This window comes from Pelecanus crispus, chromosome 8 (genome assembly GCF_030463565.1).
Source record: "Pelecanus crispus isolate bPelCri1 chromosome 8, bPelCri1.pri, whole genome shotgun sequence".
Classification (NCBI taxonomy): domain Eukaryota; kingdom Metazoa; phylum Chordata; class Aves; order Pelecaniformes; family Pelecanidae; genus Pelecanus; species Pelecanus crispus.
This window is the reverse complement of record NC_134650.1, coordinates 21,295,721-21,363,286: the sequence shown is the minus strand read 5'-3', so window position 1 is coordinate 21,363,286 and position 67,566 is coordinate 21,295,721. Positions and strand designations below refer to the sequence as shown.

The 67,566-nt window shown below is 58.2% G+C and overlaps 5 protein-coding genes and 1 pseudogene across 5 annotated transcripts in view; 2 read left to right on the top strand and 4 right to left on the bottom strand.

Annotated features, from left to right (window-relative positions):
- Positions 1-5,660, bottom strand: part of HDAC3 (histone deacetylase 3) — a 14,026-nt gene extending 8,366 nt beyond the window's left edge. The window contains exons 1-3 of the mRNA XM_075715436.1: positions 5,606-5,660; positions 5,236-5,318; positions 307-449 (exon numbers count right to left, since the gene is read on the bottom strand). Of these exons, the coding sequence (XP_075571551.1) occupies positions 307-449; positions 5,236-5,318; positions 5,606-5,660 (281 nt within the window). The remainder of the gene's footprint in view (positions 1-306; positions 450-5,235; positions 5,319-5,605) is intronic.
- Positions 5,661-11,307: 5,647 nt separating this feature from the next.
- On the top strand, positions 11,308-20,731 carry RELL2 (RELT like 2). Its single transcript, XM_075715438.1, has 7 exons — positions 11,308-11,515; positions 13,201-13,266; positions 13,344-13,410; positions 13,732-13,920; positions 18,149-18,395; positions 18,462-18,719; positions 20,690-20,731. The coding sequence occupies exons 1-7, from the start codon at positions 11,308-11,310 to the stop codon at positions 20,729-20,731; spliced, it is 1,077 nt and encodes a 358-aa protein (XP_075571553.1).
- A 1,335-nt stretch (positions 20,732-22,066) lies between these two features.
- On the bottom strand, positions 22,067-27,431 carry FCHSD1 (FCH and double SH3 domains 1). The gene is made up of 19 exons (XM_075715435.1): positions 27,411-27,431; positions 26,989-27,086; positions 26,688-26,733; positions 25,749-25,822; positions 25,342-25,486; positions 25,129-25,265; positions 24,990-25,053; positions 24,755-24,883; positions 24,436-24,558; positions 24,254-24,349; positions 24,064-24,171; positions 23,852-23,956; positions 23,411-23,641; positions 23,246-23,329; positions 22,986-23,142; positions 22,650-22,855; positions 22,431-22,527; positions 22,287-22,354; positions 22,067-22,132 (listed from the first exon to the last, which is right to left on the bottom strand). Exons 1-19 carry the CDS (start codon positions 27,429-27,431, stop codon positions 22,067-22,069), a joined length of 2,055 nt encoding a protein of 684 aa, XP_075571550.1.
- A 1,683-nt stretch (positions 27,432-29,114) lies between these two features.
- LOC142594170 (proteinase-activated receptor 3-like) lies at positions 29,115-31,466 on the top strand (annotated as a pseudogene).
- An 843-nt stretch (positions 31,467-32,309) lies between these two features.
- ARAP3 (ArfGAP with RhoGAP domain, ankyrin repeat and PH domain 3) lies at positions 32,310-52,326 on the bottom strand. Its single transcript, XM_075715161.1, is given in 34 exon segments — positions 32,310-32,876; positions 33,587-33,625; positions 33,958-34,095; positions 34,197-34,260; positions 35,053-35,088; positions 35,324-35,406; positions 35,564-35,697; positions 35,900-36,028; positions 36,189-36,303; positions 36,425-36,499; positions 36,792-36,860; positions 37,054-37,201; positions 37,745-37,850; positions 38,026-38,238; positions 38,395-38,479; positions 38,481-38,559; positions 38,878-38,941; positions 39,030-39,228; positions 39,466-39,568; positions 39,728-39,875; positions 39,949-40,080; positions 40,405-40,567; positions 40,801-40,983; positions 41,156-41,241; positions 41,395-41,594; positions 41,701-41,807; positions 42,707-42,894; positions 43,121-43,241; positions 44,093-44,162; positions 44,420-44,689; positions 49,836-49,906; positions 50,148-50,221; positions 50,556-50,617; positions 51,245-52,326. Coding segments are annotated over 34 exon segments (5,403 nt in total).
- An 8,091-nt stretch (positions 52,327-60,417) lies between these two features.
- On the bottom strand, positions 60,418-65,501 carry STARD10 (StAR related lipid transfer domain containing 10). Its single transcript, XM_009491539.1, has 6 exons — positions 65,337-65,501; positions 61,713-61,860; positions 61,491-61,594; positions 61,256-61,373; positions 60,919-60,971; positions 60,418-60,630 (listed from the first exon to the last, which is right to left on the bottom strand). The coding sequence occupies exons 1-6, from the start codon at positions 65,499-65,501 to the stop codon at positions 60,418-60,420; spliced, it is 801 nt and encodes a 266-aa protein (XP_009489814.1).
- Between the last annotated feature and the right edge of the window lie 2,065 nt (positions 65,502-67,566).

Below are 67,566 nucleotides of genomic sequence, written 5' to 3'. Positions count from 1 at the left end.
ACAGGCAATTATTTTAAAAGAGAGTTAGCATATTCAAGAACTGGAGGCTCTGCAAGAACAAGCAGAGATACAGTCTCTAACCCAACAAGCTTACAGCCCAAATATAGATCTAAAAAGGAGGACTGCAAGATCTAAGAGAAGGGTAAGGAATCAAGGAGGTTCCAGTAATATACACAGGAGGGGCACATACTTCATTCTGGTTAAAAACAAGTAAGAAATGGGACATCCTGAAAGAGCTCTCTGTACATGAGCAATGCAGGATCACCCTTTCTGACTGCAGGTTTGCAGGCAGCACAGAACACTCACCAGTCATCACCCACATTGAAGGCGTTGAGGCTCTTGGTGAATCCCTGCATGTTGTTGGGACTCACTCTCTGCAGGAAGTCTATGTAGTCCTCGGAGTGGAATCGGCACATGTCATGCTGGGATGCCTGGTACGGTTTGAAAACCTTCAAGAGAGGAAGGCAAGACTTATTTCCCATCCAAACTCACGTTTGCTTTGGCTGTAAGAAATCTCAAGCTAATTGACAAATGACCTGCATGAGGTATATGAAAAAATGTTCCAATACATCGGGTTCCTGACTGTCGTGTTAATTTAAATTCAACAAGTTGCTCCATGAAGCCTGCTTTCCTACTGATTTTTCTCTTTCAGCCATAAACCCGTCTCCTGCCTCTCATAATAACTGCAGCTCTTGCAACATAGTCTCTGATGCCTTCCTCCTCCCACTGCACAACCCCCCGCTCCTTGGGCAAGCCAGCAGAATAAAGCAGCTGAGTTCAAACTAAAGCTTTTTCTTCACTGGAGGGCACTATTCCCTTATCAGTCGCCAGCTTTCATACAATTTTAAGACCTTAAAGGGGTGGTTTTGGTCCCTCTGTCAGATTTGCCTGTAATGGGCTGATAGATTCAGAAGTTATTTGCAGAAAACTCACAGACAGACAGAAGAACTGCATAAACTTTGTTTCCTTTGGAAAGCTGTAGAAAAATGGTCAGGGAACTGGATGGATTAAAATTAAAGATCTTTTGACAATATGGGTTTGCCAGTTTGGCACTTAACGCACATACCTCAATATACCGGAAGTTAAAAATTAACACCATGTACCTGGCAAGAGGAAATTAAAAGTTGCACTGAAATCAATAAAAGATCTTTTTTGCATTTCCCAATTTCTTTTAATTAAAGCATGGACTTTATAGAAAAAGCTGAACATGAGAAAAATAGTAAGATGCACGAGCTTGTCTCCAAAGTGGAAATTTATCAGGGCAACTACACCAATGCACCTGTTTCCTGGGTTAAGCAGGAAAACGTTAATTTTCAGAGACACAATGTACCTTAACAAACATATTGTCTCCTTTCCTGACTTGATCTGCATGTGGTATGGCATTTTACACATTGATGCTTGGGGTTCAGTGTTTCTTGGAGGCTGCTGCCTCTGACAACTCAAACAAGGAGGATGAGGTGACTGACAAGCATGAGCCATTAGTGCAGCTGCTAAGCGTGAAGACAAGCGCCCCATGAGGGCTCTGCACAGGTACCTCCTAGGAATCTAGATGGCTGATTAAATCAAACAAGACCAAAACTAATGCTAAAGGGTCATCATAGAGAAAAAATAGCTCTTACAGGATATCCAGAAGCTCTCTTGGACAACAAAAAGTAGGGATGTGTGATTCAAAACAGAAAGGGGGCAGGGGAAAAGACCAAAAGCTTCAAGACTGACTCAGCTGCTGGCAGAAGAAAAAACCTATCTCCTTCCACCCTTCACCCTGCTCCCAGCAATCCCATCCACCTTCCTAAGCAAGCTCTGGCACTTAGCACCTTCTGTCTGCTGCCTTGTTTTGCTAACTCCACAGAAAACTCCCCTGGCTTTGCCAAGTTACTGAGTTGCACCAGTTCATGCGAGGATCCGACAGCTTCCAGATGCAGCACAAGAAACGCAGCAGGAAGACACAACAGAGGAGCAGGGAAGGAGAACAGCAGGACAACCCTCCCTCTTTCAGCAACACTGAGCCTTCGTTCACTGTGTTCTTGCACACTGCAGCCACAGATAAGCTGGGAAAGGTGCAAAGAGGCAAACCCAGCTTGACAGGAGAGCAGCCTTTTATTTGGAGGAGGCAGAGAGGACAGATAACGATGTAACCACAACACACAGTTAACGGGACCTTTTATAGTCACAACTGACCATGATCTCCACTTTTATTTGCTCGTAACTTTGCCAGTCACTGACTGTTCAGGATGAAGTTTCCTCTGTGGTCTTCAGCTTCACAATGGGTTTCAGGACTCAAAAATATGGCAAAGTGTACAGCTCTGTCTACTGCCTCATTCAGATGTGGATTTGACATTTAGAAGTGTTATGTCAAAAGATGCTTTTTGCTTTTTCTGCAAGAAAAGTCCCAATCCTAGGGAAGTTATTCATAGAAGCTCATACATTTACAGCAAAAATATGAAAGATAAATTCTACAAAGATTCCACATGCCCCAAGCGTACTCCAGCTGCATCCTCCTCACGAGCACAACTGCAAGTCATCACAGCTGGATGTGATTTTACTAGGGAATTATATTAATTACACAGGGAAGCTTTTCTAATGTTTAAACATACCAAACTGATTTTATATATTGCATCAAGGAATTGTTCCACTGGTCCATTTTAACACCTTCCATTAAAATTTGACATTGTGCTTTAGTTTTGAGACAGCTTATTTTCTATATACTTTCGCTCAATCTGCAAGTCTTTCACCACAAAAGCAGACATGCCAGCAGTGGAAGAGCTTGAACCTGAGCCCATGCCAAACACCAGGCACTTGTACAGTGCTAGAGATAGTGACAAAGTTGTGCAGCATGGATGTGCAGGTACAAAGCAGCTGAGATCTAGCTTTTCCCTCTGCCCCACCTGTATCGGTTTGGCTGTTCAGACTTTGCACTAAAAAATAAAAAGCAGGAAAACTGTATTGCTATCATGCTTGCAAGAATTTTGCACTTTGTCCTGCCCATATAGCGGAGAAGACACTGTAAACATGCCAGCATTAAAAACGCTGGTCTAATCCTGCTCTCTTGCGCTCACAGTGATACAACTTGTATTTTAACATCGCCCAATTTTCAAGTGCTTGAGAAGTGACCTTTAAGGACAGGCTTTTTTTTTGGTATCACAACTAAATATTTAGTCAGGTCTTTGAGGGCACAGTCAAAGCTGGTTATCATTTTCCTTAACATCTAATGGTGGGGATAAGGGAACCCGGGAAGCTAATCATAGTCTGGAGAAGTGCCTGGCCTAGCTGGAGAGGGACTGGAATTTGCACGTTTCTGTCTGACAGCTCTGCACGATCACAGTGTTTTCACAGCAGCTCATGATTTATCCCTAAAGCATGCTGCAGATGTGAAAACACATCACTGAGACAAGCTGATCACGCTTTCTTCTCTACAGCCTCAAAATAAGCCCAACTCTACTACCAGTTACTTGCAATCACCTACAACTGCAAGCAACAATCTACAATTGAATTCTACAGTCATTTTGAGATCACATGCCTTCAAGTAACCTGCAGGGTCATTCAGTTCAGGCTCATGAGTAACGGGAAGTAGCTGGTTTGCAAAGTGTCACACAGAGCAGAGCCTGACTGCAGAAGGGTGAGGAGCGCACATGGGATGCAAAAGCTCAAAGAGGAAGGATGGGGGAAAGTCACAACATCAATCAGAGACGTGATGGTTTTGTACCCATCTTTCACCTCTCCTCCCTGTTTGCTAGCTATGCACAATGATAACTGTGACAGAAATGCTCTTCACCTCTTTTAACAAGATAATTCCCATAAAAAGACGCTGTAAATGCATGTATGTCCCTATATGTACATATATAAATACATACATATATACACATAAAACAAGAAGCACCTGTAGCTGTAGCCCACAACCTTTAGAATAACATTCTGGATAGGGGCCTTTTCCCTTTTCCCAGGGCACATCAAACAGATCACAGGCTGTGGAGAAAATAGGCAGCAGCTACACACAGCCTCTGGATCAGATAGCACAACATGGAACAGCGCCAGTCAGCCCAGGAATTAAATTGCTCAATGGTCCGAAACAGCTTGGAAGCAATTCTGCTGCACTGAAAGCCACAATAAGCCAACAGGAGACAAAACAAGTCGCCCCAAAACAATCAGTAGCTGCAGGTGGCATGTTCTGCATGCCAAAATGGGCAAAAGCCACCTCAAAAGGGGCAGACTGGTAGAAGACTTTTACCATTCCTGCCCTGATCTTGTATCTTCAGGCATTAAGTTACATGCCCTGTACTCCTGAGAGCTTTTCATTTGCTCTGTGCTGCAAGAATGGGCAGAAAAGTGAACAAGGATTCTAGGGAAAGGAGCGCGGTTCAATCCTGCTTGCACCAAGCTGAATAAAATACTTCAAAAGAGGAGTACCGCACATTCATAGTGATATTCCATCATCCCCAAACTAGTTAATTTCTTGAAAGATGAATATTTAAGTTTCTGATTATCGCTACATGCTGATCATGTTTTACCAGGTTTACACAGGCTAGATTTCAGGAAGAGAAAAATCTTTCCAACAGTAACAACCAGAGTGTGCTGGACCAGGTTGTTTCAGCTGGCTGGGCAACAAAGACTTTGAAAAGCAGGTTGGACAGTCATTTATTAGGTATGAGATAGGATTAGTGAACCCCCGTTAAGGCATCAAGGTGAATTAGCAAGCTTCTTGAGGTTTTTTTTTTCAGCTTTACTATTCTATGATCACATGGTCCACAGTGGTCACTGGGTCCTCCTAGAAGGGGCTACAGACACAGAAGTTTCATGTATGGTCCCCAGCAGCACTGCTGCAGCTCCAGGCACAGCACTGTACACGCAAGTTTGAACAAGACACTGACATTTAATGATTGTGCCTTTCAAATCAACTCTGGGTGGTATGGTGGGAGCTCAGGTCAATGAGAATGCCTGAGTACTTAAAGCCTTGTCTGCAACAACTCTGTTACCTGCCGTGCCAAAAGTGGAGCTGAAGGAGAGGCAGACACAATAAAGCTGTGAAGAACCTACTAACATGGTCCAAGCCTTAACATGGAGGCCATGACTTAAGTCAGCAGGACAGCACACAGGTCTCTGGCACCTTTCACAAATGCCGAAGCCCAAAAAGCCCACTCTGTGGGCTTCCTGCCCAAAGCCACCTGCCGCAACCCCCTCTTTGCCTGCTGCCTGGGTGGGGGGGGACCCGCGTTGGACCCCAGGAGAAGGGCCGCTTACGATCATTTTCTTGTAGAGCCCATAGTGCAGGACCAGGCTGTGAGTCAGCGCCAGGCGATGCGGCTTCATAGGGTGCCCCGCTCCTGGAAGGGAAACGACACGGAGAGTCACCGGGGGGGACACGACGACACCAGCCACGCTCCCCCGCCACCCGGGGCCGTGCCCAGCGCGGGGCCGTAAGGGGCCCCGCCGAAGCACCCCCCACCAGGCCTGCTCGGCCCCGGGACGCGGTGCGGCGACCGTCCCCAGGCCACCCCGGCGAGTCAGGGCCGGGCTGGGCCGTCCCCCCGCCCCGAGCTGGGACCAACCCCGCCTGGCTCCTCCGCCGCCCCGGTTCTCCTCCAGCCCCGCCTCCCGCCCCAGCCCGCACCGTAGTGGAAGTTGCCCACATCCGGGTCGTAGAAATAGGCCACAGTCTTCGCCATGGCGGAGAGGCCGGGACCCACCGCCGCGCGCTCCCGCTCACGTCATCGCGCCGCGACCCTTACGCCTGCGCGGTGCCGCCGACAGCGAGCGACACACAACACCGGGGGGCGTGGCCGAGGGTGGGGCGATCGCCCCTGCGGCGCCCCCGCGGTCCTACCGCCCGCCCCACCACCCCCAGCTGACCCCAATTACTCCCAGCTGCTCCCAGTTGCCCACTGGATTGTCTGCCATAACCCTACATCTGCTCCCCAATCACCCTCAGCTGCCCCCAGTCACCCCTCGCTGCCCCTCACCTACACCCAGGCATCCCCGGCTGCGCCCCAGCTGCTCTCAGTTACTCCCAGGTAATCGCGGTTACTCCCAGCTGCTCCTAGTCGCCCACTGGATTCTCTTTGGTAGCCTACAGCTGCCTTCCAGTCACCCGCAGCTGCCTCCAGGCACCCCCAGCTGCTCACCAGTTACCCCCACTTGCCCCCCAATCACCCCCAGTCACCCCCCAGCTGCCACAGCCCACTTGCCGAGGGCACAGGGGACAGGGCAGCGGGGTCCCTGCGGAGCACCCACACCTTGCTGGGACTCATCCCCTTCCCAGAAGCAGTCTCCCAGGCTGTGAGGAACGGGAACCACCACTGCTGACTGTCACCCAGCCAAGCAGCCCTCCCAGGTCCCACCCCGCCAGGGTGCAGGTCCTCCCGACCTTTGGCAGCCTCCCAAAATAACCCGCGGGGGTTGGCAGAGAGGAGGGACAGGGAGGCACCGCCAGGCAGGCACAGAACAAAAGCTGGGCGGAAAATTGCCATGGATGAAAAAGCAGCCGTGGAGAATGGGGGACAAATCCTGAGCCTCATCTGGAGCTGTCGAGGGACGGGGCTGTGCCGTGGGTGACGCCGGCGGCAAAAATCTGTTCCCTGTGGGCTGGAAAGAAGAAAGGATGAAAGGAGCAGGTAGGCTTGCCCAAAGGCTTGGAAAAAAAATTAGCCAAAATCGGTGCTTGGCAAGGACCTGGTCCTGCCAGTCTCCTGCCCAATTGCTTCCTGCAGGCAGGAGGTTGGGGGTGAAGGATGCTGCGCTGGAGGCAGGCTGTCCGAACCACCTGCAATAAATTGGGGTGTCAGAGAGGAACAGGCAAAGGGCAAGGACACCCAAGGGGCATGCCAAGAGCTGGCTGAGGATGGAGACCATGGCAGGTTGGCACTGGGATGTTCCCTGGCTTCTCGGCGATGGAATTTTGATGCTGGGTAATAAACATACAGGAGGGAAACCCCTCGGCATGCAGCAAGGGGAGCTTCATGCGTGCATGGCCTGGAGTGTGCGGGATGGGGCTGGCAGGGCAGCAAGGCGATGGCGGGATGGTGTGGGATTTTGGGTGTTGTGCTGGCTGCAGGCAGGCAAGTGAACCAGTGTCAAGGTGTGATTAAATCGTGGGATTATTAAGTGATGCTTCTGACTGGCTCTGTCACATACTGCGGGGACGCCGCTCTCTCTGCGCTGCTCCTCTTGTGTGTTTCCCTTTAGGATGCCAGCTTCTGAGCATGCAGCAAGGATGCTTCAGGGGATGCTGGGATGCTCTGGCTGTGACCCCACAGGGCACAGCTGTGGCTGGGAATGCTCAGAGCTGTGATCCCTGGCACAGTGAGCACTGAGCCCAGCACCCACCATCTTAAATAAATAGGTTTTACATGTGCTGAACAACAAGGGTGTAGCAGCAAACGTGTGGAGTGTGCTGACGTCTAGGTAGGGGCTGCTCACTCAGCATGATGATCGACTGGTTGCCAGTCCGCAAGGTGCTGCCACCAGATAGCATCTGGTCACTGCTCTGCAAGGTGCTGCCACCAGATAGCATCTGACAGGGGCCACTGAGCCGACCAAGTGGCATGGCCGAGCCACCTGGCTGGGGGAAAGGGGCGAGGAGGGGAGAAATGCTTCCCTGCCTCCAGTGGGACTTGCTTTGCTGGCTGAGCTCACTCTCTGGAAGCTGGTTGCTGCTCTGGGCATCTTCATGGGTCTTGGGGTCGTGCAAAGAAGGCATCAGAGAGAGAGAATTTTAGATGCTCTTCGTGCTCAGAGAGCAAAACCACACTGTGGTTTAAAGGCCATTAGCTTGCTGGGGATGTTTGAAAAACTTAAATAAGGGCTTAAGATTCAGGGAGATGTTTGACAAGACGGGATGTAGCATTTTTGCAGAGATGATGGCAATTTTTGGGCTGAGCATCATAGTGGAGACCCCAGGAGGAACCTGCCCGTGGGATTGCCGGAGCTGGGCAGTCTGGCCTGTTTAGCTGCCACGTGGACAACCAGCGGGGCCAGGGTGGATGATCCCCCAAGCGGGCGCATTTGCATTGTTCGTGGGGTGATGTCTGTCATAATGGCTGCGGAGGAGTCACGGGAAGAGAGCGGATGAGAGGTAATGTGGTGATATGCTGGGACTGGAGCTGGCTGTGGGACGGAATGAGGGGGGGATGGTGTTGTCCCTCCACTCTCTGCTTGGTTGCTCCATCCCCTCCCTCCACAGCCAGTTCTTGGCCTGGCGGCTTAAAATTTAAGGGCCTCCGGGCAATGTCATGAGAGGGACTGCAGCCTCCATGGTCCCTCCAGGATTCACACCTACACCTACTGGGGTGGGTGACCTGGAGAGGAAGGGCAGGGGAATGATGGTGGTGAGTGGAGCAGGCAGGCAGCAAGTGGGCAGCTGCCTGTCCCGGAGCTGTGGCTGGATTGCCATTGTGTCTCAGCTTGTGCCTCCTTGGCTGGTGGGGTCGCACGGGATGGGGACAGGAGCTGGGATGGGGGCAGGAATGGACAGAGAATGCAGAGCCCAGCCTCTGGACATGCCATGGGCATCCAGCCCACAGCTGTGTTCACACCTCCCTGGCACAGTGTGGGGCTTAGCCCCACATGGGGGCCATCTCCACCGGCCAGGGTGGAAAAGGCCAGCCTGTTTAGGAGGGAGAGCTCAGCTGTGTGGAATCACGCCTGCCATGCTGGCTGGTCTCAGGGCAGAGAGGAGCTGTGGCCTCTTTTTTGGGTCATGTGAGGCGCTGCGTAGGACAAGGCTCATGGTCTGGCCATAGAAGTGCTAATGGGGTCCCGCAGGAGGACAAGGACCCAGAGGGATGCTGAGGCTGGGGTGGTGGAAGCAGGACAGAGACTGGGGACATGTGATGCCCGAGGAGAGCATTGGGAGGGGAAGTGTGATCAGCTGGGATAACCCAGCTGCAGAGCTGGGTGGGAGCAGCTTGACAGTAGTGGAGTCCCCTCATCATCCCAGTTCACTCCACTCAAGGCCAGGATTTGTTCCCAGGCAGGCTGCTGCACTGTCCTCCCACTTTCTGTCCTGCACCCACTGGGTTGTGGAAATGCTTTGACACCAGAAACTGTGGGAAAATGGGAATCTTCCCTCAAATGAGGGAGGGCTGAGAGACCCGGGCTCATTTCACCCAGCACGGCTGAATGCTGGAAGTGGGGTAGGGTGCAGCAATGCTTTGGGTGGGCAAGAATATGTGGGACGAAAAAGAGTGATTTATTGTTCAGGGCAGCATGTGTGGGCACGAGGAAAAATTGCAGTAAGTTCACCATGACTGCATCCCCCTGGGGCTCCACAGGAACCCAGAGCTGTGAGGTACCCCTCTTCGAAGAAACAAGGGCAAGGAGTAGACCACCTTTAAGGTCTTGGTCAGCTGAAACTTGCATGATGGTGCAGCTTGTTGGTCCAGCATTAGGAGACCTCTCCTCTCCTGCAGCCCTAGCAATGCATGGCATGAACAATAAATATTGCTGCCCATGTTCTTTTCTTGTCATCGTTGGGCCATCTTAGGGCCTGTCTCCCTGCCAGGACAGCAGACAGACAGGTAGCACATGTGATGCTGTGGCCTCCTGAAGTCACGGTGATGGAGGAGGGTCGTGGGCTCCTGGGATTTGACTCTTGGTCACTTGTGGAGAGGGGCAGGAGCCCTCATCATGACATAGTTGAAAGCCTGGAGGAGTTGCAGGTTGCCTCACAGCAACATGGAGTGTGGTGGGATAATTCCAGCAAATGCATATTTACAGATAGACACTTAGTTCAGTAGAGATGGGGTGGGAGGGATTTCAAGGGTTGCCTGTGCTTCTCAAGGTCTGAGTGGAGGACTGGCCACTGGGTGAAGGACCAAGAGGAGCAAGCCTTATTTGCAGTAGCAAAGGAGGGTTGGGAGACACCTCCCAGAGTGAGGATAATGTAGCAGAGATGGAGAAGGAGGTCCTGGGACTGCCATGGCTGGAGATTTTGAGTGGCTTATCCATCCCTTTTTCAGCCAGGAGGGAGAGGCAGTTGGCCTGGGGCAAAGTGCTGGGCTGCGGTGTATCCCTGGTGCTGTGATCACAGTGCTGGTGTCTGCATCCCTTTCCCCCTGCACACACTGGTGTGGGAACAGTCCTGGTCTTGCTGAGACCCACTTCCACCCCTCTGCCCTCCCACTGCCATGGCTCAGTGCTCTAAAAATCTCTGAGAGCTTTGGAAAGGAGGGTGCCAGGGGAAACGGGGGCTGGCTTGCATGTGGGTGAGGTTATTCGCCCTGGGGCGGGCAGCAGCTTGCCAGCACGGGCTTCCCTGAGAGGCAGTCCTGTTTGCTCCCCACTGCAGCTGCTGGCGTTTCCCTGAGCTTCTCTCTGCACCTTCATCTGCTGAAACCGCTTCAGAGAGATTTTTCCGGGGTCGGGACAGGGGGGTGCTCTTGCTGGCAGACAGCGGCAGGCTGCCGCGGCAGCCAGAAGCAGCTTGGCTCCTTCCAGAGGAAGGAAGGCAGCTGGGAGCTGGGGGGCTGGAGGATGCTCGCCGCGGTCCCCAGCCACAGGGATGCGGGGTTGCTAGGAGGCAGGTGAAGGTGAAGAGGAGAGCACTGCGGAGGACAGCAGGCCCAGGTACCGCTGCAGCGGGGACGGGGGACGGCTGGGGGAGACCCTGCCTGTGCCGGGAAGTGGAGCCAGAGAGCGGGCGGCTGAGCTCTGAGCCCCAGAGAAGGGGAGACTGGGAAAGCCCAGGGGAGCCAGGGCAGAGGGAGCAAGCTCTGTTCTGCGGGTGGATGATGCAGGAGCTGCCAGCCGGCTCGGCCCTCCGCCAGCCTGGCTGTCGCTGCTCCCTGCCTGCCCTGCATTTGCCGTTGCCGGCGGAGGCCCTTGGCCGTGAGTAGCGAGGGATGCAGGGGGAGCGGGCTGGCACAGTGCAGTGAGGATGCTCATCTCCCCGCAAGGGCGAGTGGGGTGATGCTGCCCGCCACAGAGCCCAGGGGAGGCCAGGGGACCGGTGCCCTTGGGAAGCTGCCTGCAAGGGACAGGGGAGCGCTGCAGCCCGGGGCCGGGCGGGCCTGCGGGGATGCTGCTGCTGCCGCCGCCGCTGCCCTTGGGATGCCTCTTGCCAGGTGCGTGCTGGACAGCCGTGTCCTTGGGAGACTGCACCGAGCTGCCTCTAGCCTGCCCTCTCCTCCAAGGGACCCCTGCCATGATGGACCTGGTGGGGCGAGAGATGAGCCCTTGGCAGCCCACCCTGAGCTGGGAGCTGGCTCTAGGCCAAGGCAGATGAGAAGAAGAGGAGGAGGAGGATGGGCATAGGGAGCCTGGCCAGGGGTGAGCACCAGGGTCTCTGATCCACCTTCCCCCTTCTCCTAGATCCGCATGTCAGACCAGAACAGCACCGATGATGGGGAGTCAGACCCCCAGCACAGCCTGTATATGGTCTTCCTCCTTGTCCTCGTCTTCTTCATCATGGGGCTGGTGGGTTTCCTGATCTGCCACGTCCTGAAGAAGAAGGGTTACCGGTGCCGAACTTTCCGGGATGAGCTCGACCCAGATAACAAAGATGTGCTAGCGGAACTCCAGGCCAGTGAGTGCTGGGGTGATAGGGGCTCAGTGGGGACTTGGGTGCTGCCTTTCGCTGGTGTGGCCCGATGCTCCTTAAACACACTTCTGGGATGTGGGCTGGGGGTGGGAGGGTTACCCATCATGTGCCGCTGGGTTGGAGAAAAGGGATGGGGCAGCGAGAACAGCATGGAGTTCCTGGGGGATCAGGAGCATGTGGCCTGAAAAGCCCTCTGATCTGCCAGGGCTGGTGGTGCCAGGGAGGTGGGAGCCAGCATCTGGCCCTTCCCAAAGTGGCATTGTCACCAAAAGATAATTCTGATCAACAGCCAGGACCTGCCGAATCGCCAGCATTTGAATTATAACCCATGTCCCCTACAAGAAAAGCATCCCCAGACAGGGCATGAGTTGTCCCTCTGCCCCTTTGGCGTTTGGAGGTCCGGCATGGGGCCGGCATGGTCTTTGCTATCAGTCTTGTGCTCTTCTAGTCCTTGTTGTGCTCATGCAGGGCAGAGGAATAGGGGTGTTTCTTTGGGATCTCTGCCCTACACTGGAAGGGGACCTTTAGGCATTTTTCCATCGCTTCAGGCCATTGTAAGCAGCTCTTGGGCAGTAGCATTGGGAAGTCACTGCAGCATCAAGTGTGCGTGCAAGCCAGAGCTCAGTCCAAGCAAGCTCTGTCATTTAGTGTTTTCATGAGTCTCTGCTGAAATGGAGAAGACACGTTCCTCTGGCTGCTTCCTTGCCTGAAAACAGCCAAATAGTGCTGCATAACTCCTCTGGCTCCTCTATGCTATTGGCAGTGCTCAGGAGGGTCAGCACCTCCCACTGACACTTCTTGTGCATGGGAGGGAAATGTGGCTCCCTCAGCTTGCCCATGGATGCAGTGGGAGCTTCCAGACTTCCTTGGCTATGCTCTTCTGGCTTCAATGACTTGGCTGCATGTGACATGGAGACAGTGTCCGAACCTTCCAGGACTGGCTTTGCCTGCTGGAGTTGCCGCAGCCCAAGGAAACAGCTCTGTAGGCTTCCAGGAGCGCAGCGGCAGCCCCTGACCATACACTTTGAGGCAGCTGCCTACCAGACCACAACTCTGACCTGCTCACAGGAACATATAACACTGCAGACTGGGCTGAAGGTCCAGCCAGCCAACACTCTTGCCTCCAACAGTGGCCAGAAGCAGGTTACGGTGAATGCTGGGGATGAATACCACAACGGAGCAGACACTGAGCTGTTTCCCCAGCATACTCTTTTAAGCTTCTAACAGTGTGTAGCTCTGGGGCTTTCTCCATCAGAGATGGTTTCTCTGTATTTAACAGGCCCCAGTGGGTTTCTTTTCTGTGAATTTGTCCCATTTACCCTTGGAGACTTTTAGCACCTGGATCATCCTGCACCCAGGGGCTCCAGGCCTGGACTGTCCCCATGAGGAGCCTTCTCTTTGAACTTGTTTTGAACCTGCTTCCCACTTGTTTCATGTGATGCTCCCCAGTTCTGAAGGAGCAACACAACCCCCCTCTCCCTGCACACATGGCTGCTGTTTTAGCCATTTCTTTTCCAGGGCAAGGGATCTGGTGTTCCCCAGGGGCTTCCCGGCGTGATGGGGGACGCAAGGCTTCTCCAACCTCTCTGTCAATGTGGCTGCTCCTGGGGAGGGACTGGTGAGCTGAGTGTCCTAATCCCAGACCTCAGTGCCATGTTTTCTCTTTTCAGATGAAGAGGAGGAGCTGAACGAGGACACTGTGGAGAAGATTGTGAGATGCATCATCCAAAACGAAGGTGAGCATTTCCTAGGTCTGTCCCAGAGACTTGCTGACCACTTTGGCTGACACATTCCCTTTTTTCTCTCTCTTCAGCAAATGCAGAGGCCCTCAAGGAGATGCTGGGGGACAATGAAGGGGACATTCCAGTGCCAGTGCCCAGGTAAGGGAAGCCTATATCAGCTTGTGGCTCTGCAGAGTAAGGGAGAAGCAGCCTTTGGGTATCACCTTGGTCTGCAGACTCTGTAGCCAGCCCCTTTCCAGCTTGTTATAAAGCATCTTCCCAACAAGAAGTCCTGATCCCCCGAGGGCTGCGATGAGTGCTTCACCCTACTGTCAAGGGGGATAGCCCTTCTCATTCCTGTCCTCACAGGAGGTCCCCTCCAGAGCTGCTGCTTCTCGGGGTTTGCCGCAGTGAGGCTGCACCAAGGTTGGGAAGGCTCCTCCAGATAACATGACCTATCATGTCCTTCTCCTATTGCAGCCTTTGTCCTCACCGTAACAGCCAGGATGGTGGCCCACCACATCACCACACAGTGCATCTGGGCTCCACACAGGCCCCCTGCATCCACTGCAGCAAGAGGAAGAGGCACCCACTGCATCGGCAAGGACGGTCGAAGGATGGCAAAGGCAGGATGCATCCTGGAGAGACCACTGTCTTCTCAGTGGGCAGGTACTTAAGTGAGCTTTGCCAGACATGGCCCATCTCCTCTGATGGACCAAGCATTGCAGAGAGTCTTCTCAGTTCCCCTATTCCCTTCCCCTTCCCCACTTGTCCCATGCTGGGGACCCTCTTGCTTTTCCCTGTTTAGGTGCCCCAGTAGTAGCTCTGAAGCTGGGAGTCCTGAGGACCCAGGTGCCTCCTGCACCTGGAAATGCCTGTGGTATGTGGCAGGCCATGACACATTGGTGGCTTCCCTCCTCCTTCTCTGGGAAGGTGACTCAAGCCTGGCTTGTCCTGCTGACTCAGTGCTGGGCAGAGCCCCAAATCCACATCTTTCAAAGCTTGCTGTCCCAGCTACGTGCAAGCAGGGCTCTTGCTGCCCAACAGGGGCAGTGACCCCAGTTTTAGGGATCTCATTAGGAGAGGGAGGAAATGACAGCAGGTCCCAGGTGCAAGTTACCAGCCACAACCTTCAGAATGAAAGAGTGGCTATGCTCCTCCAGGTCATTGCCTCCAATGATGACTATAATCAGACGCCACAGGAGGAATATAAGAATACGGGAGTGTACTCAATACTTCCCACAAATACTCTTCCAGTCCCCACCTGGTCTCACCTTACTTCCTGAGCTGCCTGTGGTCTCTGTGTAGTCAGTAACCTTTAGTACAATCTGCAGGCTTGCTCAGGTTGCCCCATTCCCTAGCAGAAAGCATGCACAAGGCCTTTAGCAAGGTCTTCCAGGGCTCAGCTCTGTACCACCATGGTGACTGGGGCAGGGTGACAAGCAATTGCTGGTCCTGGGTGGCCACTCCAGTGAGACACAAAGCTCTGCTGTGGTCAGATCCTGCAGCAGGTCTTCATTCAGGGCCTAAGCCTTGATGAAGCTCCATGGTGTGGTCCAGAGAGACAGTCCTTTCATGGTGATGTTGAGCCAGAGTGAGCATCAGGGTGTGTGGGTTTTTCCACCATCACAGCTAGGAGTCTCAGGAGGGAGGTGAACTGGGGGCTTTATGGGGAGCTGGTAAAGGGAAGAAACATGCTGGACCCTCCCCATGCTGAACTCCAGCTAAGATCACACTTTTGGGAGACTGACATCTTCTGGCTTCCTCTTTGCCCATTACTGTCAGCTGTCTTTGGTTTAAGGGGTTGTATTTGGTAAGCCAGATCTCTGCACAATTGCATATTCATGGCTAATCTCATTCCCTGGCCGGTACCCAGCTCCATCCACTCCTCTGTGTCATTCGTCCATGTTCTTCTCAGTCTCCTCTCACTCACCTCTGAGTGCTAGAGAAGGTGGTCTTGTTTCCTAAAGGCACTTTCCCTCAAATCTTGTTTTCCTCTCTTTATACTTAATATCCCGTGTCACATCAGCCTTCTCCATGGGACAGTCATTACATTTCTTCAAAGTTATATTTTAAAAGTTTCCTCTTCCCAAATCTCCTTGGTGTGAGGCCCAACTGCTAAGGGACCTATGTGCTCCTGAGGTACAAAACTACCTCCAAATTCTGGTTCCTGTTTCCAAGCTGCCCCCTTTGCTCTTTCAGATCCTCGATGACTTTTCTGGGACTGTACTTGCTGTGTCTTATTTACTGTGAATATTCTCATTGCGCAAAGTACCTCGATTCATGACTGATCCTACATACAAAAGCTCCTTTAACTCAGCTCTTCTGTTGCAAACCTCAGGTCTCGTTCCTCTCTTTTTTTTTTGCTATTGCTTTTGTTTTGGACACAGCAGTTAAGAGTCCATCCCCCTTCCCTATTACCTACAGCTCATTGACTGTGTCTGGTCCCCAGTTGGTAGGCACAGGCTCATTGCTAAAGGAGTGGAAAGGAGTGACATTTAGTGGAGGTCCACCAAGATCATCGGGGGCTGGAGCATGTGGCATGTGAAGAGCTGCTGAGGGAACAGGGTTTGCTTAGCCTGGAGAAATCTAAGGGGGGGATCTAATTGCTCTCTAAAATTACTCAGTGGGGTGGGGGGAGTTTAAATGAAGTTGGAGCTAGACTCTTCTCAGAGGTGCACAGGGAAGGGCAAGAGGCAACAGCCACAAGTTGCAACCAGAGAAATCCAGATAAGGCTTAAGGAAAAACTATGACCCTGAGAATGGTGCAGCCCTGGGACATGACACAGAGGAGTGGAGGCACCTCCATCCTTGCAGATTTCCAAAACATGACTGGATAGGGTCCTGGGCAACCTGGACAATTGAGGGTGGGAAGTGGCCCAGTTTCATGCAGGGGGTTGGACTGGAGACCTCCCAAGGGCTTTTCCCACCTAAATTATTCTATACTTCTGAGGTATATGATACTTCTGAGGGTTATATGATCTGTACTCTAATATTATTGAATGATCTACCTTCTATCTTAGGGCTTTCCCTAAACCAGTTGTCAGTGACAGAGCTCGTCCACCAAAGCATCTGCGTCCTTAGGCTCAGCTGCAGTATGTCTCATCCTATGGAATCAAATGCCTTAGTGATGCTGACTAGGCAGACAGCCAACACTACCCTGCTTTTTCCCTCATGATCCGGAGGTTGATTACATTACCTCTTGTGTCCCCTCCATTCCAAACCCTGCCTGCTCCTTCCAGGCTAATATTGATCAATAGCATTACCAAGAAATGATCCTGCCACTGTGCCTCCTCCCTGTTCCTCTTCAGTACTGGAATGTTCTCTGGTCTTCCTGAATCGCAGTGCTGGTGCCATGTCTCCAAATATCTGGATAGACCTGAAAGGTCACATTTGCCACTGCTTGGCCTGACCTGAGCAGTCCTGTGGGTACCTCATCCAGAGCTGAAGCACTTCTCTTCTTGACCCTTTCAGTCATGAGCAGCACTTCTGACTGCAATGCTGAGGGGTCTGTATTGTCTGCAGACTGTAGCCCAATCCTCAGTCTGGCAGTGGTCTCCTTCATCTCTGGCTTCTCATCTGGGATCTGTTCTTATCTCTTGGACCTTTCTTCTCAGCTTCTTCCTTCAGGATGGCCATACTACCACTTGCTTGACCTTTGGGTCTTCTTCTTCTTTCAACCCCAGCAGTGCTTGAACTTTGCTGCTGAAATTGCAGCTGAAGCTCAGCAGAGCCAGGGCAGCTTCTTTGTGTGTGACTCAAGCACAGGGAGAGCAGTTGCTGGGTGAGTCATGGGCTACATGAAGTCTCTGTGGTGGGATCTGTGTTCTTTGACTGGTGGTGCTATTAATGCCAAGTTCACAGGTTCAATCCCTGCTTACTGCAGGGGGGTTGGGCTCGATGATCTCTCAAGGTCCCTTCCAACCCAAAGCATTCTATGATTCTATGAATCTATGACACGAGCTCACCGTGGAAGAGATTTCCTGTCTGCTGGTCCAGCAGTGGCTTGCAGTGCTTATGAAGAGGAATCACAGCATTAGTCGCAACCAGCTCACTTGCAAGTCAGACTTTTAGGCTTTGCCTATGTGTTACCCCTCACAAATTCCAAAGTTATGGTAGATCCCTAACTTCTCTCTTCTCCCCAGGTGCAGTATTGCATCACCTGAAATTATAAATGCACCCTTTGTGGGTGTCAGATGAACTTCTACAGTTGTTCTTCTGCCTATCCTGGAGCTCTGAGCTGTTATCTGGTACGTGGTGGAGCCTTGGTGAACCACCTAGGTACCATCCATCACTCCAGTGGATGGTGCACAAGGTGCTTTGGCAGATTTTAGCCAAACAACTCCTCCTGGTTTTTGATGCCTGTACCCAAATATAGCTCACTCTACCAAAACCCTGTCCCTGCTTTCACTTAGGGTGCACTGCCTGCCAAAAACTCTGGCTCTTGTTCCCCTGATGGCAGTTGGTCACTGGGTGCAACATCCACATGGCTCTGCATGGCCACCCCTTCCTCACCGGGCTCAGACTGTTTGCACTTCACCTCTGAATCAACACCTGACTTTCTGTTCAAGCTCCTGTTCACCCAGGTTGCATCTAGGGGCATTTCTAAGAGCTGCAACCCATCTTGCTGCATGGAGGACAGGCATCAGCCAACATCTGGCTTGACCTTTTCATCCTTTGCTTTCTGTTTTGCCAAAAATGAAGGGAAAAATGGGGTTAAGTCAGTGAGGGCATGGCTAGAGTGGGAGTCAGCGGTGTTGAATGGGTCTGAAAGGTTGGAGATTAGCACCAGTCCATGACAAAGAGAGGAGAACCAAGGCTGCAGGTGCAGGCAAGCTGGAAATACAGCTGGGAGAGAGGACGGAAGGGATTTTGATCCATTCTGCCCCCATTCCAGGTTTCGTGTCACACACATCGGGAAGAAATCCACTTTCCACGAGCAGCAGGATGGTCCCCTGCCTGATGGCAGCCTGGAGCCAAGCATGGAGGAGCTGGAACACAGCAGTGACCGGCTCCAGCGGGAGCGGGCTCGCAATGGGACTGTCCCCGTGGGTGGCCTGCAGAACGGAGCCATCCAGAAGGGTGCCCAGAGCAGCAAGGGTGGGGAGCAGAGCAAGTCCACCACCCCAGCCCCGAACACACCAGCAAGCTCTGGCACTTGCGACAGCAGGCGGGCAGGCAAGGGGTCCGGTGTGGCAGGCTCACTGCAGGATGCTGGCACTGCTCCTGGGAGTGTGAGCCGCCAGAGGAAGCTCCTGAGCCATCGGGTGCTGGGAGGGTCAACTCCCAGCATGCTGGGAGAGCTGGTGCAGGAAGGAGCCAGCATCTGCCTGGAGGAGACCGGACTGGGGTCGGCAGATGAAGTGTCGGACATTCATGGGAGCCTGAGTCTGCATGAACAGGCTGATGAATTGGGAAGAGATGACAGCAGCAGAAAACAGCCCGGAGTGGATGACATGGGGCAGCAGGTAGGTTCCTCCTCTTCCTTGTCCCCGTGTGGTCCCCTGGGCTGGAGGGTTTGAAGGGCTGTGGCACAGCACCCCAGGTCCTGCTGCCGACAAGATCAACCAGCCCAAGTGCAGTGGTGTGAGCTGTGCAGCGGGGAAAGGCGAGCCAAGACTTGCACCAGGCTGACTGCGGCGTGGGACCTGCCCTGTCCTGCCCACCCTGTTTCTGCTTACCTTTCTTGATTGCATTTTCCCATCCATTTTCTAATGTCTCGGGCATACAGAGTAACCATGACAGTTCCCACCCTGCCGGTACCCGCACTGTGGGGGAGAAGGCAGGTCACTGGTTGACTTGCATGGGGGATGCTGCAGACCCGCTGCCAGCTGCCCCTCAGGCAAGGGATGCATTTTCCTTTGTGGTTGGGGTCTTTGGGAACATCCATTGGGATCACTTTTTCCTGACCTGGGGGAGCTCTGCCACTACACATAAGCTTGGGCTCTCCAAAACTGTAGCCTCATTGCAGTGCTAGGGCTGAACATGGCCAGCAATATACAGGCAGGGACAGATGTCTCCAGGAGCCTTTCTTGCCTTGATGTCTAGGAAATGGTGAAGCTAACTGGTCATTTCCTGTGTGTTCTTCCTTGCTCCAGAGGGGCTGGTGCTGGCTGTGCTCAGAGAGGAGGACAGCCCACCCTGCCTGGAGCTCCCAGCACCCTGGTATCTCCCAAGTTTCCCACCCGACCACCTCGTTGGAGGTGCTAGAGAGCTCCAGGGCAGCACTGGCAAGGACACCATTTGCTTGGCACTTGGTGACCCCTGATTTGGGGAATTTGCTCCCTGCCACTGCCTCCAGACCGTTACCATGGAGCAAATGATGCTATCAGTGGTGGTAGCAGACACCAAACGTATTCACTCACTCACACACTCACTGGTGGTTCTGCAATTGGGGAAAGATGATTTTCATGGAAGGGGGCTGGGGGAAGGCACGTGGTGCAATGTCACCTGCTCTGGGGCTGCCTGCTTTGAGCAGCCCCAAGAGCTGGCCTCAGCTCACCCCACAAATCAGCACCGGCACACATGTGGCAAAGCCCTTGGAAGAAAAAGAAAGGAAACCCATCTAGGTAAAAGTCCTGGCATGCTTCAAAGCCAGGGACATTCCCTGGGGCTGGCTCTGCTGGAGCTCGACGGGCTGGGCACAGCCTGTGCCAGCAGCCCTTGGCAGGGAGGTGGGATAGGGCAGGACTGGACCAGCATGGGAGAGCCCGGGGAAAGGTGCCTAGCTGAAAGTAGGCTAAGGAAAAAGCAGGTACCCACTGTGCTTATTATTTCCCTCTTAGTTTTCTGGTGGACGGGCTGGAAGGTTTGAGCCATTTTGTGGAGAAGGGCAGCCCAAGGCAACGACGCAGGACAGAGCTGATGGGCTGTAGCCCTTCTCCAGAGACCTGCAGAGGTGGCGACAGGTCCTCCTTCCTCCCATGGCCCACTACACCTTAGGTGATGGCTGTGGCCCCTCTGATCACTGGGGAAGCAGTTACGTGCAGGGCAAGCCCAGGGACATGGTGATTTTTCTCCTCTTTATCTGTCCCCTCTGTGGCACCATGCTCTTGCCTCAGACCCTGCACCAGGCTTTGGCGTGTTGCTTTGGTGTGTTGCTTTGGTGTGCTTCACGACATGGGGTCCCAGGAGAATGGTGATGGGACCTCATTGGGACATTTGTCACCAAGCCCTGGCACCACTTGGACACTCCCTTATCCCCTAGGTCCCAGCCAGGGCCACCACAAGGGTCATTAGCTTCTGCTCAGCATGTCCTGCAGGTGATGGAGAAGCGCAGAGAGATGGCGCTCGGGCTGTAGTCAGCTCCTGGAGCCTCAGCAGGGTTCTGCCCACTGGTCCATGGGTCACTACTGTGGCCAACAGAGACCCGGCCCCCGACCCCAGCACCCCGCACCCACAGGAGCACCAACATCCACATTCCTCCTACCTCCCACAGGAGCCCAGCACCATGGTGCAGGACCGAGGATCAACCGTGTGACGTAAGTGCTCATCCCTAGCCCCTGGGGTGATGTCCAGGGTGGGGTGGGGAGGCACTGGCAGTGTCCTTGCCCTGGTGGGTCACAGCCTGGTGATGGAGAGAGGGTGAACCCCTTCTCCAGGAGGGTCAGTTCCCAACACATTGTGTCCTGCACAGGCAGATCCTCTTGCCTGCATGCCCAACCACAGGCAGGGATACCAGTGGGCAGCCATGGAGCCAGGACAGTCTGGTCGTGGCTGGTGGGGAATGCCACAGCTGTGGGGACAAGCCCAATCCTGCTCCTCTCCCTGCAGCTTCTCTCCACTCCCAGCTGGAGCACGGATGGGAGGCACACAGTCCCTAGCCCCCATGCTGGGCTGGGGGCACTGCTGTGGGGGGACCGCAGGGCAGCCGGCCCCGAGTGAGCAGCTACGCGCTTGGCATGGCCGGAGCGATGCGCCAATGTTACAGACAACCGCACTCGGTGCCAGACCTCATCCCATTGGCAATAGGTACCCGACTCCCACCTACTGCACTTGCCCCGGAGACACCCCTGGGGGACCCTCAGGCCTGGCAGGGGCAGCACCGAGTCCCTACTGCCCACCTGGTCCCCGCAGCCCCCCAGTGCTGGGGGAAGGATGCATCAGAGGGGGCTGCAGCAAGGGGCAGGGACAGAGGCAGCAGCTCGAGCTCCCCCGGGGCTGGGGGCAGCACCCCCACACCCACCCGACACGTTCACCGCAGAGTACAGCCCTTTGGGCACCCTCGCCACGCAGAGCGGTCACGGGCACAAATCCTGCACCGACGAGGGACCCTGCAGGTCCCCAGGAGATACTGGCAGAGAGAGGAGCCTCCAGCCCCATCCTTGCACAGGAGGAGCCGGAGCCCGGCCCTGGGGGCAGGATCGCACCCTGGCCGGGCCAGTGGGCAGCCCCAGTGCCCACAGCGAGCTTTGGTGTGTAACTGCACTGTACATAGACAAGCTAAAACCATTAAAGCTGCTGAACCCCTCAGCAGAGTCAAGTGGCTTTATTGGGGCACAGCCCCCACCTGCCCACTCCTGCCTGTGGGGAGATGCCTGGGGGGCAGGCAGGGCACCAGGGCTGCACGGGCAACGCCAGGCAGAAAGCTGGGTGAGACGGGGCACGGCCCTGGCACTGAGCACCCTGATAAAGGGGCTGCCAGGATGCCCTGTGCTCTATAGGAATGCAAGTGGCGCTGGGCAGGATGTGGCCCCCGGAGAGACCAGCTCACGGCATGGGACCCCTGCCACCAGGACAGCAGCCTGTGGGGGTGTGGCAGTTTGCTTGGGAGAAGCTTTTTGGGGAGTGGGGAGGGACAGCAGCACCCACAGGGTCAGCTGAAGTGCAGCTCAGGGTTGGCCTCGGGGGCTCTGCCAGGTGGCGGAGGGGGTGCACGGAGCTGTGGAGAGAGGAGAGAAGATGCTGTGCCAACATGCTGAGGCCACTCATCCCCCTCCAGACCCCTCCCAAAGCACACAGGTGGCATTGTCGCCCATTACAGGAGGTCTGGGGGCAGGTTTGTGGGGGCATAGCGTCACTGTCATGGGACTTACCGGCCGGAGGCGGGTGGCTGCCAGGTCCGGAGAGCTCTGCCCGCTGCCCGTGCCATCCTGCCTGCAACCTGGAAGGGCCCAGCAGCTCAGCCCAGCTCTCTGCCTGCCCCCCCAGCCCCTCTCCCAGCCCCCCTCAGCACTCACCTCCCAGCTGTGTTTCGGGAGAGGGGCTGGGGGCCAGGCTGGTCGTGGGCATGAGGCCAGGAGGGGAGAAGGGTGGTGGGGATGGTGATGGCAGCTCCTGCGAAGACAGAACCAAAAAGTGTGGGAACAGCAGGGAGGGTGTCCACCCACCAGTAGCCATGGCACAAGATGGGGGGCTGCCCCAAGCTAAGGGGACACAGTGACTGTCCTGCCACCAACCTGCCCAGCTGCCCCCTGGCCCCCAGTGAGCTCTTCCACCACCAGGGAGGGGAAGACACCAACGCGGCCGTCAAAGTCGCCTGTCCAGAAGCCATCATCCACCTCGCCGGGGGCGCGGGGCAGCACCCGGATGATGGCCCCCTCGGGGAAGCTCAGCTCCTCAGGGCTCTGCCCCTCATAATCATATAGGGCTCGCACCAGCCAGGCTGTGGGGAGGATAGGGTGGGGGGGGCTCAGCATGCCACAGTGCTGCTGCTGCAGGGGCTCAGCATTCCCTGGGTACCAGCCCTGTGCATCTCTCCCCCTCCCCAGGGAAGGTGACACCCTGGCACTCGCCTCCGGGTTCCAGCACCAGCTCCGCGGCCATGATGCTGGAGAGCTGGCGGTGCAGGGCAGAGGGTCCTGGGAGGCCAGCCCCAGCCCCCGGCTCGCCACCCAGCGACAGCAGGTACTTTTCAGGGACGTAACCGACCTGGCCTGCCTTGTTCCGAGCCTGAAGGGGGCAGAAACCACATAACTGTCCCAGCCCTGGGGGGGACCTCTGAAATGTGCCCCCCCCCCCCCCCAGCTTGGAGGGGGGCTCAGCCCGCTCCCACCTTAACCCACTCCTCTGCATCACCGTCCTCGATGACCTCCAGCTCCTCGCCCTGGGTGATGGACAGCTCATCTGCCTGGCAGCCCTGCAGGGGACAAAGTGGCAGGAAGGCTCAGGGTGCCGGCCCCAGGCAGGCAGGGCAAGGGGCAGGCAGCCATGGCCGTACCTGGTACCCAAAGATCACCCGGCAGGTGTAGGGGTAGGTGCGGGCAGTGGGGCCAGGCCTGTTGTCCTCATCCAGCTCATCGCTGTCCTCGTAGTCGTCAAACTCAGCCAGGTCCAGCTGCGCCGGCACCTCCTTGCCTGCCCCCACTATGGCCCCTGCCAGCCAAGCATCCACGTCCAGCCCTGCTGCCCGCAGCAGCGCCAGCCGTGCCTCTGCCTTCACCTGGCTGACCTGGGGGAGCCGGGGGGAACATCGTCAAGGCCCAAGGGGACACCCATGGGGTGGAGGGACAGCCCAGCCAGCCATGTCGCCCCTGGTCCCCAGCATGGTTGCCACAGTGGCAAAGCATCTCCAGCCACCACACCTCCCCATCCCTGCATGCCCCACCCTGGGGGTGACAGACTTCAAGGCCACCCCAAACCTCCTGCTTGGAGGACCCACCTCTGCCTTCCGGATGTTTTCCCTTGCTTCCTCCATTCGCCGCTCCACGGTGGCCACCTCTGCCTCTGGGACCTGCTGCCGCCTGGCCTCCAGCCGCTGCAGCACCTGGGGGGTCACCCGCATGAAAGTGGGGTGGTGGGAGCTGGGGGGGGGGGGCAGGGGAAGCACCTCCTTGAGCCTCCCTGTGCTCCAGGGTGAAGGACAGCACCCACCTCCTCACTGTGCACCTTGTTTTTGCGGTCCCGAGCCACCCGCGTGGCCCAGCGTCGTGCCTCCTTCTCCAGGCTGGCCCCATCATCCCCTGGTGGCAGCAGGCACACCTGGGCAAGACAGGGTGGCTGAGAAGGGGCTGGCTATGCAGACGACCCCTGCCACACACTGTAGTGTCCCCCCTGCACCTACCTCCTCCACCCCAGTGAGCTGGAAGCGCTGCTCAGGGGCCAGGGCAAAGGCAGGGTGGTCCTGCAGGAAGAGGAGGAGGTCCTGCTCTTGGCACACCTGCAGCAGGAGAGCAGCATGGAGCCAGGGGTTTCGCCCATCCCCTCTTCCCACCCCCGCCCCGTGCCTGGGACAGGTGCCGTTACCCACGCGGACGCCTCTGCAACGCCCTGGAACCAGTCCTGCGTGGCCTGGCAGGTCTCTACCTCCGTTCGGCTGGCCACTGACAAGTGCTCCCGCAGCCGCTCATAGAGGTCACCATCCAGCGCCTAGGGAAAAGTGGGTGGGAAACCCCCCCAGCACTGCCTGCATCCCCCTGGGGAGCATCTCTGACCCCCCAGGGCAGCCAGCCCTGACCCCACATCAACAGGATCCTTCCTGCTGCACCCCCTCGCAGTGGCACAGGAGAGATGCTTCGTGCAGGACCCCGGGGAGGGAACATGGAGGTGTCTGGGCAGCTCCTACCTGCATGGCAGCAGGCAGCTCTACCCGCCAGTAATGCTCCAGGTGGGCTGTGGCAGACACCAGGGCGAAGCCATACTCGTTCTGCACCCCTGCAAGCTGCCTCGAGTGCTCGGCCAACCGTGCTGAGAACTGCAGGGATGGGAAGAGTGGGGCTTGGTGACAGGGTGGGGGCCACCAACCTGTGTCCCCCTACATCCCTGTGCTTGGGGACCCTGCTGGCCCCTGCACTGCTGACCTTGGCACTGAGTTTTTGCAGGCTGGCCTTGGTGTGAAATATCCTCCGGTCACTCTTCCGCAGCCTGGAGAGGATGGAGGGGGGCATGTGAGACCACCCCACGGCCACGGCAGCCCCTGCTGCTGTCTCCTCCACTCACCGAGCCTCCACATCGGCTGCCTTGTCCTTGGCCACCTCGCTGCTCCGCTGGAGGTGGGTAAACTGCTTCTTTGCCTTGTCCAGCTCCTTCACCGTCTCCAGCAGCTCTGCCTGTGCCTTCTGCAGCCGCTCGATGCCCTGCAGGGAGCGTCAGCTGCGGGGGGACAGTTGTCCCCACTGCCCAGGCATGGGGGACATGTCCTCGCCCCACTACCTTCTTGAGCATCTGCTCCTTGGAGAGGCGGGCAGTCCGGGCGGCCTCTGTGGCAAGGGTGCGGTAGCTCTCCGAGGCGGTGACACGGACCTGCCCAGCATGCACAGTCCCCTCAATGACGCCCTTCCAGACAGCGACTGCACTCCTGTGGGTGTGGGGGTTAAGACAGGGCAGGGTACTCTCCTGCCTCCCTGCCAGCTTTTGGGGATGCCTGGCAGGATATCCAGCACCCCCAGCCCTTGTGGTCCCCTCTGAGTCAGGTACCACATCCTTGGGGACATCCCACCAAGGGCTGCATCCCTAGGACACCTGAATCCTGGCTGGCATTAGGCATCTTCCAGCTGGGAGGGCCATGCACAGGTGCAGCCAGCCCCAGCCCCTTGTCCCCACCCATGTCCCCAGCCCACCTTGAGTCACCGGCCTCACTGCGGCCCCGCTGCCAGTCTCTCTTCATGAACTGGCTTGCCAGCCTCTGCAGCGCCTGCGGACAGACCCGTCATCACCAGCACTCTCCAACCCTACTGGGCACCCCAGCACCCCACTGTCCTGCTCTGGGACTGAAACTGGGCTCCCCCACACCACCTGCCCACCCCATGGGTGTCCCCAGAGCAGCGGGGACACACACCCCACAGTGGCTTGGTGTCAGCAGGGACCCCATTCCCCTCCCCACGGTAAAACCTTTTTGGGGAGCTGCCACCACCATGAGAAGACCCCCCCCTGCTGCAGCTTTTGGGACAGAGGACTGGCAAGGGGACACTGGTGAGGGACACTGGCTTGCAGAGGCAGAGTAGAGGAGCCCCCAGCAAAGCCAAGCACAGCATGACCCCAGCCCTGGGGGGACGGTCCCCCTGCAGCCTGGCAGAGGAAGACGGAGTGGGGGGGATGGTGCCCAGCTGCAGGAAGGGGGGATGCATCTCTGCTGCAGGGTGTCCCCAAGGGATGCTGCAGGGATGTCTCATGGAGCAAAACCAGGATCTGACATTTAAGAGACCTCTGCAATGACCCAGCAGACAGCAGAGCTGGGCGGTTTCCTCCCCCGACAACGTTTTCCCTCTAGGCTCCCACAACACGTGAGGTTTGGGCCATGCTGTGCTCAGCAAAGCACCCCAGTGGGTGTCCTAATGGGGTTGGTCCCGCCCCAGCAGGGAAAATGCTGAGCCCATCTGCAACTGGCCTCTGTGGCCGGCATGGAACAGCTGAGCCCCGCTTTGCTTGGATAATTTCCAACGCTGCCCATTCCCTGTGTGGGGCTGTTCCTGCTCTGAAACACCTTACATGGGAAGGATGGGGCTTGGTGCTTGTGCTCCCCCCGGCCATCGGTCCCAAAAACGGTAGCAGCTCCTTACCTGCCCGTACTCCCTGTCGATGGCAGCCCTCTGCTTGCTGTAGGACCTGCAGGGAGAGGGCATGTTGGGCAGGCGAGGACACATGCAGGGGAGCAGGGATGGGCCACCCTCACCATCACCCCCCCCTGCCATCACCCTGTACCAGGATGTCCCCATCTGGCCACCCTGGCAAGTGATGGAGCCCACGACCTCGATGCAGCAGGCTCAAGGTGAGCCATGCCTGGCAGGTCAGCCCCTGCCCCACGTGTGGGATGAGCTGGCCCATCTCAGCTCATGGAGGGGACACTCGTGGGGGCCCTACCTGATGTCCTCCAGCAGCTCGGCGTCCCGCTGCTGCTTGCCCTGCAGGCCCGAGAGCTGCTCGAGCAGGTGGACCCGCACCTCCTGGGTGAGCTTCACCTGCAGGACAGCACTGATCAGCGCCCGGGGACCGCTGCAGCCCCGGCCGGGCTCGGATGCCGGAGGCGTGCGCTGCCCCGCCGGCCCCAGTCCCCTCTGTCCCCCCCTCCCCGAGTGTCACTGCAGGTGCCGGTGGCCACCACCCAGCCGCGGCCCTGCTTCCTCAGCCCCGGTCCAGGTCCGCCGGGGGTGACTCCCGATCCCCGCTGCAGGACGCGGCCCCGGTCCGCCGGCACCGACGGAGGACGCGGTCCCATTTCCTGGTCCCGATCGCTCGTCGCGTTGCCGGGATCTGCACCGGTGCCCCCCCGGCCCCAGACTCACCTTGCGCGGCGGCGGCTGCATGGCTGCGCTCCCCCGACACCGCTCCCGGTCCCCGGTCCCCGGTCCCCGGCCCCCGGCCCCCGGCCCCCGGTCCCCGGCCCCCGCCCCCCGGTCTCCGGTCTCCGTCGCCGCCCCGCGTGTGCGGAGCCCGGAACTGCCGGGACCAGCCCCGCCCGGCCCCGCCCTCACCCTGTTGAGCCTCCCCCAGCAAGCACCGCCCTCCCGGAAAGCCCCGCCCCCTGCCCGCCCCTTTTCCAGGCAAGCCACGCCTCGCGGGGGGCAAGCACCGCCCACCGCGCCAGGCAAGCCACGCCCACCCCCGTGCCCCGCGCGCCGTCTGGTGGTGGGTGCTGCACGTCCCGCTGGAGCGCTGGGACACGGACACGGGGCGACGGGGACATGGGGAAATGAGGTCATGCAGACACGGGCAGATCGGGATACAGGGACACAGGGAGACGGGGGACGGGGACATGGGGAGACAGGGAAATGGGGAGACACGGAGACAGGGCCATGGGGACACGGGGAGATGGAGACATGGGGAGCACTGGAGCCCACGTCCTGGGCAGGAGGACATGGGGACATGGAGAGCGCTGGGGCACGGGGACATCGGAAACTCTGGGGACAAAGTCCTTGTGCGTGAGGGCACACAGAGCACTAGCTCCCGGCCATGGTGACACGTGGGGTGCCAGGGCACTGATTCTGGGGTGTGGGGGCATGTGGGGCAGTGAGGCCTCAGCCCCCAGGCACAAGGACATGTGGGGTCCCACGCCACGTGGAGGACACAGAATCCCTGGATTGGCAAGACCTTGCCATGAGGACACAGGTGCAGTGCTGAACAGTGACATTTGGTGGGGGATACCTGGAACGATGAGGACTCCCCAGCCAGCCCTTGCCCCATTTGTGTCCCAGTCCCTCCGTCCCTCCATCCCTCCATCCCTCTGTCCCGCTCCCTTCCCCCTTCCATCCCCTTCAGCTCTCGCTTCTCTTTCTGTCTTGCTTTTTTTCTGTCTGTGGTTCCTGCAGAGTTTGTGGTTCTCCCCGCTGTCCCTTTTGTCCCCTTCTTGCTCTCTCTCTGACATTTTTGGCATCAGTTACATATGTCCTGGTTCCCCTGATGCATGTTGATGTGTGAGGCTGGGATGGAGCTGTGTCACCGGGTCTGTTATTCCCCTCCATGGCCACTCTGCTGCAGGAGGGAGCAAGGAAAATGGACTGGGGGCCACCCAGCACCCACTTGGGTGGCAGGAAGGGGACAGCAGAGTGGGACAATGCAGGGTGGCACCATCTACAGGGTGACATTGGCTTGTCAGCTCGACCAAGGTGATCGATCCCTGGGGATGTCTGGTCCTGGCAGGGCTGGGCAGGCAGGGTGCCCCATGCCACTGGGGTGCTGCAATGGGGCAGGGGCACATGTCACTGGGCTGGGAGCTGGCTGCCTCCTTCCTGCCCTACGCCTGGAGCACGTACAGCTCTGCCTGGCCACTGTCATTCACAACTGTCTTTTGACAGCTGCCTTACATCTGCTTCCTCCTCCGCACAGTGTGCCATTGCGTGCCAGTGGCTGGAAATCACCCCAGTCTCGGTGATGTCCCCCAGGTGCTTGACAGCGGTGGTAGCTGGTGGTCATCTCATGCTCTCCACCTCCTGTCTGGCCACTCAGACCACGGGGATGTGGGCAGAACATGGGCAGCCCCCAGGTGCGACATGGAGGAGAAAGAGGAAAGGTGCCAGTGGCAAGGGGGCCGGTGCCTGTCCTGCTGCAGTGACGCACAGTGGGGCCAGCCCTGCCTGTGGCATTTGTGGAGACCCAGCTTGCACAGAGGGCTGCAGAGATGTCCCAGCCAGTGCCTTCAAACGGCTCTGCTGCTGTGTCACCCTACCGCTCAGCTGTGCCTGGCTCGGCTCGGCTACCCAATTCTCTCCAAGTAAGTGCCTTGGTGGGTCTGGGGGGTGATGCAGCAGGGCAGGGAGGCTTCACTGGGAGGACACCCTGACATCATGTCCCATGACATTTGGAGGGGATAGCTGGGTGTCACAGTGAAAACTCAGGGCACTGCTCTGCTGCCTTCCCTGGGTGTCCATGTTGAAAACCTAAGTGAAGACCTTAACCCTGCCACTCCTTCCCTGTCTGGCAGCAAAAATCAGGTTACTACTCTCATAACCTGAATTTCCCCTGTACCCTGGATGTGGAGAGGTGGCAGACATTGCAGGAAACCTGTTGGATGTAACTGGGGCTCCCTGGAGCTGGGCGTCCTGGGAACCACCTGGATGGACCTTTTGGAGCTGGGACTGATGCACAGGGGAGCAGAGCTCAGCTGTGTTTTTTGAGCAAGCCAGAATAGGGATTTGATCAGAAGTTGTTTGTCTGGTGTCCCAGGACCTTCCTGTTCTTTGTTTTTGTTCTGAGCATGCAGTGAAAAGCCTCCAACCGCAGGAAGACGGGGAGGTGCAAGCAACCCTGGCCGCAGTGGGGGGCTGAGCCAGGAGGGGCTGGTCAGGAGGAGGAGGAGGCAAGAACTCCAGTGGGAGAACATCTTCCATCCTGGCCTGCATGGCCACATCCCAACCCCATCCTGGTGTTGGTTTCCTGTCTGCCCTTTCAGTCCTGCTGAGTTGTGGAGGACCTGTTGTGCTGGGCTTGGCAGCAAAAGGGATGTCAGCAGAGCTGCATGTCCCCACAGCAGCGTGCAGGAGCAGAGCCTGTCTGGGCTGCGGGCAGGGTGCCCGGCTGGGCTGACACTGCTGTGGTGGTGGCACAGGGTGAGCAGCGTGGACGGCACAGGATGTGGCACAGCTCTTTGCTGTGAGGGCGGCAGAATGCTAAGGGCTCCCATCTCCTGAGCTGCCTCGGCCATGGGGCAGGGAGATGCCAGGTCCTGCATTTGCTAGCAGCTCTGCATGGAGGGCTGACAGTTTCTGCATGGTCCCGAGTAGGAAAGGGCAGTGGGAGGGGGCTCTTAGCCAAGCCTCATACCCTGTGGACTCTGCAGTGCATGGCCAAGGGTGAGTCTTGATCCCCTTCAATCCCCAAGAAGAAGCCACGTGCCCCAGCACCTCAGTGGAAGCTTTTCTCAACAACATCCTCACCACCCACCTCCTCCCTGCCCTCTACTCCGTGGTGCTGCTTGTGGAGCTGCCAGCCTGCTCTGGCCTGCTGGGTCCTGGCGACCAACTTCAGGAGATGTTCCAGCACCCTCTTCCTGCTCAACCTGGCCAGTGCTGACCTGTTGTTTGTCCTGCTGCCCTTTGAGATCTCCTACTAACTCTTGGGAAATCACTGGCTCTTTGGGGAGTACCTGTGCTGTACCATGGTGGCCTTCTTCTATGGGAACATGTACAGCTCCATCCTCTTCCTCACCTGCATTGGCCTGGAGCACTACCTCTCCATAGTGCACCTGTTCCTGTGGAAGGGCTCCAGTTGGACATGGAGACATCTGTGTGGGCATCTGGCTGGTGGTGGGGCTGGGCATGATCCCTCTGCTTTTGCACCCCCAGACATGTCATATCTCGAGCCTGAACATCACAACATGCCACAATGTCCTAGGAAAGGATAAGCACGTGTTCCTTATCTACTGTTCCCTCACCCTGGTGGGTCTGGGCTTTGGCTTGCCCTTCGTGCTCATGACCATCTCTTACAGCTGCATCCTGGTGCAGCTGCTGGCCAAGGAGACATGTTATGGGCAGGTAGTGCATGACCTGGCCCTGGTCCTTCTGGCCTTCATCCTCTGCTTCATGCCCAGCAATGTGCTGCTTTTCATCCACTACATGCTGGAGGCTACAGTCTGCCACAACATCACCTATATCTGGTACATTCTGTCCTTGCTGCTTGGTGTCTTCAACAACTGCTTCGATCCCTTCATCTACTTCTATGTCTCCCAGGATTTTTGGGGCTGGGTCCAGGATGCAGGCAGCTGCTGCTGAGCGGGGCTCAAGACCTTGGCAGGGAGGGCCTCGGAGAAGGCAGCTCTGCCCCTGAGGTCCAGCGAGCAGAGCCAGCTGTGGGGTGCCAGGCTGTGTTGCCCTGCCCCAGGGAGGGGGGATCCTGCAGCTTGGTGACCAGCACAAAGGGCTACGACATCCCAGGCTGGCAGCAGACTTGGGCAGAAAATCCCACCCTGGATCTGAGGTTCACTGGGACTTTGCCCCAGTTTTGCAGTTCCTCTGACGCTGCCGGCACTGCCCCCATCCCATGGGCCCCTGACTAAGTGCCTGGCCCTGGCATTCCCAGCTCCCCACCGGCTAGACCACAGCATCCCTCACCCTTTCTCCTGCAGTAACCAAACCCTCCAGAGTACAAATAAACCTTTATTTCTCCCTGCTGGTGGAAGGAACAGGTATAAATACCCTAGCCAAGCAGGAGCTGTCCTCCATCGCCAGGACTACATGCCGGGCACACACAGCCAGCCCTGCTCCTGTTGACCCCCCTCCAAAATATGCCACGGTAGATGCAAGAAGGGAAGTGGGGGATGGCTTGGGTGTCCTGACCCTGCTTCACAGGCCCAGTGCTGGGGAGGGGACATTGTGTTGTGTTCGCCTGTTCTGGCAGGCACTGCATGCCCTCCTGCCTGACACCATGCTGTGCTGCCGAAACATGCAGGCAGGCTTTTATTTTCCCTTTTACTTGCTTCCCTTGGCACTGGGCCTGATGACAGATGTGCCACCCATGAGCGAGAACAAGTGTGGCAGCATCCCCAGCCCTCCCAAGAGGGGGTACTGCCCTTCAGTGTCCTGGTCCCCACTAGGCGCCTGATCCCCACTGGTCCCCACTCCCTGCCCGGCTCCAGGGTCAGGAGGAGGAGGGCACAGGCTGCATGGTGTGGGAGCGTGGGGTATCCATTGTTGCTGCTACCATGTGCGACTTGACCCCCAGGTTGGTGGCCGCTCCTTTGGCATGGTGGGTCATGTCACTGGCTGGCCCGGCCCCGGTGGCTGGCCCTCGTTCTTCCTGAGGATGACACTGCTGAGCTCCTGGATGAGTTTGTCATTGACGGGTGAGGGAGGCTGCATGTTCCTCTTCCTGGGGAACTCCAGGGATGTCTCTGTGCTGGGACTGCTCCCTGGTGTGGCTGCCTGCTCCCAGTCCCTGGCCAGTGCCAGGGGAGGCTCCATGTTCCTCTCCAGAGAAGCTGTTTTGGTGGGTCTGAGGCCCTGGGCTGGAGCCTTGTCGCTCTCCAGGTTCAGGCCCCTTTCGAGGGACAGGGCTTTGGTGACGGAGGGACCAGTCACCCTCTGGGCTGGACTGGTGGGCAGCAAGGAGTGCAGCACCGTGGCTGGGGGCTGCTCAGGGAATGGGGCTGGCTTCTTGGACCTGTCCACGGGGGGCACAGCTGACAGGTCTGCCAGCAGCCCCTGTCCCAGCTCCAGCGCAGCCAGCTCAGGGAAGTTGCCCACCTCCTCATAGACAGGATCAGCATCCACCTCCTTCTCCTGCTGCTCCTCCAGGGAGTCCTGGTGCATCTTCATGGGCTGGGGGAGGGCAGGGGGTTGGGGTGAGAAGCACTGTATGCACTGCTCAGCCATACCCCTCCATCCCCCTCACCTTGCCCTCTCTGCACTTGAGCACTGCCTGGGGAGCCTTTCCCCCTCACCGTGGGGCTGATACCCACAGGGAACCCACCCTCCATCAGGTCTCTTGGCTCAGGCACTGTTTCCCTTTCTTCCCCCATCGCTGATGGAGGGAGAGTGCTTTTGTCCCTGCTGAGGCATGGTCGATGCCACCAGGCTGTGGCACCAGCCCAGCAGCCTTTAGCAGAGGTGGTCTTGGGCAGGTAGAGTAGATGAACGCCCACGCAGTGCACAAAGCCGGGCAAGGTGAGGTCCAGCCAGATGGCCCCCACAGAAATAACCTGATGGCAAGGAGGACCCAAACCTATTTCCTTGCATTTCTTATGTTGATCCCCTCTGGGCACTGTACACCCAACAGGAGAGGCGCTGGGAGCTGGGCTGGACTGTTGTGGTCTTGCTTGCACACACCGGGACCATGCAGGGACCCCCATCCCCAGGTATGGGACACATAGAGTGATGTGCACCCCCCCCTCTGCCACACTGTGTGGGCAGGATGGCCCAGGCATGTCTCTGAGTACAGGTGGGATGTTGCAGGTGAGCCCTTGTTGCCATAGCCAGAAGGCACGGTGCAAAGCCAGCAATGGATGCGCTCCACATGTGCAGGTACTTACAAAGAACATGGACAAAGTCCTTCGTGTGTGCAGGCGGCACTAGAAAGAGAGGAGATGGGCAGAGGTAAGCACGTGATAGCACGCAGCATGTTCACGGATTCCTCAGTAGGCAGAGGACTGGCAGTGGGGCACAGGACCCCACATGCTCTCACAGGGCCCTGCATGCATGGAGAGCTGCCACGGACACAAGCAAAGCACAGAGCATGCACACACTGTTGAGCACAGGGACACACACCCAAAGCAACTATCGGTGCCAGGCAGCATGCACCCGCCTCCGGGGCCCTGGGATGGGTGTATGGTCTTGGGACAGGTGCATGGACCTGGGTAGGTGCAGGAGCACCCATGGGCAGGGGTAGCTGTGGGGGCTTTACCAGGGTCTGGTTGGCAGAGAGCATGGTGGCATCTGTGCTGTCCCCGTGCAGGGGCACCAGTGGCATGGTGCCGAACTTCTGCTTGGCGAGGTCAGAGGAGGAGCGCCGGCGCATGATCACGGGGCGCAGGTCATCATGCTGTGCACAAGGACAGGAAATGGAGGGGGGTCATGTTGGGTGGCCCTGCCAGCCCCCTCCCATCCCATCCCAGCTGGGAGGTGTGGCCAGCCTGCACGCACCTGAGCCTTGAGGATGCTCGTGGTCCAGTCCCACAACTCGGCCTGCCCCGAGCATACCAGGTACCTGCAGAAGAGTCAGCTGAGAAGCTGCCAGGGAGCAGGGCCAGCAGGGCCCATGTCCCCTTGTCACCTTGCCTGTGAGCCTGGGGCTGTCAGGTACAACTACACCCAGTGGGGCTGCACCTCTGAAACTCTCTGCATGCCCAAATCACTGCTTCAGGGCAAGGTGAGAGCTCGTTGGGCACCCATGAGGTGCCTGGGCTCAGTTGTCCTTTGCTGCCCTTAGAAGAACATCTCAGCCCCGTGTCCAGGGCAGGCAACGTGCTGAGCTGCTGCCCCAGCATTGGCAGTATCAGGGAAATGGGGACAGGATCAGCAGGATGCATGCATGTGACTGGGCACCCACCAGTGCCAGGGAGGCTGGGGCAGGGACCCCAGCTCAGAGTGGGGTGCAGGGTGCAGGAACACCTGGTGTTAGGTGCATGGGGACACAGAGCAGTGTTGGGTGAAGGCTGGTAGGCAGCACAGCCATGCAGGTGACACGTACACCTGGGCAGGGTGCTTGGAGCCTGGTGCCGGGTGCTTGGAAGGCGCATCTCCCAGGGGTGCTTGTGTGGATGGGGAGGTAGGAAGGGTGTGTGGTACAGAGATGGATTGCCCCTGGATCCTGGCCTCCACCTTGTACCAGGGAGCATGTGGTCCCACCACTTTGTCCCTCAAGTGCCTCAGCCAGGCACCAGCTCTGCCCTGACCCCCAGGGCCCTGTAGCACTGCCCCTGGCTGGCCCACTCCCCCTAAAACTGGGGACAGATCTCGACATCCCCCAAACCCCAGGACAGCAGGGGCAGATACTCACAGCTGCTGCTTGTCCAGGGTCAGTGTGAAACCCCACCTGAGGAAAAGAAGAGACAGGCTGTGGGGCAGCACTGCCAAGCTCAGACACAGCCTGGGGTCCATGGGCAGTGGAGCAGGGGGCTGAACTTGCCTCATGGGCCCAGGCTTGTTACAGCTTTGGGTCCTGGTGGGGCTTGGCATGCTCCCAGCAGCTGGGTTTGTGTGGCAGGTGCTGGGGGCAGGGACTGAGGGATACACGCCCCAGGGCCACGGCCAGGGAAGGTCGCACTTACTGAGCTGGTGGCTTCAGCTTCTTTCTAATGCCCATGTAAACCTTGGCTGCGTCCAGGGGCCACTCGCGCTCTGGCTTGGCACTCTGGGGAAGGAGATCCATCGGGTCAGTCCAGCTTGGTGCCAGCCTCCCTGCCAGGAGGACAGCCACCACCATGCCACCAATGTCCCCAGGCTCCCCGTCCCTGCCTCTCCTCATGCCCTCAGGGCGCAGGTCCATCCCTGCAGAGTCCCCTGCGTACCCTCTTCTCCTTGAGCAGCAGCAGCCTCCGGTCCCGGATGACAAAGTAGCGCTCCTGAAACTTGTTCCCCAGCAGTTTGGGGGGCTCCTCACGGCATTTCAGCAGCCCGCACTTGGGATTCTCACGCTTGATGCCTGCCCAGTGTGGGGAGATGGGGGTCACGGGGGCTGGGAGCATGTGAGGATGGCTGGGGTATTGCAGGAGGATCCCACTGTGGGTCTCAGGGATGTGCCCCTGATGGCTGCAGGGTGGTGGCCAGGGCAAGGGGAAGCTCAGGCAGAGCTGTCCCCCTCTGGGGATACCCCTAGGGGCTGGGACCCTTTGTGATTGCCTTACCTGTGAAGAGACAGCTGCCCTCGCCAATGGGGACCTTTCTCACCAGCAGGTACGCAGTGCTGGGCTCCGGGAGCTTGCACCACTGCAATGCTTGCTCCAGCACCTTCTCCTTGGGGTGCAGGGGCCGCTCTGGGGAGGTAGGGACACTCTCACCACTGTGTCCCCTTCCCTGTGCCAGTCCCCATTGCTCCTGCCACCAGCAGCAAGCTAGTCCCTGTACCCCACACCTCCTCCTCACCAGCCCGGCCATGCCGAGAGCATTTCCCCATGCCATCCCCACCATGCTCACCCAGCTCCCCGTTCTCCAGGGCCTCAAAGGTCAGCCAGATGTCCAGGCTGGCCGCCACATTGCGCATCTCCAGCACCTGGTTGGTGAGCTCCTCTGCCGTCATCGTGGGGGACACCTGGGACCAGACATACAGGGAACTGCGGTGGGTGGTGGCAGGATGGGTGCCAGGGACAGGCTGCGCCAGGAGCCTGCATCCCTCCTCCTTTCCTCCAGCATGACCCTCCCTTAGGACTCACCTTCAGGGTGATGCAGCAGTCGGGCAGCTTCTGCTCCAGGTAAACCTCTATGATGAGGTCCCCTGCCTGTGAGAGCTGGAGGAAGAGTGGGTGGCATTGGTGCGATGCTGGCATGGGTGCTGTGCAAATCCCCTCTCCCCAGGGTCTGGTGATGGTGTCCCAGGGAGCTGGGGCTGCTTCTCCTCTAGGCAGGAGCCTCAAGATGATGGGCAAAGGGGAGACAAGTGGGGAAAGGTCCTTCCCTATATATCTGGTGTGGACAACGGGGACCCGGGGTGGGCACCCGGGAGTGCCTCCATACTCCAGGCAGTCCCACCAGCCCGTGGGTCACTGACGCAATGGGGGCCAGCAAGCACATCCCTAGTACCTGGGTGTCCTTCCAGGTGGTGATCAGACTGTTCTCCAGATCCATCTGGGATACCTGGTCCTCGTCAATCTGCCAGAGGAAGGGTGCACGGGGTGAGAGGGGAGACAGATGGAGTCAATGTGGAGTCTGATATGGCTTGAGAACACATGGCCAGGATGGAGGGATGCAGGGGGAGGCAGAGGTGGGCAGGTTGGGGGGAAATGAAGGGAGACAGACAGAGCCAGCATGGAGGGGGCTGGCAATGCCCCTGCAGGGAGCTTACATTGAAGATGCTGACGTAGTTGTCAATGAGGTCTTCCATCACCTTGACCTCATGCTCCCCTTTGCCATCGGTCTGGAAGAGGCTGGGTGCAAAGAGCAGTGACAGGTTCTTGGTGCTCATCTGGTTGAGGTCAGCACATTTCTGCACCCTGGGACAAGGAGGACAGAGGTGAGGGACTGGTCCCACTCTGGATGGGGTTTCAGCCCCAGCCACCCTCCTCTGCTTCATACAAACTCTCCTGAAAAACAGCCCTTTTTTCCCTTGCTACCCAGCAGTGGGAACTTCAAGGTGCGCAGTTCCTGTTTCCAGGACCTCCAGCTGCCATCAAACCAGACAACAGCCCCACTTCATAAACTGAGTCGGGGATGGGAGTTTGGTTTTTTCCCTCTTTTTTGGGCATTGGGTGAAGTTTACATCCTACAGGGGGGTGTCACCTACTCCCAAATGTCCTGTCACTCGCCCTTGCTGCAGGATGACTTTGTGAACATTTGAAGTGTCCCAGAGCAGTGTGCTCCAGCACACCCCAGCACCAGCTGGGGGGCTGGTAGGGCAGGGAACGGGCACTGGGCTCGTCCTAGCTTGCAGGGATGGGAGCCGGCATTCCCTGGGCAGTGGGGAGACCCCATGCTGCTGGCTGGCCTTGGGGTCCCTGGCTGGACCAGGGGACCTAGAGGGGAGGTTGTCCACTGACCGGTAAAGGTGCCCAATCAGTGCAGCCAGGGTCTTGTGGTTGAGGCGAGGCAGGCGATGAATGAGCTCCTTGTACCGCTCCAGGCGCTGGGCCTTTGAGGAGATTTCTGGAGGGACGAAAATGAGTTGTGGACCATTGCTGAGCCCGGTGGACACAGAGCTGACATGGCACCAGGGCTAGTACTGGGACCCCATCCTAAAGGATCCGTGGCAGGGATCCATGCCCCAGGGATCCGTGGCAGGCAGCCCAGCATGAGAGCAGGTGTTGGGTGAAGGAGGTACCTGCAGCCTTCTTCCACTGTGGGTGCAGCTCCAGGGTGAAGACGGGGTCCTCGAGCTCACGGAAGAACCTCTTCAGCACATCGGTGACGTCCTCGATGAAGTTGTCATTGATGCGCAGCTTGACGTTGCGGGCGTCCCGCCGAAACTCCTCCATCAGTACCTTGATCCGGGACTTGGCTCCATTCTTGCGGTAAATCCCCTCATGCCGCAGCCCTGGAGCAGGGACATAGGATCATGGGGGCCCAATCCCGCCCAGCAAGTCCCCAATGGGTCTGCTGCCCTGAGAGTGATGCCTCTTGCCCGGAAACCTTGGCTGCCCTGTGTGTGCTGGAGGATGCTCTGGCTGTGCAGCTGCCATGCTGGGCTCACCGTACTGCGTGATGAAGGCAATGCAGCTGTCCACAATGATGGGGATGTCCCCCCGGCTCAGCTGCTGGTCCCGCAGTGCGTTACCCCCGTCCCCCTGCCGATGCCTGGATGTCGGCGTACCACGCTGCTGAGTCTGCCCGTGACAAGCCCTGCAGGTAAAATGTCCTGAGAACGACAAGGGCAGAGAAGAGGGAATGAGGGTTGTCGGGGGGGGTGGGTTATCACCTCCTGCCCATATACACAGCCTGGCTCTGGGACAGGGAGCAAGGCACAGCCAGGCTGAGCTGATGGACATCCTACCCCGGCGAGACACCCCAGGGTTTGGTGACCTCTGTAAGCCCCTTGGCCACAGCCCTGCTATCCCAATAGCAGGATAGCTACGGGTTTGCGATCAGCATTGACCCACAGATGGGTGCCTTTGCCTTGGGCAGCCTGCTGAGGTCGCTTGGCTGATTTCCCATCATTCCTGTGGCCAGGACTCACCTCCCCATCTCCACCAGGATCAGCAACTCCTTCTTCTCTGGGGTCTCTGTGGGGGGAACCAGACCTGCATTGGGGTGAGAAGTAGAGGGGTCAGAGCCATGCACAGCCACCCACAACATAGTGCCTGTTCAGGGCTGTGGCACGGCACTCACTGAGCTCCTGCAGCCGCCGGAGGTTGATGCTGTCCTCAGCCCCATCATCCTCGACGGGGCAGATGAAGAGATGGGCTTTCTGCAGGATGAAGAAGGCCTGCTGCCACCGCTCGGGGTTGAGCATGCACTTGTAGCGCAGCTGGCCCACACGCTGGAACTCGTAGCCCAGCAGGCAGTGACAGCTCACAGGTGTGAACCACTGCGGGACAGAGCAAGAGACAAGCCAGGTAAAGAGAGGGCTCAGCCCCCAAGCACAGACCCCCACAAGGATGGGGGCAGGTCACTGGGGAGGATGGCAGCCCCTGCATAGGGAAGGAGGGTGCTTGCCACAGAGGATGAAGAGCATGGGGAGCTGGGAGTAATCACAACAGGGAAGCGGGGACAGAGCCCAAGGATCCACCAGTGGCATGGGGTGCCGGGGCTGGGGCTGGCTTACCTTGCCGATGGCACTGGCCCAGGCTTGCAGTGTCTCAGGCCCGTCGGTTCCCAGCTGCTGCACTTTTTCCCCAGCGAGGAAGAGCTCGAGGGTGAAGCGAAACCTGCAGAGGACGAACCAGCCCATTAGGGCAGCCCCCCACCCTGAACCTGCACCCAGAGCCTGACCAGACCATTGCACCAAGCAGGGAGCAATGCCCGTCCTTGCCCTCTGTGTGCCCACAGGGTCTCTGGGCGTGCACTGGGGGCATGGCTGGGAATACCTTTCGGTGGGGCTGGTGGACACCTGGGCTCTGCTCACACCCAGGGAGATGAGGTCCCCATTTTCAATGCGGCCCAGGGGCTCAGTGCATTTCTCTGTCTCAAAGAAGAGCAGGGCTCTCTCCAGGGAGCACCACGTGTGCTGGAAGTCTGTGGGACAGGGGGGTCAGCGGCACTGGGGTGGGCACACCACTGGTTGCCCTCCTGCACTCCCCATGCTTACCCTCTTTGCTCTTCTTGGCACCTGGGAGCTTGGGAGAGACCATGGCCCGGTACAGGTACCCGCTGTGCGTCACTGGCTGAGTGATCTCATTGTAGACACCTTCCAGACCCAATTCCTGTGCGCTGGGGCTCCCTGTGGGGAAAGGTGCTGAGGGCGGGATGGGAGCAGGCACCAGCCAAAGCTTGGGTACTGGGGGGCAGGGAGAACCCACTCATGCAGGTGTAGGCAAGGGGGTATGCCAAGCATGGGGTTCCCTGAAAAGGGGCTCCAGAGGAACATGCTACCTTGCCCCATCCCAAAAGAGGAGTGCAGTGGGGCAGCTGCATCTCCCAGAGAGCCACAGCACCTGATACTCTGGCTGTCCCCAGCCTTGCGGTGTGCTGTGGGGGGTAGGGGCAATGGCAAGGAGGAAGCCCCCCCCATCACAGCCACATGGGGCTCGAGGGCCCTTGTTACCTGAATGGTTCCTGGGCCTTTTCGTCTCTGGTCCCCACCAAAGGTTGGCCCCAGGGGCCGCCTCGCAGGCAGTGAGGTCAGCCACCAGCCCAGCCTCTGAGGACGAGAAGAACTGCAGGATGGTCTTGAGCAGGGCTGGTCCTGCCACTGCAGCACACAGTGCCTGGGATGAGACAGGAGCCTTTACGGACCACGTCCTGGCTCATGGAGACCCCCAGCCCACTGCCAGACATTCTTGAAGGTAGGCCAGATAGGACACAACCTCCCACCTGAGCTGCCTGGCACAGGGGTACAGGCGCACACAGCCAAGCAAGAGGTATTGGCAACTCAGATCCAGAGGTCTGGGGTGGCTCCCAGCACCCCAGCATCCTGCCTGCACCGCGAGGTGGTCCCTACCTGGAGCACATCCTCCTGTGTAGTGTGGTGGGGATGGGGTAGGCGGTACCGACCCTCTCGGTACTTGCGGGAGATGAAGTCCCGTCTCTGCTCAGCATTGGCATCTGGGTAGAGGGCCTCGGTGGCAGGGAGGCGAGCAGCCCAGAAACGGTTGGCTCGGTCATTTCCCAGCATGATGAAGAGCTGCAGGAGAGTCCCATGGTCATTGCAAGCACCAGGGCCAGCCGGGAGGAGCAGGATGCCTGGCTTCCCTGCATCCCAGGGGAGACCGTGGGGCTGCTGCTCTGCCTGGTGAAGCAGCCTGGCTCCTGGGCATGCCATGCCAGCCCCAGTGCCCTGCTCTGAGTGCCTCTACCTGTACGATTTCATTGGACCAGACGCTGGTGTCAAGCTTCAGACTTTGCACCTTGGAAATGTTGGAGCCCAGGCTGCGGTGCTGCCCTGTGGGGAGCAGGAGAGTGAGCACCCCTTGATCCTGCCAGGGGAACCAGCACCCAAGTTGCACCCATACCCCAGCCAGCACCCTGCCTGCCCAGGTAGGCCCAGTCCACACATGCTGGGACTCCCATGTGCCCCTCAGGGAGATGTACTGGCCTGCACACTGCTTGCAGATGACCACACACAGGTTGATGGATGCCCAGTCAGGACTCTGAGCCCAGCAGTCTGCACAGTATTTGTTGGCTTTGTTGGACCAGATCTTCTCTGCCACCTCGTAGTCATAGAGCATCTCGGCTATGGCCTCCTGCAGGGCCTCCATCCACTCCCGCTTCTCCCGCTCTGACTCCGCCACGAAGCTATGAGCACCAGCACAGCAAAAACTCAGGGGCCTGGAGCAACCAGCACCCGGGTCCAGCACCTGGCTGCTTCCCCCACCTTGTCCCACCCAGATGCCTGGGATACCTGAATATTTTGAAGGGGGTGATGAGCTCGAACCCGCGGTTCTTGGCTTCACGGATGGTGGAGCCGCGCATCTCAATCAAGCAGATGCCGATGCCCATTTTAAAGAACTGCAATTCAGAGTGACACTGGTGTTGGCTCTGCAGCACTGCAGCTGTGGTGGAGACACTACCCTGGACATGCTTGTGATGCTGAGGCTGGAGCCAGGGAGCCGCGCCTGGTACCCCCCACTCCCATCACTGCTCTGCTTGGACCACTCAGATCTGGTACACTTCCATATCTTGCAGCCATCCCATGTGGGCTGACATAAAGCATTCAGCAAGTACGTTATCCCTTAAAATGAAAGGTAAGTTCTGCCCACAGCCTCCGAAACCTGGCCATTCAAATTCCTCTGTTTTGGGGATTTGAGTCCACATTAAGTCAGGCACACTCATAAAGCAGTTATCAACTTAGGCAAAACCCACAGAGGTTTGATGCTGCTTAGTGCACACCAGGCAAACTGGAAATGAGGTGACTGGAATAAAATCATGGGTGCTGAGAAAATTCAGCAGGCAGGAGGTGGGGATTTCCATGGGCAGCGGGCAGGTTGTGATGGGTCTGCAGAGACCTGCTGCCTCCTATGGGGCAAGCCCATGTTGCAGCAGGGATGTTTGCTGGTGGTTTCGTGGTCGTTGAGCCATCCGTCCTGTGATGGACTGGGACACTTTGTTGCGACTAAGACCTAAGTGCCAGGCAGAGATGAAGATAATTTGGTGACAGTGAGGAGATTGGAAGGGGTCTGCTCCTGGCAGTCCCTGCATCTCCAGGCCCAGGCTGCCACTACAGCTGCCCTATGCAGGATCTCCAGCTTCCTGCTCCACCATTCCCTTTCTCCTGTCTGTCCTTTTCCTCTCTGCTCTCTCTTTGGCACTGACCCTGGCTAAGCTCCCTCCACCCCTCCATTGCTCTTACCCCCATCCACCATTGGCACAGTGCTCTGTGCCAGCAGGGTGTCTGGTCTGCCACAAACCTGCTCACTCTTGTACAGCCACATCTCAGGCAGGCTCAGGGCTGCGAACACCTTGGACTTCTGGCCTTTCAGCTCCAGGGTGCCTGACTTCTGGCAGTGAGCGGCGTTGGCGGGCCAGGGCCGGGACCCCACCAGGCGCTGGTCTGTCACCTTCTTCTGCAGCGTGGAGCACCACTTATTCCTCTGGGCTGGGGACCAGGAATGAGGGAGTGGGTCCGAGCCCTTCCCAACAGCCCTGGCATGGAGCAGAGCACCCGGCAGGCATGGCAGGGGAGAGGTCCCCTCGCTCACTGTGGTCAGATGTTTTGGGTATGGGGTGAGAGCTGCCCCTGGGATGCTCTGGCTGGAGGAGGGATGCAGGGATAGGGGGGATTCCTTGGGGACTGGTGGGTCCTGGCCTGGGTCTTCGCTTACCCTCATTCTCGGCACGGAAGACAAAGATCCGGTGGCTGGTGAAGACCTGGAACTTGTTGTCCTTGGTGGAGCGAACCATCTCGATCACAGACAGCGGGATCACCCCCTTGGGGTAGGGCTCCTGGAACAAGCCCCAGGCAGGGTTACCCCTCTTTACCCTTCCTGTGGGGCACCTCCATAACCCAGCCACCCCAGCACCTGCCTTGCCAGGCACACTGGCACCTTAACCATAGGTGTAAGGGGATGTGACCACAATGCCTGCAAGCTCCTGCAGTGATGGCTGCTCTGGGGCCATGCATGGTACCTGTTTCTGCATGGGTACAACTGATGGGGTGCTAGTCTGGCTGGCTGTGCAGTGGGACTGGGGTAGCAGTGCCTGTCACCTCAGGTGGCCTGGCAGCTACCAGCACCCTGCAGCAGGCCTAATGGGGCCATGCAGAGCCCCAACAAGAAGAATGAGAGGATGTGGGACAGGAGAGGGTTATTGAATCATCCCATGCATATAACCCACAGTGCCAGTGCCCGCAGCAAGAAAAGTTACTCCTTGCAGCACATCTTCCACATCCCCTAGGTGCTTGGCTGGGTGCTGCCTTGTAGCACAGCCTGGGGAATACCAGCAGCCAGGCAGGAGCTGAGGATTCAGGTTGGGATGGATCCATGGCTGGGACCCAAAGATCTCCCATTTGCAGTCTGCCCCAGGGCTTGTGAGCCAGCAGGACACCTCTTGCCTGCTCCCTGTTGGCAGAGGGACCCTTGCTACCCTGGGCTTCCTATGGCATGAGGCTATGTTCAGAGCCCCCCAGGCACAGGGGCCACAGCTGCTCCACCCTGGTGATGGTAAAGCAGTGCTGGCTCCTTACAGAACGACAAAGGGAGGCAAAGGGGATCTGGCAGCTCACGTGGTGTCAAGGCACCCTGCTTCAGTGGCATGGCACAGCCTCCCCACCCTGCCCGCATCCTGCCCCTTTGTACCTTCTCACTGCTGAAGTACATCAGGTTCTTCCCATCGAAACGGACGTAGCGCCTCTGGAAGACATAGTTCCTGTTGGGATGGCAGAAAAACGAGCCTGTTGGGAAGGGGACAATCCTCCCGAGGACCCTGCATCTGCTCACAGATCCCCCCTTCTCCCAAGGATGGCTGCACAGAGCCCCTTGCAGCACAGCTGGGGCACCCAAGAGGGTCCTCCTCCTGCAGGGAGGTCTGGCTACCCCAGTAGCATGGTGACCAGTGCGCCCACCTCACCAGCCTTGCCCAAGGGGGCTTTACCTCTGGGGACTGTCACATGGGTGGCCACATACCCCTGTGGGGAGAGCTTGTCCAGCCAGCCACTAAGCATGGTCGGTCGGGGCTCAGAGAGTGACGTGAAGCTGGCGTAAGGGGAGATGGTGAGGTCGTCCAGGACCTCATCTGGGTAGAGATGGGCTGGCAGGCTGAATGGGGTGCCCTCGGCTTGTGGTGCCTCCACGGTGGAGTACCCCTCTGTGTCGTTCTGGATGATGCGGTCTATGAGCTGGGACCGGGTCTCCTCGTCCTCACTCCTTCCCTCGCTGCTGCACTCGCTGCTTGTCCTGTGAGAAATGGGGCTGTGGGGGAGCCTGTCTGTGGCAGCACAGCTGCTCACTGTGTGGGGTCCTGGTCAATGTCATCCCATTTGGGGATGACTCGCACTGCTTCTGGCCCCATCCTGAGGTCCTCATGGCACCCCGTGACGTGGATGTTTGCATCTCCATGAGCAGGGTGGGACAAGGCCTCAGTGCTCATGAGCCCCGTGGCCACCAGCAGCCCGAGGCTCAGACAGCCCTACATGACGGCGAGGGTGGGGGTAGCTGGCAAAATGGGCTTCCCCACCTTGGGTAATACTGCACAGGCCACCACATATCTCGAAATCCTTAGCATCACCTCCTTCCCCTCTTCACACCACAGGCAGCAAGCTGAAGCCAGGCTGCTCCCCAGTCCCATGTCCTGCTCCCTGCTCTACACCCACCTCAGCAACCCCCCTCACCAGGGGTCTCAGCCTGCCCTTTCCCTCCACCTCTCCACTGTTCATGGCACTGGGAAGGTCCTTCTGCCACAACACCATCCCACCTCCTCTTGTGTCCAGCCGAAATGTTTTGCAAAGGGATTGGGATGGACAGATGGGCCAGTGAAGCACCTGCATCCAATTTCCTTTTCTTGGAAAGCTATGCTAAAACCCTCAGCCAGGCCTGGTGAGACTATCTAGCCATAACAATAAAAGGAAATTATAAAAATAAACTGCTAAGCCTGCCCCTTCCCCTCAGCCAGACATTTTTCTTTCCCCCAAAAGAAAATGTGCTGGAAAATGTCTGATGGTCCCAGGAGCTCACAGGGGAGCTGCCCAGGTGCAATGGTGATGGGCAGGAAGAGACTCATGACAGTCAGGACACTCCAGCACTAGCAGGAGAGCACCTGTGCCACTGGGTCGCTTGTGGCATCCAGTACCAGGATGAAGAAAAGGCTCCAAGAAAGGCAACAAGCATGGTCCAAGCCCTGTCACAGCTTCTGTCTGAGGAGACCCTGAGCAAGCTGGGCATCTCCAGTGGGGAAAGCATGAGCACGTGAGCAGCATGAAGAGGGCAGAAAGGCATCTACTGGCCACCACTGTTTCAGTCACAGGAGCTGGGTGACATCAGATAAAGCCTGCAGGAACAAGGTGCAGAACCACATGGGAAAGAAGTGACTGACCTGTAGGACTCCTTGCCATAGGATGTTGTAGAAGGAGAAATTTATGGAAGAGAAACCCATGGGGGGGTACTGAATATGAGAAACCACCTCCAGCACAAGTCCATATGCTAGAAATTATTTTGGACCAGGAGAATGAGCCCACACTGCTCCCCTCATCATAAATTCTCCAAACACCTGGTTTTGAGCACTGCCTCATCGTAGGAGCCAAGGCAGTGCATGGACCTGTGCTTTGACCCTGGACAGGCACCTTATGAGGCCCTTGGACATCAGATGTCCCTGAACCGTGTGGGACAGAAGCAAGACCTGAATTCTGCCTGGGAGGATGTTGGGCTGGAGCCACCCAGGCTAGAGGTTGGCTCTGGAGAAGTGGGATGGTGAATGGGGCTGAGGAAGTGGGTGGAGAAGGACAATGGCCTGTTTGGCTCCAGTGCCTGCAAGAAAGACAAGAAATGGCCATGGGTGCCTTGGAGGCTCAGAGCTCAATGAAAATTGCTATTTAATTCGCGTAACAGAGCCTTGGCGGGGAGATTCATCTGGCTGGGGTCCCAGCCCCGTGTCCAGCTTCTTCAGGAGGGACTGGCCAGGGACTGAGGTGGCTGGAGGATTCTGTACATTGTAGGCAGACATCAGCCTTCAGTGCCAGAGCTGAGTGGGAGACAGACCCACGGAATGGGTCAGGGCAAGATTAAAAGGGGAAAAATCCATGACAGCCCCTTCCTGAGCAATGATTTACAGCCATTGAAGCCACAAAGAGCTGGAGGACAAGCAGCATCTGGCAGGCACAAGCAAAGCCCGTCGCCCAGATGGGGTGGGGTCTCCCGGCATCCCAGGAGCATGCCAAGACCCAGGCCAACTCCCAGCTCTGCCCTTGAGGACAGGTTTGGTGGAGCAAGGCTCCAAGCAACAAGTCTGCAAAAGCCAAGTTATCTCCCTTTTCAGCTGGTGTCAGGCAGTGACATTATGGCCAAATGAGTCCCCAGGGCAAGGAGAGGGTACTTCCAGGTCAGCTGAGCCCTGTAGGTTGATGCCTGAGGTGCACCAAGTTGGGGCAGTCTAAGACTGTCAGTGTTTACATGGGAGAGCTGGTGGAGGGTGGAGGATGGAGGATGGGTGATGGAAGAAAGGGATCTGCTGGTGGTGAGGGGACCAAGAAGCTGCTGATGGATCTGGTTACTTCAACTGGGGGTCATGGGCCAGACAATCAACCTGCTAGTGGGCACCTGGAGGTAGGTAGGGAGACTGCTTATTCCTATAAGCAGTCAAGGACACGCCATTCCCAGTGTTTCTTTTCCTGCAGGGAAGATGCCTTGAGGTGTGGGAAGAAGCATTTCAGGTAGGTATCTGCCTGAGAATCATCTCATCACAGGTCTTGATGCAAACCAGGGCAGAGTCCACCATCCTCACCACGATGTCTGATGAGTTGCTGTCTGACCCAGTCCCCTGAGCTCCATGGGGTGACATGGGCACTGTTGTGCCACCATCTTTCTGCTGCTGAGACTGATGTCTGAATTAGGGCAGATGCTGTCCTCTGCACCTGCATTTCAGGGGACAGAGCATCACCAGCTTGGATGAAGGTGCTCAGCGTCAGAGCAGGTGAATCCCACCCTATGCTCCAGGCTCTGCTGGACCCTCAGAGACCCAGCTCCCAGTTTTAAGTGGAATTTCACATTCCTCTTCCTCTTTTTTGAGGATATCTCACTGCTGGCTGAGGCAGCTCTGCCCATCTCTAACACTGACACTCACTGCCCAGACACCAATCCAGAGAGCAGCATGGTCCAGATGAAAATCCCCGAGAACATGGCGAGAGAAAATTTGTCTCTTAGGAGGAAGATATTGTGCCAAAGGGGCGGGATGGCCTTTCTGAAGTTTGGGAGTGGGAAATATTTCCCATAATGAGTGGGTTGGTGGGCTGCAGGAGATGCTCCGTTGTCCCCAGTGACCAGGTGCCAGTCAGCAGGATAAGGAACTGGCTGAACTGGAGAAACACCAGTGTTGAAGAGGAAGATCGTGAGGTCCCACAGGGGCAGGGGCCAGGGCTGGCCGCCAGCAGCTCAGCAGCTGGGCAGGAGCCCATAGCTCTGCTCCCTGGAAATTGTGGTTGGACAGGTCTGAGGTGGAAAGCATTGGAGGAGCTGTCTGACAGGGTCCATGAGCATGATGCAAAAGGTCTTCAAAGGCTTTTCTTCTCTTAGAATCATAGAATCGTTTAGGTTGGAAAAGACCTTTAAGATCATCCAGTCCAACCATTAACCTACACTACCAAGTCTACTCTAAGCCAATCAAGGGTAGACTAGACTAAACCATGTCCTGAAGTGCCACATCTACCTGTTTTTTGAACACCCCCAGGGATGATGACTCCACCACCTCTCTGGGCAGCCTGTTCCAATGCTTGACTACCCTTTCCGTAAAGAAATTTTTCCTAATTTCCAACCTAAACCTCCCCTGGCGCAGCTTAAGCCCATTTCCTCTCGTCCTATCGCTGACTACACGGGAGAAGAGACCAACACCCACCTCACTACAACCTCCTTTCAGGGAGTTGTAGAGAGCGACAAGGTCTCCCCTCAGCCTCCTCTTCTCTAAGCTAAACAGTCCCAGTTCCCTCAGCCACTCCTCATAAGGCCTGTTCTCTAGACCCTTCACCAGCCTTGTTGCCCTTTTCTGAACACGCTCCAGCACCTCAATGTCTTTCTTGTATTGAGGGGCCCAAAACTGGACACAGTATTCAAGGTGTGGCCTCACCAGTGCCGAGTACAGGGGCACAATCACCTCCCTGCTCCTGCTGGCCACACTATTCCTGATATAAGCCAGGATGCTGTTGGCCTTCTTGGCCACCTGGGCACACTGCTGGCTCATGTTCAGCCGGCTGTTGACCAACACCCCCAGGTCCTTTTCGGCCTTGTTCAACTCCCCACACGCCAACCACCTCAGTGCTCAGGCTGGGAGAAAGCAATCTGTGAACCACTGCCTCTGACACTCTGCTCATGGTTGCATCCTATCTCTTCTCAGCAAGACCAGGCTGCAAAGGGCCTGGTGGGTCCAGGGCTGCAAGTGCTTGGCTGATGCCCTTGTGATGCTCTGGATCCCAGCTCCCTGGAAGCCACTGCATGACCCATGGGCCAGCACCCACCCCTGCTCTGAACTGCTGGTTCAGAGGCTCCATGGCAGATTTCAGTATTTCTGTTTACAAAACTCCTGTTCCCAGGTATTTGCAGTTCCCCACCCATCGCCCATGTTAGCTCTCATCTGACTGCAACATCTGGCTGACGGTAACACTGGATCAGGCCACACTGCAGTGACTTGCACCCAGAGCAGGAGGTGGGCTGGACTGACCAACACTGGGGCCAGAGAGGCAGGGGCATGGAGATGCACTGGCCAGCAAGGCCATGGGCAGAGCTGAAGGTCACAGAGCTGCAGCTAGCCTCCTCCTCTCTAAGCAACACAGGAAAAGGAACCCTCCCCATCTGAAATGGGAAGAGCAGCTTTCCTTCCTCTTTCTGAGATGCTATCAGGAGTTATGGAAAGTACATTTCAAAAGCATTTTAAAGGTGCCCCTCACAATCTCACTGTCCACCACAGTGTGACAGATCAGCAAATGCTATCTGATGATGGTGGAGCCTTTGGAGGTCGCACATCCCTTCATCTGGAGCTTGGAACCATCCCATTTCTGAGCAATCCCTGTCCCCTGTGGTGTTTCCCTGCTCCCAGTGGCCAAATCCAGGCTCTGCCCAGTGTGCCACTGGTACTGCCCCAGCTATGCATCCAGAGCATCTGTTGGCAAGCACTGTCCCCCTGAGGGCCACCCACTAGCACGGCTCCTTCTCATCTCTGAGCCCATTGGCTCTTCCTGAGACAGCTGACCTGATCCCAGATGCTCCTGAGTGGCTTTACGGTGGGGGAAAAGCGCCCACCGCCTCTCAGGTTGTCCCCAGGGGTGTCCCCTGTCCCTGTGGCATGCAACCCCAGACCTGGAGCCCAGCCCAGCCCTTGCAGCCCAGAGGAGGTAATGCCTACCTGTGCACTTCTCGCTCCAGGTCCAGCTCGGACACTGCCTCGTAGCTCTGATCAGAGGAGATACCAACACCCTGGGAGGAGAGATTGGTCACATCTCCTCTCCCCTCTGCCCTCTCCCATCCTAGACCTCCTCAACCTGCCTGGCCCACTGCATGGCAGGGCTCAGCCTGTGGCGCCCACCCGAGCAGTGATGCTCAGCCAGGCACTGCCAGGCACCACGGTCTCACCAGCTGCAGCTCCCTGCTTTGCAGCAGCTGGTGGGCTGTAGAGTGATGACATGGGACAGCCACCATCCCCACATTCTCCTCTCACCTTCTGCTCCCGGGCTGGGGCTACATGCCCGAAGATGGTCTCGCTGTAGGGGTTGATGGCCTGCTCACTGACCTCTGTGGGCAGAGACATGGGAAGGAAAGGTAGTCAGCGGTGCCTGCTGCAGGGCAGCGATCAGCCAGGACTGCCAAACCTGGAGGGAGACCCCTCCCACCAAGCCCACCACAGCGCACCCCAACATCCAAGGCATCTGGTACAACAGACATGCCAGCCCAAATACATGTGGGGCTGGGCCCTGCCTTGGCGCAGGGCCAACCTGGTCCCCGAGCTAGGCAGGAGCACGGGGCAGGACCTGGGGGAAAGGCAGGGTGTGTGGGTGTCCCCTTCACCCCCCTTCCCTGGGGACACTGAGAGGTCCCTGCTGTGCACTGGTGACCTGGGGGGTCTCACCTGGCTTGCCGGTGGGTCTCTGCAGGACAGGGGGCAGGCCCCCACTGGGCCAGCTGGGACCACTGGAAAATAGGAGAGGGGTTACTGTGGCTGCGGTTGGGATGGGGTGGGAGCCTGCAGGGTTTTTCCACCTTACTCTCCTGTCTGGCTTACATGGGTCGGAGGCTGCGCCTGACAGGGGCAGAGCCTGGCTTTGTCCCCCAGGATATACAGCATCCCCTCCCTTCTCTGAGCACTTTCTTTGCTCCCTTATCCTCCCCACCCTGGTACCTGCCGGGTATTTCCCATCCCAGCTCATGCCCCCGTAACATCTCCTGCCTAGCTCCCAGCATGAGCCAACCCCAGAGCCCTCACTCAGCCACCCCCTCACCATGCTGGGAAGCCCCAGCCCTGCTGCCTGGTGGGACAGAGGAGGGGCAGCAGCTTCTCCTCTCAACCAGAATGAGCCATCCAGGGTCCCAGGCCCACTGACTCCTCTCAGACAGGTCCCAGCTGCCCTGCAGGACCACTCCATGCAGAGTCTGGGGAAGGCACGGGGAGGGTGGTGAAAGGGGCTTTGTCAGCACCCGGAGGCAGGCAGGGCCAGGCTGGGGATGGGGTCCCAGGGGTGAGGGGCTCTCTGGATCATTGGCTCTGGCTGCTCTGCACCCCTCCTCGGTTCCCTGGGGAGAGGGAAAGCATCTGCTTACTCAGGCTTGTTGTCCAGCTGGGTCAGCTCCTGCGGGGACAGAGTCGGGGGCTGAGTGAGGGCTTGACCCTGGGAACCGTCCTCCCCTCCCAAGTCCTCTGTGCGTGCTGACAGGGGCTTGAGTCCTTCATAGATGACGTTGGACACCATCTCCAACCTGTCCTCCCCTGAGCCCGGCCGCAAGGCTGCCCTGGGGCACAGCAAGGGATCTCTCCTGGCTGGGGCTGCTGGGGTGGACAGGGGAGGGTTGGATGTGGGGTGACTCTCTGGCATGCTCCCAGGGCTGGGGTCAGCTGCCAGGACCCTGTGGCTGTGCCGCGGTGGGACAGACGGGATGGACGGCGGGGATTTCTCCCATGTCTCCAGGGTTTGTCCATGATCTGGAGCTGGGGGGGGCCGTGTCTCCTCTTGAGCGTTCTCCCGCACTCGCAGCTGGGATGCTCCCATGCCCATGGCCACGGCTGCCCCTGGGCCAGCTGGCAGCGCTGGCCTCAGCTCCGGGCTCTCCAAATCCGTGGAGCTCTCCCCTGGCACAAAACCCTCCAGTACCACAAAGGCTGCAGGTGCCCTGTTGCTGCCTGGGTCATGTGCTGGCACCGTGGTGCGTGCTGGTGGTGTGGGCACCAAGCTGTGCTCCAGCTTTGAGCGAGGGAAAACTGTCCTTGGTCTGGGAACCGGCTTCACAAGGGGAGGAGCAGGGTCCTTCTCTAGAGGCGATGCCTGGGTGGGCACAGTGACATGCTGTTGCGTCCCAAAGGTGTCAGTAGCCCCTCCCAGCTCTGCTTTCATGGCATCCTCGCCCTGGGAGGCATCCAGGACCTTGGTGGCTTGGAGATGGGTGTCTCCTGCTGTGGGTCCCCCCTGGGATTGACTGAGCATCCGTGTCTGCTGCACCAAGTTCAGGATCCTTTTGCGGTGCCCAGTGGCGGTGATGCCGATCTGCTGCAGGTGGTCACCGTCCAGTGAGGCAGCATCTCTGGCCATGTGGTACCCATGCTCCTTGAAGACATCCCGGTACCTCTCCAAGTGGATGGTGGCCAGCCAGTCTGCAATATCGGAGTCAGGACCATATGGGGAGCTCATGGCACTGGGATACCTCTGCGACAGATGCTCAGCCCATCACCTGTGGAAAGAGGAGAGAAAGGGAGTAAGGAGGCAGGAGGAAGGGAGGGGCAGGGTTCAGCTGCTGTGAAAGGCATGGATCCCGTGGGTGGGAGCACAGGATGCTCCCTAAGTTCCCCCTGCCTCACCACTCTCCCTGGAGCCGCTCACCTCTCAGCTCAAGAAGCCGGCATCCTGTTGTTCCTCAGCTCCAAGCCTCTCCACCCCTCCCCGGAGCTGCCGGATTCTCGCCCTGCTTTGTCGGCGAGGCTGTGACCCGAGCCCAGACAGGAACTGAGTGGCCGGGGGCTCACGGGGGAGCGGGTAGGCGAGTAGATGCTGGGCGCTGGGACATCCTGGGCTCCGCCGTGCGCGGGGCTGGGCGGGAGGAGAACAAGAGCCTGCGTAGCCGCGGGGGGGAGGTGGGGAGGGTGGGGTGTCCCGGCGGAGGGGGCTGCTCGAGGCGGCTAACAGGGGAGCAGCTGGGCCCCTCCCAGGGGATGAGCTCCTGTGCTGGCCAGCGTGGGGAGGGCTCTGCGGCCGGAAAAGCCAGACCATAATCTCTCTCTCTCAGTGCTGGTGAGGGCATGGGAGAGGTCAGCATGACTCACGGGCAGGCGGAGGGGGGACAGCCTCCCACCCACCCCCAGCCGGGATGGGCCCCCGCATGCCCCACTGCCAGAACCCACAGCTCAAGACAGAGGGGCATGGCCCGGGGCTTGTGCTCAGCACGGTGCCCACCCGCCAGGTCCCACTCTGATGTGTACCCCCATCCCCAAATTATTTGCTGGCACAGCCTCTGGACAGAGCTGCGGGCTCTCTGTGGAGTGCTGAGGGCCTTTTTCCCATGAATCATGCTGCTCTGCACTAAACCATCTGTGCTGACTGTGCTGCCGCTGGGTCTTTTTCCAGTTCCTCCATTTCCCTCTATTGTTCAGTGCACGCTTCCTTCCTGCTGCCTGCATGCTCCCACGCATCCCCTGCCCCCTCCTGCGGCAGCCCTGTCCTGACCAGCTGAGGGACAGACGGGCCAGGCTCCCCGCTGAACGAGCTCCTGCGCCCCTGCATAGGCATCTGCCTCCTGCCCACCACTGCCTGCACAGGCAAGGGTTGCATGAGTGGCATGGGGAAGCGCGGGCAGGCTGGTGTGCTGGCAGAGGCGGTGGTGTCCCTCAGAGCACGCGGGGGGGGGGGATGCTATCAGCAAGCACGTGTGAACAGCAGGGCACTCTGCTCCCATGCGTGGCTGTGGGGTGTGCGTGGTATGTGTCACCAACCCTGTATGCATGTGTGTGTGGGGTTCCCCATGGGGTGAGTGGCTGCACACCGGTGTGCATTGAGGAGGGACAGTCATGGCAGGAGATGTCTGAGAAGCTGGTGGGCCAGGGCGTGGGTAGCAGGGCATGGGGACATTGCAGCTGGAAGGCTGCCTGTTGATCTAGGACGTACACAAAGGGCTGGGCAGGGGGCTGTAGAGAGTGATGTCCTGTACCACTGTGGGCTGGGTGTCTGCCACAGGGTTAAGGGGGCTGTACCCACTTCTGCCCAGCAGCCTGGTGCTGAAATGGGGCAATTTCCCCCTTTCTTGTGTCTGTATCATCCCGAGGGATCTGCAGGCAGCTTTGCCTGCTGCTTGCCCTGCCTCAGGCTTCTGCAGGCAGCCTCCCACAGGGAGCTGGCTCCCGAGACCTCCCCATACCCGGGCAGTGGGCACTGGGGCTGCGTGCGGCACTTTGGGGCAGTCTGGCTGTCCCCACAGGCAGTGGTGCTTCACAGGGAGGTGGTCACCGTCCCTGTCCTTGCAAACCATCTGGTGCAGTGGGCTGGAAGTGGGCATGGACTGCACCAGTCCTGGCCCTTCCCCCCCCATCCCCAAGTCTGTCCCATCCATCCCCTGCCACCCTTGGGGTTCTCCCTCACCTCTTGCCCCGCAGCGTGGTCCGCAGCCCCCCAGGGCCGGCTCTGGTGGCGCAGCACGGTGGCAGTGCCGCTGCAGGCTCCACGGCTGCCCCGCTCTGGGCTCCAGGGTGATGCCAAGGTGTCCCCCGCCGGCACAGGGCTCAAGCCTGCGGGCACAGGCAGGCAGCCGTGCAGGAACTGCTGCAGGCGCAGCCAGGCTTCGCAGCACCCAGCCCACGCCTCTGACTGCTGGTCCCTCCTCCAGGCCGTGTTCCCAGTTGTGTCCCACCCTCCCATCCTGCCCCTTCCCAGGCATGACCCTGCCCCGTGCTTTGCCCCTAGCCTGACTGCCCCATGTCCTGCCCCTTGATGAGGCTCTGCCCCACTTCAGGGGCTGCCCCCCACCCTCCCTGCTCACCCCATCATGTTCCTTCTCTCGCCTTCCCAGCAAGGGTCCTGCTTCCCACCACAAGCCCTCAGACAAATGTTGCCATGGGTGTACCAGGCTTCCCGAAGACTCACACCCTAAGGCTGCACTGCAGTGGGAGGCCTTTTAAGTTCTCGGGTGCCTTCAGCTCTATCTGCTGTTTCTTCCTCTGGCCACATATTCGCTATATGGAGATATTCCCCATGGCTGGGGACTGGGCAGGGTGCAGGTGCTGGGAAGGTGCTGCCAAATTGGAGAAAACAGGCTAAATTGTTCATGCTGATGAGGGCACTTGGGAGGGCTGGCACTCGGGCTGGTTGGGTGAAACGTTGGGAACACAAAAACCTCCCCTGTGCTGCAGGGATGCTGGGATGCAGCACCCCTTCCCACTGCCAGTGCCCCATGATGAGGCAGATGTGGAGTGAGCCAAGGGGCAGGAGAGCAGCGAGATCTGGGGTGGCAGGGGGACATCGGGAGGGTTTCTCTCCTGCAAGGAGCCTGTGCTTTTACCACTGGCTGACCCAGCTGCCTTTAACGCAACACTTTTCACAAGAGCCCCGGTAGGGCTGGCAGTTAGTCCGGCTCTGCTGTTACCCAACCTTGCACGCAGAGGATGTCGAGGCTGATATCTCACAACACCCTTCAGCACTTCTCCACTCCTGATGCCAAGGCTGATAACTGCTCCCTGTCCTGTGAGGGTCCAGCTCCCTGGGGACCCCCTTGCTCTGACTCAGGCCAGTCCTTTCCTGTCCCAGTGATGCCCCCAAAAGCCATTGCACGAGGCTGTTTGCTGGAGGAGCCCGTGGTGTGGGAGGGCCACCCTGTACAAGTGTCTATGCATGCAGCTAAGTGTGGAAAGCAGCTGCTTCTTACCAGAGGCTTGCTCCTACAGAGCAGAAGCAGAACTCAGCACGAGCCCAGCACAGCTTTCACCTTCCTCTGCCTTCCCTGTCTGCTGCTCTGGCAGGGGGTGATGTGTCCCCTGGGCTGGTGATGGCATGGGTGGCCCCATGGACCACCCTGTGGGTGGGGTGCGGAGACAGGTTGCATGGGGACCCTCAGGGTATGCGGGGACCCTTAGGGTGTGCAGGGACACCCTGACCCTGCACCATGGACTGTGCCATCCTGCTGGGCTCCCGTCTCTGCCTCTTATGCTGTTTGGATTAATATAGGCACGGCTGCTCATGGGAAGGTTGCTGAGGTCTGCCATGTGAGAGGCTGGAGAGGCAGAGCAAAGGGTGCCAGTAGTGCTGGTTGCAGCCAGCGGGCTGTCGATTCCATCCTGCCATGCTGGAGGCATTAGCACCAGTGAAGCACACTCCTGTGTGGGGCCAGATCCTGGCTTACTGCTGTTTGGCACCCTGCAGCATCTCTGTAGACCCCTCATAATCTGCTGCCGGGAGCAGATGCTCCAAGTGCCCTTCCCTGCATGCCGGCAGGGCAGAGATGGGCTGCTGGGGAGGGACACGTTGTCTGAGGGTGGAAGGGACACCCTGGGACATCCCCAGAGTGGCAAGTCGCAGTCCCATCTGGTGGCCCAGTATGACCAAGAGCAGGGCCCAGCCCCCACAATCCACATCCTGATGGCTGCTGACAGGCCAGTTTGGTGCAGAAAAGCTTCTCCCCTGCTCTATTCTCCCTCCACAGCCACCTAAGTGCCAGGACTGGGGCTCAGTTCCCCTGACAGGGGGGAAACACCTTGCTCAAGCACCTCTGCTGAGCCCCAGCGCCCTGTTTGCAACAGGGACTGCCCCTTTCCAGAGCCCAGCCAGGAGGACAGCCCAAGCCAGGGCATCCCCCAGCCACAGGACCACCCTGGAGCCAGACAGCTGGCATGGAGCTGTGTCGGAGGGGAGCAGGACACAGCAGAGTGCCAGGGCACTGGCAGCCATGACGTGTGTGCTGTGTGGCTGGGTTGTTTCCTGAGGGCTTCTTATCGGCCCACTTTCTACAGTGCAGGTTGCAAAACCTCCACTTGATCTCTTTGGTGATTGCCAGCCTGCTGATGCAATCTATATTTAGACACTAGCCTCCTTGGGCGGAGGCAGAGAGCCCTGTTGTGTCTACGGGTTCGCACAGCAGGAAGGTCTTGCCTGCTCCCTGGAGGAGGCAGATGGTCAGGATCTGAAAAACCCTCATGAAGATGCTGGCAAGGGCTGGAGGAAGCAAAGATCAAAGTGAAGGTTGGATCCTTCCTGCACATTGGCCTGTGCAGTCCTTCCCATTTCCAGGCAGCACCCATGATGACACTGTCCCTCAAGGACCACGTGTCCAGCTGCCCATCCGTCTGTCCGTCCATCCATCCATCCATCCATCCATCCCTAGCCATCAGCCTTTGCTGTGCCCTGGGGTGGCCTTTGCTCTACCTTCAGCCCTACCCACACTGTATCGTGCTGTGGGATGTGTGCGGTGATGATGGGAGCATCTCTTTGGAGCAGGACAGGGTGAGGGACCCTCAGGGCTCATACCTAGAGAGCAAATGCCACATTGGACAGCTGGAAATGTAGGGTTGGGACTGAGACTGGATGTGTTTCTGGAGCACAGAAGAGAGCTGAACCCCTGGGAGGGCTTGATGGAGGAGCGGGGAGGGGGAAGCTGGAGGCTGTTGGGCTTGGAAACCTGCTGGACCTCTCCAGGCAAGAGCCCTGCTGAAGGCCAGTCCATGAGATAAGACAGGCTGCTGGGGGGGCTCCTGGCTGGGCTCAGGGTCACAGTGTGGCTAGGGGGCCAAAAGCTGCCCAAGCACTATCCATGAGCTCAGGAGATGCAAAGCATGAGATCCTGGGGATGGGGTCACATCGTCCCCCAGCCTGGGTACATTTGACACTGGGATCACTGGAGTGGGCTGCAGAGTTGTATGCAGGCAGGATGGGGGGCCCATGCCACGCTCCCCCTGCCCCCCATCTGTCGGGGCGCCAGCTGACATCACTGCCTCTGGGCTAATCTCTTGTTCAGCAGCAGCTTCCCGTTTCCTTTCCAATCTCTGCACCGTGGGGCGGCTCCTCTCCGCTTGGGGCCAGGCAGGAAAAGCCGTCCAGCTGGGCTTTTGCGCAGGGCTGCAGCGCCCATGCGTCTGGCCCTTGCCCTGCTGGGCTGTGGGCCATCCGCTCCCCCAGCATCCCGGCAAGGGCACCCGGGGGGCTCCAGTCCTCCCACACCCTGCCTGCCCCGTCCCTCCCTCAGGTGCTCGGGGATGCCGGTGCATGGCTCCCTTCCTGTTTGTGCCACAGGAAACCCAGCAGAGGCACATTATTCAGTAAGAAATCACCACACTGGGGCTCCCAGCACCCCATGGGGTCTGAGGCAACCCCCTTCCCCAGCCCCACAGGTTTCACCCTGCTCCCTGGCCAGGGTGATGCTGGGGACCAGGAGCTCTCTTACAACCCAGTGCTGAATGTGGACCAGTGACCAGTGTCCCTGGCACCCCAGTGGCCCTTGTCCTCCCCATGCACTCAATGCCACCGCTGCCCTGGCCATTTTGGGCAGCATCCTGGCCTGAGTTGTCACTCACGCTGGCACAGCCTTCCCTGGGGCTGGCTGGGGAGCAGGGACTCCCCGCAGGCCTCTTGATCAGGCAGCAGCTCCTCACACCTACTTAGTGCTGGCTAAAAATAGCCCCGCAGCAAAGCTGCAGCCTGGCTGCTGCAGAGAAACATCCGGGGAATGAGAAGAGATGAAGCTGCTTCCTGCAGCACTGAGGCTGTGTGGGGTGGCCTTCACACCAGCACCCTGAGGGCTTGCGGTGCCAATGGGCTCTGCCCCATTAGGGCAGTTTCTCCCTCTTACTCTGGACACGGTTCCCTGTCCAGCTCTACCACGATTATTGCAAAGTGTTCTTAGGGCAATTTGGGTGTGGGATGTGTCTCTTCACAGGTAAAATCCTCCCTGCTGTAGGTGCCATCCATCTGCTGACATGGTGGGACCAGCACAGGGCAGGGAGGTCCTGCTCCCCTCACTGTGAGCCCCGTGCACTGTGAGGGGGGGGCCTGTACATCTCCTCCCCCTGGGTTTTCTGCATTTTTCCTGCAGAGTTTGCTTCCTGCCCCTGCTCTGCTTGTGTGGCCAGCCCAGCTGCAAACTGTGAGAGCTGGCTGCCCCGATGGCCAGGACCTCCCCTCCCCAGCACTCTCTGCAGTGAGACACGTGCATGTGATGTCCCCTTGGAGCAGCACAGGGGACATACATGACCTAATGGGGCAACTAAACGGGGACAGTGAGCATCTGTGCCTGTGATGCTGGGGCGGGCATCCAGATGAACTGGGGAGGAGAGGCACAAGGTGTAGGGGAAGCAAGCACAGGGCAGCAGCATTCACAGCCTGGGGTGGGACCTCAGGGTGTTGGGGTGACCAGGGAGAGTGAGGCTGGGCGGGTCAGATGGGCCCCAAAAGCCACAGTGGCAAGCGGCTCTGGGCAGGCTGCAAGCCCTGGGTGCTGCCAGGGGGTTGTCCCCCACTGCTGCCTAGGCAGAGCTCTGGCTGTGAGAGCGGCTGCCACATCCTGGCCACATCCCCAGGTGGGGACAGGTCTGGAGCTGAGAACCCCAGCACCATCAGCAGTGATGGCCCTGTTTGCTTTGTCCTTGCACAGATCAGACATAAACCCAGCTGGGGCAGGAGCCCAGCAGCTGCAGGCAGCCTCGGAGTGTGGGAGCAAATGGGTAGATGGAAAATCCAGCATTTGTCAGTGTATTCCCCAGTGGTGTCTGTCTAGACTAACTTCCCGTTGCCCGGTGGAAGCTGCCCTGTGCCCACACATGCTCACCTGCATGTCTGCGGGTGTGCAGAGCTCAGCATCCACCTCTCCTGCCCCACCACCAGCCACCTTGCTCCCTGCTGAGGGTCACCCCTGGGTGCTGGGACTGCATGGCTGGACTGGCCCTCCTGTCAGACTCAGGACCTAGTGCCTGCACAGCCTCAGGGTGGGCTCGCTGCCAGCTTCCTCACCATCCCATGCCAGCCCAAAGCTCTTTTGCACACACACCAACAGCTTTATTGTTGTGCCAGAAATCATAGCAGTGGAAATACCAGGAGAGTAGGAACAGAGGCTGCCCAAGACCCCACTGCCAAGACAAGCACCCCCAAACACCACCTGGGGAAGGGGTCCCCAGAGCCTGCTGGACTAAAGCCGGCCTGCAGAGGTGAGCCTGATGCCCAGGAGAGTACCTGGGAGGGCTCCCTGAGATGGGGGGGAGGGTCACACAAAGCCTGTGGGGGCTTGGTGGGCTGGAGTGGGTCCAGCCTGATTGTGGGGCTGGCAAAGCCAGACCTTGGGCCAGAGAGGGTCAGTCCAAGCCCTGTGCTGCTGCAAAGCCTAGGCAGGACCCCCATAGACCCCCCACTTCTGGACCTTTGAGGGAAACCCCTAGAAGGTCTTACAGGCAAAGGGATATCCTGGTGCTGGGAAAGCTCCTACCCACCCCATGAAGTGTTCCCCCTCTCTTGCCCTGCCCAGCCTCTCCTTGGGGCACCCACTCCCACTGCCAGCTCTACCTGCTGTGTGGGGACACTTCCATGGGCCACCATGGTCACAGGGCAGACAAGGGTGCCTGTCCTCCCTCTTTCCAGCACCCATGCTGCAGGTTCCCATGGGACAGTATCCTGCTGCCCAGGTAGGAGGGGCCTATGATGAAGGAATTGGAGAGCAGACCTGACTATTTGGGCACAGGGGACCAAATTCCCACCCATACCCCCTGATTGCCAAGCCCCGGTCACAAGGGGGTCCTCCTGTGAGAGGGCTGTGGCGAGGGCTCAGGCCTCATGGTCACTGGTGCTCAGGTGATCCTCAGGCAGCCCTGTCTCATCGATGTTCTCCAGTGAGTCAGCATGCTGCACTGAGAGCTCAGCCAGGCTGACACTGGGCAGCGTGTTCTGCTCCGGGTACACCCAGGGCTTGTATCCAGGGTCATGCTTGCGTTTCCACTCTGGGTACTTCAGCCCAGCCTTGTAGATCTTCTTCATCGCCTGTGGGCAGAGAGGGTGTAGCCTGTCATGGTGCCCCAAGCCCCCAGTGGGGATGGAGCCACCTTGGTCTGTGGGCACAGGTCCCAGCTCCCCCATTGCTTGCTTTTTGGGGGTGCTGGGAGGGGATGGGGCCTGGCTTGGACCACACAGCCCCAGCAGCATGCCTACTGCATGCCCTGCGAGCCCTGGGTCACCCAGCACCCGTCCTGTCCCTACCTAGGGGGCTACTTCAGGGCAGCTCATCCCTGATGCCTGTGCATCCCACCACTGGCCATGCACCCTGCTTACCTTCGGTGCCACAAACTGGGAGACGCGGTTCACCACCCACTTTGGCAGCGACCCTGCAAAAGCCCAAAGACCCATCACTCAGCCAATCTGGGCCAACCCCAGAGGAGGCACCATGAGCCTGCAGTGCCCTGGGCCAGACTGAGCCCCCCCAGGGCTGATGGCACCTGCCCCATGCTGTGCCCTGGGAGGGGACCCCCTTTTTCCCTGGGTTGTCCCCACTTCCCAGTGCCCTTTGGACCTTTGTGTGATGGAGAGCCATGGTGGGTGAACTCTGGGGATACAATGGGACCCATCCCCAAGAAGGCATGCCGCACTCTCCCCTCCTGCTGGCACTCACCACGGGGGTCCACCTGGGTGAGATAATAGAGGACGCAGGCACTGGCACCGTTTGCCTTGATCAGGTAACCTGTCTGCAGGGACACAGCCCTCACAAAATCCTTCCGGGGTGGGTATTTCTGCAGAGAGATGCCGTGCACCTCAGACCCTGCCCAAGCCACTGCCCAGCCCTGCCTGTGCCGGCTGGCCTGTGGGGCCAGCACCCCTACCAGGGCTGGGGCCAGCAAGGGGCTCACCGGGTGCTTGACGCTGTAGTTGATGATCATGTAGTCATTGCCCAGGGGCAGCCAGGAGCGCAGGGTGACAAAATCACGGTTCTTCAGGGGGCTTGGGCATTTCCCTGCAGACAGATCCTGTTACACTCCAACCCATTGCCCCCATGGCCCCACACCCACGCACAGGGCTGTGGGGTCGGGGACAGGGGCCCTGGGTGTCCCCAGGGGCTGAAGGCTGCTCACAAGAGTAGTATCCCACATCAGCATTAACGGTCAGGCGCCCTATGTCATAGGTCTCAATCATGTTTGAGTCCCATTTCTTGCGGTAGTGAGTGTCGTGCAGCACATCGTAGAGCGTCTCAGCAGGGACGTCCTTGCAGGAGATGCAAGTCTGTGGGGAGACAGGCAGTCAGGCAGCACCCACACCCAGAGCATGGAGCTGTGCCCATCTGGTGATGAGGACTTTAGGCTGTTCCTGTGTGCAGTGGCGTGCTCCTGTGCTGCTATAAAGCCACATGCACGTGTGCCATGGAGGATGCTCTGCACATCGGTGCAGAGCATGTCCCTGCTTCAGGACAGCCCAGGAAGCGCCACCGTCCCCGCTGCTGGCATGCAGCGCAGTGCAAAGGCAGGAGGGCAGCTGGGGTAGAAGGACCCTCTGCCCTCATAAGGAGCTGTCTGGTGGTCCAGGCTCTGGTGCCTGGGTACCCCGAGCCCAGCTATGTCCTCTCACTGCATGTTACTGCAGGGCAAGCAAAAGGATGCTCCTGCCCTGGCATAATGCTCTTGGGCGCAAGGTCCTGTCTGGGGAGGTTGGCGGGACCCTGGCTGTAACTGGAGCCGTGGAACTGCCTGACCGGCGCCAGCGAGTGCATTATTGATGAAGCTGGCTGCCCCACTCCTCTCAATACTGGGAGGAAGGAGATGTCATCTGCTCCTTGTTAGAGGCCTTGCATCTTTGATGAGGTGTTCAGCAGTGCCGTGTAATTGGAGATGGCCCTCTGAATGTGTCAGGTCCCATCAATCTCGGGCAAGTTTCCCCCCTTTGGCCTGAGTGATGGTTTCTGCCTGATGTACTGGACTTGTGCCCAGGACAGGCTGGGAGATGTGCTGCACTCCCCAGGGCACTGGGGAGAAGAGTGTGGGAGCATCCAGCCCCCTCCTCCTGCTTCCCCTCCCCAGCCACCCCCTCCCAGCTGGGTCTAGAGGTGCTGCTGCTAGAGGGTGAAGGATGCCTCTAGCTGGAGGTGGAGCTCATGGTCCTCCTGGGCTCCTGGAAGCTCCAGTCATCACAGCAGGACCATCTCAGCCTTGCACCCCCAAAATCCCCTACTAAAGCCTATCCACCACCTCTCTCCAGCCACAGATGAACAGAGGCTGTGCAACAGCCACACCAGGCGCAGCAGGTTGTCCAGTTGGGATGGGGAAAGCACAGAGCCCAAAACCAGACCATCCACAGTGAATTCAGGTGGAAAATATCTAAAGCTCCAACTGCTCAGGGACTCTCCATGCAGACTCTCTTGCCTTTGTTAATGGGAAGACTCAGGCTCTTTTGACCCCTAAGCCCCAGCCTGTGCAGCTCAGCTGTCCCACACAGACTGGGTGGCATCCTCCATCCCACATTTCAGGAAGGATCCCTGGGCAGTGCTAACTCCTGCACCATGCTCAGGCCCTCTCCAGAGCAGGGAAAAAACACATCAAGGAGGTATTACTTGCAATGAACCAGACTGGGCAATGGTGCTCAGACCCTGCTGAACCTGACTGGGTTCTGACTTCTCTATGGTGCTTGGTGGTGGGAAATAGGGATATAACTGCATCCCCTCTGCCAGGCTGTGCTTATTTGAACTTGACTGAACTTCATGAGGTTTCTGCCAGCCCATCCTTCCAGACTGTCCAGGTCATACCGAGCAGCAGCCTTGTCTCCAGTGTTTCAAATGCTCTCCACACTTCAGTGCTGCCTTCAGACTCACTGAGAGGGCACTTGATCCCATCATCCCAGTAACAGGGTGGGACCCAGCAACTGGCCACCATCCAGACTCTGCACTGCTGACCGCCATGCCACGAGCCTGGTGGTGAGCTGGTTTTCCACTCACCTCATCATCCACTTCTCCAGTTCAGATCTCACCAATCTGGTGATGAGGAGACTATGGGAAACCCTGTCAAAGGCTTTACAAGAGTCAAGGTACGTGGCTTTCACTGTTCTCTCCATACCCACACAGCCAGTCCTCTCACTGCAGGAGGCAATCTGGCTGGTCAAGCATGATTTGCCCTTGGTAGGTCCCTGCTGCTGTTCCCACTGCTCTTGTCCTTCAGGACATGGCTTCCAGGAGGATGTTCTCCATCATCTTCCCAGGGATAGAGGTGACACAGCAATCCATAGTGCCCTGGAGCATCCTTCTTGCCCTTCTGGAAGATGGATGTGACATTTGCCAATTCCCAGTTATCAGGAGTCTCCTGCAGTCACTGGGACTTTTCAAAGAGATGTCGGCCAGCCCCCTCAGTGCCCTGGGGTGTGTCCTGCCTGGCCCTGTGGAATTGTGCATGCCCAACTGGCTTAAGTGCTCCCTGATCCTAGCCCAGAAGCTCTTCCCTATCTCACCGCAGCAAGGTGGCATGTATTACGGCTACACCTCTGCAGACAGTGCTGCTGCTCCTCCTCCTCACCCTGGCCCTGAAGGGCCTCCCTCCATGGCAGCATTGCAATCATTGTGTGCCCAGCTCCTCCTGGTGTCTCCTCAACTGTATGCGCTGGTCTTGCAGGCACCTGGGACGGGTTGCTGGTTACTCTGTGTTCAGGAGAGCGGTGCAAGAGCCTCCTCCAGTGTACTGCACCCCAGACACCTCCTCACCACCTCCCCACACCTCTTCTGCTCTTCAGGTTGTAGTAACCCTCCAGTGTACTGCACCCCAGACACCTCCTCACCACCTCCCCACACCTCTCCTGCTCTTCAGGTTGTAGTAACCCTTCCCTGACACTCCTAGTTGAAAGCTCTTCTTACCAGGTCAGCCAGCCTGTTGGTAAGATGCTCTGGCTCTGCTTGCTTGGGTGGATCCCATTGCTGCCCAGCAATCCTAATCCTTGGTGGCCAAAAAAGCCAAAGCCCTGCCTGCGACACCAGCCATGAAGCCAAGCATTGCCCCACAAGATGCTGCCATGCAAGGCTTATCTCATGATGAGGCTCCAATGCCCCTTACCCCCAGCACCACATAACCACTCTTGATGTACTCAGGGTCACCTGGCAGTGCCATGTGGATGAGAAACAGGGTGTAACAGCCTAAGAGACGGTTGAGCCTTGCTAGCTCCTTTGCAGCATCCCAGATCTGGCCCCTGGCAAGCAACAAACCTCCTGAGAAAACACATGGGGGCTCTTAAACTCTCTGGGATGCTCATCCAGTGCAGGATGAGAGACGATGTGCCCCAGGATGGTGTGGTCAAGGGAGAGGCACCAGGGAGGTGTCCCGTCAGCCTGTCTCATGCTCGGGGGCTTCCAGCAAGGACATGTCCATAATGTAACTGATCCCAGGGCCTTCCCGCCTGTGTCTGGATCAAGGGAAACTGCAACATGAGCCTACATGCGTGCATGCATGCGTGCATGGCAGGACACTGCAGCAGGCATCCCAGCAGGTCAAGAGGCTAAAGCTGCAGGGCAGGCAGGGAGAGCCTGCAGAGCAGCTTGCCAGCTGGGGAAGCACCTCTAGGGGACTAACTCTGCCAGCATTTGGAGCAGAAACACACTCAGGCAGGCTTGACCAGGGTGCTATGCATCTCTAGGATGGGCCAGCACCCCAGGGATATTCAGGAGCAGCTTGCCATGCAGCTGGGACAAGGAAGAGCTGGCGGTCCCGCAGCCACCGGCGTCTGCTTACCTTGATTTTCTGCACAGCGCAGCTTTCCTCTTGGCCCTGACTCCACACGGTCACACCAGCCTTGTTATACCGACAGTGCCAGCCCTCCACGCTCTCGCACTGATCCCTGAAGGAGCTGAAGTCAGAGTCGTCTGGGATATAAACCATATCCCCTCCTCTGGACATGGGGCTGAGCTGCTGAACCCAGGATGTGGGCACTGACTCCAGGCAGGCTCCTTCTGCCTCACCTCCCAGGAAACCCAGCTCTGCCCTTGAGCTCTGCCTTGCTGGGAGCCTGCTGCAGCTCACATCATCCTTCAAGCCCTGAGCCTGTGCCCCTGGAGTGGGCACTGGCCACCCAGGCACACTGGGACAGGCAGAGACCTCCAGCCACCCTGGCCACGCTGTGCTGCACAGAGCAGCGGGGAGGAAGGCTCCTTCCCTGCAGTTGCTATCACAGCTGCTGGGAGCTCAGATGTCTTCCCTGGCTAGCTAACCAGGATCACATTTCTTTCCAGCTGGCTGTCAGCTCCTCTATTATTCAGCAGGTAGCAGCACACAGGTGGCTCCACTTTCAGGGCAGAGATGCCCCTGGCTCCCTGAGCTCGCTGGCCCTGCTGGCCCTGCTCTCCCCTCACTGGCACGCTGGCAATCTCTGTGCTTGACTTTGCGGCACCAGCTAGCTGGATCAGCTGATCACCTGCCAGGAGCAGTGTCTGGGCCTCTCAGCAGCACAGCAGAAGAGATGGGCTTCAGCATTGGCAGTATTGAGGGCCAGTGTGGGTCCTGGTGTGCCTGGGATGGGGCTGCAGTCCAGTGCACAGGACCTTGGCTGTCAAGGTATCCTGGGTCTGTGGGGTGGGCTCCTGGTGTGGGAAAGGGAAAGAATTTGCAGGTGGGGAGGTTGCCCCTCACTGGGCTCACAGGATCCTGGTGATGGTGGGAGGGGACCCCTGGGGGTCTCTAGCCCACCCTTCTGCTTGGAGCAAAAACACCACCAGCACAGGGTAAGGTCATCCATGGCTTTGCCCAGCGGTGTCTTGAAGGATGGACTTGCCCCACCTCCCTGGTGGCATGTACCACAGCTGCACCACCTCCCCAGGAAAAAAAAATAGTAATTCCTACTGTCCAGCCTGAAGCTGCAATTAATGTCTGTTGTCCTTTGCTACATCTCATGCCCTACTGAGAGAGCGTGGCTCCATCACCTTTGCATCTGCCCTCTAGGTAGCTGCACGATGCTGGTAGATCCCAAGCCACCCCTCTTGTAGCCCCAGGCCCCAGCCATGCCAGCAGCATCTGCTCATCCCTCTCCAGCTCCTCCACCTCTCCCTGAACTGGGGGTCCAGTCTGGGCACAGCATTCAGCTGTGGGCTCTCTGGTGCTACACAGAGAGGACAACCCTCTTCTCTCTCAGTCTGCTGGCCACACTCCACCTCACGTCACCCAGGGAGGCAGCTTGCCCCGTTTGTTCAGCCTCTTGTCCAGGGACCTTGTCTGGGACCTTGTCCTAGGCCCTTTTCACTGGGACCCTGATTAGCCCCTCAGTCCCCAGCCTAGGTGAAACCTGAGGTTATCTATCTGGTCTGTCTTGTTGATGTCCATGAGGTTTCTGTTGACCCAAATTTTGAGTTTCTCAGGGTCCACCTAGACTGAGGCTCTGCCATTCACTGCACATCTGTTCCCCCCAGTTTAGCCTCGCCTGCAAGGCAAGGGTGCAGTTGTCTCCTCATCCAGTCCTCTGATGAGGATGGGGAACATGGCCCCAGTACTGACCCTGGGGTACCCCATTTGAGACCAGCTGCCAGCTGGGCATCAAGGTATGGGCAAAAACTCATGGAAAGGAGAGCAGGGAGAGAGCTGGAGAGCTGCAGCTGCTCACAAAGTCTTGCCTGGGGGGGAAGGCTGCCTGCAGCTGCCCACATTGTAGCATGGTGGGCTGAGCAACTGCTCCTCCATGCAGACTGGCTCATCGTGGTGCTCCATGTTTCACAGCTCAGGTTGCTCTGGGTGGTGTGGCTGTCTGCTGGCAAGGCAGAGCTGCCAAGCACCACACTTGGTTACAGAGCTGCTGCAGCAGATAGGGCGTGGCAGATCCCAAGTTGGGGACGATGCAGAGGAAAGACCTTGTGGTGGCCCTGGGGCTGGGGAGCAGGGAGCAAGCAAGGCCAGATGGATCTACGGTCTAGAGCTGTCTAACACCATTGCTGTAGTGTCCCATGGGGTGCACAGGAGTGTGTGTGTGAGCATGTGC

Excerpts from the sequence above, each read along its gene's own strand:
- RELL2 (XM_075715438.1), top strand. The coding sequence starts at position 11,308 with ATGTCAGACCAGAACAGCACCGATGATGGGGAGTCAGACCCCCAGCAC. Across the intron at positions 13,267-13,343 it reads ATGCATCATCCAAAACGAAG|CAAATGCAGAGGCCCTCAAG; the intron begins GTGAGCATTTCC and ends CTCTCTCTTCAG. Across the intron at positions 18,396-18,461 it reads CCCCAGCCCCGAACACACCA|GATGCTGGCACTGCTCCTGG; the intron begins GCAAGCTCTGGC and ends GGCTCACTGCAG.
- FCHSD1 (XM_075715435.1), bottom strand. The coding sequence starts at position 27,431 with ATGCAGCCGCCGCCGCGCAAG. Across the intron at positions 25,054-25,128 it reads GCAGCCGATGTGGAGGCTCG|GCTGCGGAAGAGTGACCGGA; the intron begins GTGAGTGGAGGA and ends CATCCTCTCCAG. Across the intron at positions 22,355-22,430 it reads TCCCGAAACACAGCTGGGAG|GTTGCAGGCAGGATGGCACG; the intron begins GTGAGTGCTGAG and ends GGGCCCTTCCAG.
- STARD10 (XM_009491539.1), bottom strand. The coding sequence starts at position 65,501 with ATGTCCAGAGGAGGGGATATGGTTTATATCCCAGACGACTCTGACTTC. Across the intron at positions 61,374-61,490 it reads ACTACAGCGTCAAGCACCCG|AAATACCCACCCCGGAAGGA; the intron begins GTGAGCCCCTTG and ends ATCTCTCTGCAG. Across the intron at positions 60,972-61,255 it reads CACCCAGGTGGACCCCCGTG|GGTCGCTGCCAAAGTGGGTG; the intron begins GTGAGTGCCAGC and ends GGGCTTTTGCAG.